Source organism: Canis lupus, chromosome 22 (genome assembly GCF_048164855.1).
Source record: "Canis lupus baileyi chromosome 22, mCanLup2.hap1, whole genome shotgun sequence".
Classification (NCBI taxonomy): Eukaryota; Metazoa; Chordata; class Mammalia; order Carnivora; family Canidae; genus Canis; species Canis lupus.
The window spans coordinates 10,505,837-10,577,925 of NC_132859.1; the positions used below are offsets into that span (position 1 = coordinate 10,505,837).

At 36.4% G+C, this 72,089-nt stretch overlaps 1 long non-coding RNA gene across 2 annotated transcripts; it reads left to right on the forward strand.

Annotated features, from left to right (window-relative positions):
• The first annotated feature begins 11,638 nt into the window (after positions 1-11,638).
• LOC140614426 (uncharacterized) lies at positions 11,639-53,094 on the forward strand. 2 transcript variants are annotated; one of them, XR_012015289.1, is made up of 4 exons: positions 11,639-11,856; positions 14,642-14,771; positions 46,387-46,606; positions 52,861-53,094. It is a non-coding gene; the product is annotated as an uncharacterized lncRNA (long non-coding RNA). The 2 variants fall into 2 exon arrangements; XR_012015288.1 differs by lacking the exon at positions 46,387-46,606 and having other exon boundaries at positions 11,706-11,856.
• Positions 53,095-72,089: the final 18,995 nt, after the last annotated feature.

Here is a 72,089-nt window from a genome sequence, read left to right on the forward strand (position 1 = left end):
ATTATTATCCAGATCTCCCCCCTTTCCCTTTCTTATAGTATATATCACTTTCTGATCTAGTGTACAGTTTATTTACTAATTGTGTTTGTCTCTTCCGACTAGAAAATAAACTCCATGAAGCAAGGATTTTGCCTACTTGTTTGCTGCTGTGGCACCCTGTCCCAAATAGTGCTTTGCACACAGGATGCGTTCAATATTTGTTTGTTGAGTGAGTATGTGAATGAAGAGCATGGATTCATCTTCTGTTTCCTGAATCACTGTAAATATGATGGAAATTCATCTGGTCATCTTTCTTGTCCATGGAGTCTGTTGTAATGATTCAAATCTCTCTTCCGAAATCCATCAAGTAATGTCAAATTATATATATAAAGAAAGTCTTCAAAATATCAAAGTTTAATTAAAATTAAGACTCCTCATAAACTGATCACCAACAGCTTCTTTCTCGAAGCTTTGGAACTGTGGTTGAGAAGTTATTCATAAGGAGAATCCTCACTTCAAAGCAACTGTGCTTAAGAGTTTATAAATTCTGAATTACCCCTTCTTGGGTAGTCTGAAGTCTTTGTATCAAGCCTAAAGGAAACCAGCTTCTCAAAGATGTTTTCTGGTGCCATATAATGTTTGTCCTTTTCCAGTGCAACATTTTCTACATTTCTAAATATTTCTAAACATTTCTAAATATTTTGCAGTTTACTAAATATTTACTGTTATAACCTAAATAGAATATGGATTTAAGGATAAAATACTACCCAAATGAGAGTTACATTTTTTTAAAAAAAGAGTTATTAAACTTTTACTTCTTGCTTATTGTGTTTAGTAAGAACAAGGCACTGTCATAGGTAGTGGAAAATGAGAAATCATGGTGTCTTAGAAGATTAAGGCCATCTGATTCTAGTGACCTTTTCAAGTATTAAAGCAATAGCAAAAAATCAAGAATCAATAAATATCTTTCAAACACAACTTTAGTGTAATATTTTCATCAGTAGAAATATTCCATTTTTTAGGACAATTTGAACACCTGGAATAGAATTTTGAAACTTTAGCAGCCTTAGAGATTATCTAAATTTAATCTCTTCATTTCATTAGTAAAAATTCTAAAACTCACATAATTTAAGACAAATAGGGATGCCTGGGTGGCTTAGTGGTTGAGCATCTGCCTTTGGCTCAGTGCGTGATCCAGAGTCCCGGGATCGAGTCCCGCTTCCAACTTCCTGCATGGAGCTTGCTTCTCCCTCTATTACTCTGACTCTCTCTTATGAATACATAAATAAAATCTTTTTAAAAATTAAGACAAATAAGTCATGAACATAAGCATTAAAAATAAAATATTCGGTATTCAGAGAAAGAAGAAAAATCTTCTATCTGAGGGATTAGATATCATCAGTGTCCAAAGATGGAGCCAACCTGGCCAGACTTGACACAAACAAAGAAACACAAATAGGAATGCTCAAATGCTGTGATAAGGAAGAGTAAATGCTCTTATTTGTTTGGCATGTCAGGGAGAAATGGGGCATGGTTGAGAAATAGGATGAGATTACAGTAGCCCTTCAGTTGCAGGCTTAAAAATTTAAATTTCACTCCATAAGCAATGAAGAGATACTACTGTTTTTGCAGAAAGATGATTAAGTTGTATTCAAGAATATAACTCTTTAGTAGTTGGGAAGGTCAATTGGATGGGAAGACTAGTTGCTTGATAATCATCAATGTTACAAAATGACTGGTGTTATGTGTAGTCATATGATTGTTGGGACATATTAGTTCAGGGGGATAAAAGTCCACTAGAACTCAAGATATGGAAATAGAATGAGGAAGACAGACTAGAAAGGAGACATGCTTTGTTGGTGGGTTTAAAGAAACATAAGAGCTAAGAGTACATTTCAGTAATCTCTGTCATGTAGGGGTAGCACCAAGAGACTCTAACTTTGGATATTGAATTAGAATCATGAGATAAACCATAGTAATAAAATAGAAAGATGTCTGTTCAACATATCTCTGTCATTTTTCCCATTTTATAACCAGAGTGAAGTTTTCTTAGCTTTTGAAATCTCCAGGATAAATGACAAACTCCTTCTCTCTAATCATTATTGAAGGATAGACTCACCTGTTATGATACAAACTAAATTTAAGGAATAAATAGAAAACCAAGATATTGTTGGAGGGCAGGTATCGGTGGAAAAAATAGTCAAAATAGATGTGCTCTTCAATACATAAAAATATTGACAAACAAGTAATAAAATAATTTAGAAGAAAGAGAGAAATGGAAATGATTTTGAGCACCATTATGTACCAGATGGTCATGTGATCATTGTAGAGCAAGCAAAGCAGAATACAGACCATCTACCTTGTTTGTGAAGATGATCATAAAGATACTTCACAATACAGAATTTATAGCATTTAGAGTCTTAATTTGATTGCTTCTTATAAAAGCTTTGTGATTAGAGTATGGTGGTATAGAACATTTTACAAATAAGTTTTATGTATTATCTTAGCAAAATGTTTTCCCTCTGAATATGTGTCCTTAAATACTTTACGTTGTGGTATTTATTTATCTTGGGCCAAATTTCTTCCCATAAGAACACATCTCTAATGTAATAATGTGAGTCAATGGGAAACATGATTCAATTAATAATTTTTTAAAATAAATACATTGCAAGATCATATTTTTTATAAAGTGTGTTATACCTGTAGTTAAATTATTTTCAAAAAAGTAATTTACGTTTGACTTAAGGACACTTTTCTCATTAAGATACGCTACTGAAAAATCCACAAGACAGCATGTTTGGAGAGGCTGGGTGTATTAAATTATACATGGTCACTTAGGGAATTGCTCAAGGAAATACTAATAGTAACAGTATAAGCCCATAGGTATTATGGCAAGTACATCCATCATGTGAGAACAGTTGTCATTAATAAAGCCTTATTGCCAACTACAAAGAGCTTTCAAAGCATTTTCCACTTGGATTACTGTATTGTCTTACAGATTTTAAGGATTCATTTGTTGGCTTAGGAAATTGAAAATAAATGTCAAAACCCAAAGTGTGAAGTTCTGCAACAACTATTTAGGTTTGACTGATCCCTGCTAAAAGAATATAAACAAAAATAAGATATAGGTAGAAATGAATTAAGCTATTTGAATACACTAAACCAAATAGAGTCCAAACAGATAAAAGAAGAAATCTAAGAAAAATTATAATGCTTTTTTTTTTACAAGAGCATTCTTCTGGCACTAATCTTATAAAACCTTGTGATCTTTTGCCTCACTACACTGTCCTTCTATTTCTTCTATTATCTCCTACGTTATCATTTAAATTTTCATATTTTATTTCAGCCTTCCCAGAATAATTGGCAGCTCCCTGATTGCCACACTTTAAATTTCTTGAAACATGAAGAGTTTCTATTAGAGTAGGCATCTGATAAATCTATGTGTAATTATAAATCCTCTATCATCTATTTAAAAATTATTAAAGGTTACACTTGAATAGTTAAAATGTATTGAATATTGTCTGTGCCCTAGGCATTGTGTTAAGGGTTTTATGTAGATTACTTAATTCAGCCCTAAAAATAACATTTATGTACTAAACAATTTCGGTAATAATATCTAATAAAAGATATAATTTAAGTAACTTAATCAGGATCTCGCAGTTATCTGTGGTAGATAGAGATAGGATTTTGAACCCAGAATTTGGATACCAATATCTTACAACTTTATACTGAGTTCACCCCTCTTAATCAATGTTCTCACTTTCACATAAATGACCTGAGGAGTTTGTGAATTACACTAATACTATAATTCAGAAATGCACAAAATACATCTTTGGAATTAGTTTTCAGGATGTTTAGCTGTACAACCACAAGCAGTAAGAGACTGTTCCGCACACTTACAGAATGATTATGAGTTTCATCCTGTGTTTTGAAGCATGTAGGGCCTGAGCTTTTCCTTTTCCAATTCCATTGCTAGGCCTGTTGGATGTAGCCATTCTACTCACTGGGCCTACCATTCCTCATCCTCTGAATGGATCTATGGCAAAAGCTACCTGTTCTCCCAACTTCCTCTTCAGGAGCCCCAGGACCCAGCCAGCCACTATAGGTGTTTAAGATTCCTTTCCATTGACTGCTACTTTCTTTTCTTTGTACATGTTTCAGTGTTTTTTGTTTCATTCAATAACCAATTCCAAACATCTGTTTTTATCTAAGAATTTATTGATTATGACCCATGAAATATAACTCATCTTAGTGGTCCATGGGATGTAATGTGCTATTATAAGGTAGGAAAGAAAAGTATTCAGGATAGATAGAAGGAATAGCTCCCTAAATCCTTTTCTCCAATATTCTTTTCTTCTAAACATCTGATTTAAAAAATGATTAAAAATGATTTAAAAAACATGAACATGATTCTCTCCCATGTAAGACCTCAAATGGGCTTTTTTCCTCCTAATGGGGGATAACCCAGTCATGTCCAGCTCCTACTTGCAAAAATGATGCCACTGTTATTTTCGGTCCAGTATCTCTGAGTAATATATTTTCCTTTAGTTCTACTATGATTTTCTCATGAGATTGTGCAACCTATCTAGTAAAGACACACACACACACACACACACACACATATATATGACATATATATATGACATACATATAATTGTGAAACTGATCTAGTAAAGACACACACACATATATAATTGCCAATTATATATATATATATATAAAATTGCCATTCAAAACATCATATGTACAAAAAAGAGAAAAAATAATAGAGAATTTTAAATATCATATGTTCAGCAAGCAAGGAATGGACTATATTCCTCGTTGCTGAAAATAGCCAGAAAGGCAGAGCTTGTATTTCTGACTTAATTCCTCTACTAGCTATTTCATATTTTCCATATTCAGTATCTGCTTTTCAGAGGTTTTTATCTATCAAGAGTGATTCAAGTTATTATTCCTGATGGTTCAGAGCTCCTAGTAGGCCCTGCCAATATAGGGATGCCATATTTCTTACTTCTTGAGAAGTTAGAATTAGCATGTATTCAACAGGAATTTCCTATGCTTACTCCATTTAGTCCTGAGAGTTGGGGTCAATCATCTCAGCCATAACAGTGAAATATACTGCTACAAGTTCTACAGTCCACTGGGTAGGGTCCTATTCTCCACTCTCCAAGGCCCCACTCTTGGGACTTGACATCATAATGGGACTGTGACATCATAACTTTTACTTTCATCAGGTGACCACACTTTGCTAAGAGCTAGCTATAATCTACTCTCCAGTTTCCTTTTTCCAAATTGAAGAGGAGCTCCACATGAGGTCCCCATCTATGGTACTGAGTTATGATAGGAAAAGATACTCTGGGAGTGTAAGCAGTTCCCTAAAGGACTTATCCATACTTTTCAGAACGATTCAAGCAAGGACCTCTTTATGGCTAATCAGATCACATAGTACCAAATTCAAGATGGACAGCTCAGGTCAGTTGGTCAGCTGATCTCCTAAGCTCTGTCTAACCAAAACTCTGTCCAACCAGAATTCCATTTATCACATGACTCTTGCTATTTCTCTAACAAGAAATAACTTGCTGGAGAGGATATAGCCTACTTCCAAAATCCTGGTGATGTTTGCTGTGAATGCTCTACCAGGGTTTTCTTCTTGACCCATCTAGGACCTCAAGATGCTTTTAGCAGCATTGGCTCATTAGATCAAAAGAAGTGGCAGAGCTGTTCAGATTGTGGTCTAGACCAGTTGGGTTGCATGCTTCTTCTGAGCCCCACTCAACTTTTGATCACTTGGCAAAGGACTTGGAGGAAGACACTTATAGATTATATATGTTGCTATCAGAATCCAGGTAACTGACTAGGCATTGTTCCTCGCTCTTGATGTTGTAGGACGCAAAGTACAATGAGGAAGAGGAAGATTATTCAACATGTTTAACGAACTGAACCCCAGAAAACTCTATGATATGGTGTTTGACATTTTTTTTTAAATAGACCACATTCACTTACTACTTCCTGCTCTTTAGATCATATTACAATGATGGCATCAATATAGTGTATTAGCCTGATGTTCTGTGGAAAAATGTGATGGCTGAAGAATTTAGCTGGAATGTTTTTTATCCTTGATATAGAATATTTTATGTGTACTGCTGTCCCCTTAAGATGTTTTTCTAATTTTCTGTACATGAGAAGGAGTGTACTCCATGTACTTACCAGTTGAATGCACACCAAGTACCAGAGACACTTTATTTTCTGTAGTTAGGCGCCCTCATCAGGAACAGCAGTAGCATGAGTCATAACCTGATCAAGTGAAAAAATCCACCATCTTTCTTCAGGTATCACCAGTCATTTTAATTAGCCAGAATAAGGATCAGAAATATGATAGGACTCAGTAAATCTCAAGTTTCCACAGCCGTAATGGTAATAATAATAATCACTTTAATACTCTCAGAAGTGTGTTACAGTGTTCGACTCACTGCTGTGATAGTAAAAGCCAGGCCCAGCAGTTTTTGTTTTACTTCTTACTATAGTAGCCCTTGTTCCCAGTACCTGGAAGCCAGTGTAGCAGTTTTGCAAAGAATATGACTATAGGTTCAAACCATGAACAAAGTAAATATGGAAACAACCACAGAATGGAATCTGGCCCACAGATTGCTGACCATGAGATTAACTTATTTTGAATTAACTTATTTTGAATTGATTATTTGGATTAATTATTTTAACTTAATTAATTATTAATTATTTTAACTTATTTTGAATTATTTTAAATAATTATTTTAACTTAATTAATTATTAATTATTTTAACTTATTTTGAATTAACTTCTTTTGAATTATTTTTTTTTGAATTGGCAGTCATTTATCACATGACTCTCACAAGCCCTTAAGACTGGTTGCAAGTTTTGGTCTGGATGCTCATGAATAGCATTTTGTTAGAGCCAGTCCATGGTTAGTTCTCCTTTGCTAGAGCACAGAGACCAAAGAAAGTATTCATAATTGCTCTGGGGAAGTTTAGGGAAAAGCCCAAATTTAACCCCAATCTATTTAAGGAACCAAATAAATCAACTTTGTGGAACAAAAGGCGTACGTCTTATAATCAAACTGTTTTCTTATAACCAGCTTGAAATTATTTTTCCTTTAGAGGACATATGTACTCTTTAACAATAGGATTCAAACAAAATAGAATTAGACAAAAGACAAACAGAAATTTACTGAAAAGATGAAAAGACTATTCACCAGGAATAGTAACAGTAAACAGTAAACAGTTATCTATATATGTATTTATATTTGTTAAAAATTATAGAAATTTTAGCAGTAAACAGTTATCTATATATGTATTTATATTTGTTAAAAATTATAGAAATCTCAGGCTTACACTGAATCAAAGAGAAATGAAAGAGATAAAAAACAGCCATTATAAAATATCCTTTCTACATTCTTCCACTTAAAAATGGTAAAAATATTAGCACAATGTTGTAGTTACGAATTTTTAAAAAATGCACTCTTGGGGCACCTGGGTGCCTCAGTGGTGGAGCATCTGCCTTTGGCTCAGATTGTGATCCCGTGGTCCTGGGATTGAGTCCTACATTGGGCTCCCCTCAGGGAACCTGCTTCTCTCTCTGCCTATGTCTCTGCCTCTCTCTGTTGTCTCTCATGGATAAATAAATGAAATCTTAAAAAAAAAAAGCACTCTTATTTTTAAAACTTCAAAACATTAAATAAATCAAAAGTATTTGGGAAAAATATCTGTCTTTTGAAATTCTTAATATCTGCCTTACTCTCTTGTGTGTGCATGTGCTCACTCTCTCTCTCAAATAAAATTTTTTAATGGACTACCTTGAAAGAATTAGCTCCACCTACTAAATCTGAGTTGACCCTACCCTTTTGTTGACTGATGGCACAGGTGAGATGGCCATGTCAGAAAATTTAAAGCAAAAAAAAAAAAAAAAATTAAAAAGAAAAAGAAGATTTAAAGCATAGCTCTTCTCCATGTGGCTCAATATGACCCTATAATAGGCAGACTGGATATATTTCCCCAGACAAAGAGAACAAAGGCAAAAAGAAGCAATTGAGACTACATTAAACTAAAAACATTTTGCACAGGGAAGGAAGTCATCAACAAAACAAAAAGTCAACCAACCTACTGAATGGGAAAAGATATTTGCAAATGCTATGTCTAATAATGGGTTAATACTCAAAATACATAAAGAACTCGTACAGCTCAACACCACACCGACACAATCCAATTAAAAATGAGTAGAGGACTTGAATAGAGATTTTCCAAAGAAGACATACAGATAGCCAAAAGAGACATGAAATGATGCTCAACAACATTTATCATCAGGGAAATGCAAATCAAAACCAAAATGAGATATTACCTTACCCCTGTCAGAATGACTAGAATCAAAAACACAAAAATAACAAATGTTAGTGAGCATGTGGAGAAAAGGGAACACTTGTGCACTGTTGATGAGAAGGTAAATTGGCACAGTCACTGTGGAAAACAGTATAAATGTTCCTTAAAACCTAAAAATAAAAATACTACATAATCCAGTCAATCTACTAATGGGTTTTTATCCCTCAAAACCAAAAACACTAATTCGAAAGTATGTGCACCCCTACATTTATTGCAGCATTATTTACAATAGCCATGATACTAAAGCAATCCAAGTATCCACTAAAAGACAAATGGATAAGGAAGATGTGGTGGAATATTACTGTGGAATATTACTCGGCCATAAAAGAGAATGAAATCTTGCATTCTGCAGCAACATAGATAGACCTAGAAAGTGTTATGTTAAGTGTTGGAATTAAAGGATTTTTAGAACAGAGGCTGAGAAAAACCAATACCACATGATTTTTACTTATATGTGGAATCTAAAAACAAAACAAGTGAACAAACAAACAAAAAAGAGAAACAGACTCAAATATAGAGAACAAACTGATGGTTACCAGAGGTGAGAGAATGGAGGGATGGGTGAAATAATTGAAGAGGACTAAGAGATTCAAACTTCCAGTTATAAAATAAATAAGTCATGGGGATGAAAAGTACAGCATAGGAAATATAGTCAATAATTTTGTATGATGACAGTGGTAGCTATACTTCTCATGGTGAGTATTTTGTAATGTATATAATTGCTGAATCACTAGATTGTACACCCAAAACTAATATTTTATATGTCAACTATACTTCAATTAAAAATTTAAAAATAAAAAAATGTAAATTGTCATGAGGAATCTTAGTGAGGGGGTAAAAATATTCTAAGACTAATTTATGGTGGTAGTTTCACCACTCTGTAAAGTAAAATATAAAAGTCATTCAGTTGTACACTTAAAACGTGGGCAAGGAAGCTGAGGCTTAAAGAGACTAAGCACCAGGAATCTGTAAGATCATTCCTGAAACATGGCTATACTATTCCCAGTCATCCGATTTTGAGAACTCTACTATTCACATGAAATAACTCACCTAACTACTACTTAAAGAAAGTTCTTGACTCCATTCTCGGCCTTTGCTTCTTTAGAGCAAACATTTTTGTCTTCTGTGGCTAGACACAGACTGGAAATGCCAGAAAGAGTGAGGTTCAGTAGCCTCTGGGATGCTTGAACTGAGCTTTTTCCATGAGAGACCATTTCAAGATAGGATTTGTTTGACGGTCAAGGAACCAGATCCAGGGGGATGACACAAGCATGAGTGGAGAACAAGTGTCATCTGTCTTCCATTGGGGAGGGGAAAAATGGGCAGGGTACAAAGTTCAAACTAGAAAGTAGAAAACAGATTCTAAGTGACAGGCAAAAGACTGAATTTTCTCTCCATTCTTTTTAATATGAGAGGGAATGGGTTGTTAAGTGTCTTCTCTCCAAAGTAAGGACTGATTTTCAGTATGCAGAAAAGGAGGCCCTGGGTAGACTCTGTAGTCCTCACAGCTTGCTCCAATTTTTCATCCATGCAGAGTTCGCTGGTCAAATTTTCAATTATTTTTTAGTGCTCTGTTCTAAAAATCCCTAATTCCAAGAAAATGAATATTCAAGAGAACAATAGTTTAAAAAATTCCAAATATTCAGTTTCAATATGAAAACAATTTTGAATTAGCTCTAAATTGGTTCAAGTTGTTTACAATCTGTTGAACCAGTTGGAGTCAGTATCCAAAACAAAAAGGAGAGAATCTACTTTAAACTATCCTAACAGTTTTTTAAACTAAGATTTCATTAGTTCATTCATTCAGTCATTCATTCATTCATGAGAGACATAGAGAGAGTCAGAAACATAGGCAGAAGGAGAAGCAGGCTCCATTCAGGGAGCCTGATTTAAGACTCGATCCTAGGACCCCGGGATCATAAAGGCAGATGCTCAACCACTGAGCCACCCAGGTGTCACTCTCCTAACAGTTTTAAGCCAATTTTGAAAGCTTCAATGTAGTTTGAATTTATTAGCACAGACATAAAAAAAAAATCCTCTGACAAATTAGAATTGATAGATTATTTGAATTTCATTACTGAATTATTTCAGCAGAATCCTATTAGCTCACTACTCCGAGGTATAAATTACTATCATATTAGTTTTCTTAAAATGCATCCTTCATTGAGTGTATACAAGATATACCCTAGGCACAGATAACAATTTTGTCCCTCAAATTATTAATTTTGATCCCTCATAGATAACAAAACTAAAACTCCATCTCATTGGCTCATGAAATTTTTGTCACACTCTGAACTCAGTCTTAACTTCCTTACAGTTTTAAATAAATTTTTTTTATATATCCTAGCTATTTTGATCCACCTATTCTTCAAATACATTTGAAATTTCTTTTCTTTGAGCTCACAATTTGATAAACCTACAGAGGCATCTTTTAATTTTCAGACCCATCAAAGTCATTTTTGATGTAAAGAAAATGTTTTGTCTGTTTGGTTGCCTGCCATTGATTCCTTCTTTTTTTGGGTAACACACCCTGAGTTCATTTTGGGGAAGCACTACCTGCCGCCCTTTTATTCCTTTCCTGCCATAAAAATTGGGTCACAGATAAGCCCATGACTCAGTCAGAGCCAATCAGAACTAATCCAGGATTTGGGCTGGAAACAAAGGTGTTCTCTCACTCTTTACTTGAACCCCGAAGAATATGGTTGGAATTACTCCCAAGAAAGGAAGTATATTTGAGGAAACAGAGCAGAGAGATGAGGGAAAAAAAACATCCTGATAACAGTGTTTGAAACTTGGTTCAAAAACTATACAAGAGCCGATTATTTTATCATTTTCCTCAAAAATCAATTTGCATTGTTTATCTTGTCACTTATCTCCATTCGCCTCTTCCATTCAGAAGCAATTCATTCTATTCTGTTCTTTCATAGAGCCAAGAGTTTAGAGCAGTATCTATGAAGAGCATGGGACCTAAATCACCTTACATATAATGTCTATTTTAATGGAAGGACATTCAAATTACACAAAATATTCTGCATTTTTCCTAACAACAACAACAAAAAACCCCAGACATTCTGTGTGTGCTTTAAAAAGGTCAGCAGTACTAAGAGATTTTCTCTTAACTTCACATCAAAGTGCAAATCCAGTTAATTCTATCACTGACTAGAAGTACAATGAAAACACATTTGTAAATGGATTCTATGGCCTGGTGTGTATAAAGCACTTTAAGGATGTCTCATAGTGCTCCAAATCTTCCCTGACCTCAGTTTAATACTAGAGATGACCTTTACATTATGTGCACAGCTCTACCAGTGATGTCACAGTCTATCTACTGGGTCACCAAAAGAATGCCAAGGGAGAGAATAGTTTCTGGTAACTGTGTTCACCCACTGTGCATCAAAATGGACAGCGTTAAGGTGTCATCTACAAACAGATTATCTTCCATACAAGAAGCAGAGATTGATTTGCTGGGGTAGTGTATTTTTTCCTCTAAAAAAGAATTATTGTACTATATGAATTTAAAAAAATAGATTTTTTTCCTTCTTATAAAACATTTATTTGAGAAAGCCCAAACAGACCATTGCAAAGCAAGAGTGAAATGATTTTCAAACTTCTCAATTTTGTGTAAGGTGAAAGATAAAGATTTACTTAATATTATAGTAAGTTTCCTAAGATGGTTCCTTTATGGAGTAAAGTTGCCGAGAAAAAAAATTTCCTAATAAAAAATAACTTGCTTTAATATGTAATAATTCTCATTTGTGTGTTGCATGTTTGTGTGTGCTCATGCTCAGGATAAAAATCCTAGGTTTAACATTTTCTGATATACAAATTCATTAAGCTTGTACTAAAGACGAGAGAGAAGGTTTCATGGAAGCATGGATGGTTTCTCTGGCCAGTGGTCCCTGAACAAGGAATCCTCATTGAGCATGGAGAAACATGGACCATTATCACTTGGATCTTCTAAGTTTTGGATCCTAAAGGCAGAATTCATGAAGACACTTTTAAATTAATACCTTACACTCTGTTTTATAACTCCTGAAATCTCATTTTCTGAATTTAATATTTATATAAACATTTCCAAACTGTTTTCATTTCACAATTTAAAAAGAACCCATCTACATAGTTGTAGTAACATATATAAACAAGATTTTGAAGTGTTACCAATCATCATTAAAATTCATAAGTTGCAAGGAATAATATTTTAATTGAGTCACAGATTATCATTAAAATTGTTCAGGTAAAAAAAAAAAAACAAACAAAAATAAAAACAAAAAAAATTGTTCTATTTTTTCGCTCTTCCAGATTAGATTCCAAGTAATTTTTGGTTTAAATCTTTTTGTTTCCTTTGTAAGCATATACAGATTAATTAGACTGATTTTGGCTAAACATCTGGATAAATGTCACATTTTCCCAAAGGGACCTATATAGGTAAAAAAAAAAGGGGGGGGGAGTCTGCTCTTAGTACACTCCACAATAACAAAGTCATATGTGGTTTTAAACAGCTGGTGGAAACATGTTGTCATAAAAACATCATATACATTATTATTACTTCTTGGCTAGCAGATATTTAGATACCACATTTAAGTACTTTCTAGTAGTTCCTCATAAGGGCAATTTCTCTTGAGATGAATAGATAAAAGAAAAGAGAAGTAGGAAAGAAGAATTATTAATGTTTGCTTACTTTCAAAATTTACATAAAATATTTTGGTACTGAGCTCCTGTTATCTATTGAGTGCTGTTGAAGATTTCATGACATTAAGAAAGCATCGGCTTATGGAGTAGTTCTCATCCCTTATGATGTTCAGGTCCCCCAGGGGAACTGAGTCAGCCTTAGAGAGAGAGAGTATACAAAGGGAATTCAGGACCTCTAGGTAGCTGACCCAGAAAGCAACTGGGTAGAAAGGAAAGAATGTGAGTTAGTTTGGTCTTTAATGGAATTCTGGCTCCTTTAGTTATTGGTTGAATGCCATTAGGCTACAGACCTTAACTTCTCTGTGCCCCTTTAGTTTTATTCAGTGTAAAATGACAGTAATTTTACATGGCAAATACCACGGAAAATTCAAATGACAAATATTTCAGAAGACAGAAGAAATATAGGACAAATTTATGAAATACTTTCCACAGAGTCTGACTTCTATGAGACTTTAAATTACTATTTTCTCCTCTCTGATAAAGAAGACAATAAAGGCATTGCTGGCTATTTAGTGAAGAAAAATCTTAAAATCTTAAGACCTCTAAATGTAACAGAAATAAAGTCATTTCCCTAGATGAAGTGTTTTCCATTTTTATAAAAGTATCAACCAGTATTTATTGAGCTATTGTCCATCATAATTCCCATACCCTAGGTGTTTTAGCTTTAATTAAAAGAATGAAAAGATCTGGTTCCTCCTACTTTGCTCTGTTTATGATATAATTTGAACAATGGAAATTGCATGAAAATGGAATGCAATTATGGCAAAAGATAAATAATAAATTGTAATGATATCTTTATATGGAAGCAATATTAATAGATCTGAAGATTCTATCACCAGACATTCAGATGATTTTATCAAAGGTTGTAAACATGTATAGGTTGTTTTCTATAAACTTTACACAATGCTAGGTGTTATGTGCCCATTATCTTCTGTCAATCCTTGTGATGATCCTTTGCAGTAGTTCTTATTATTTACATCTTAAACCAAACAATTACTTCAAACTAAGGAATCCAGATCTTAAAGAAATTAAACAATTTATACAAAGTCATATGGTTAACAAGGGATGAATCTGATATTCTAAATCAAGTTACTCTTTCACTGAAGTCCATGTCTTTCTTAGCCACCCTACCCCTATAGAGTGCCAGTGTCTTTAGAGGGTTTTTTTTTTTTTTGCCACCATAACTTTAGGAAGGTCTTTCTCATATCATGGGTGTCTGTGCAGCCTTTTCTGCCACATAGATACTGAATGAGTTGTGGCCAGAGAAGAGTTATATAGAACAGTGATTACTATTTCAGAAGCAGAGGACCCTACATACCTGAGTTGTCAAGTAGAATGAAGAACTGGTTATTCCATATATTCAGTATTTTAAGTGGCAGTTGACCTCCAAAGCCAACACCCCAAAGCCCATTTAGTCTAAATATAGCAGAATTACATTACTAATGGTGATATTTCAACCACTGATGACTTCCTCCTTTTCTCTCTTACTCCTTTTAATCTTTTCTCAATATAAAAGCCAGAGGTATTACTTTAAATCTCATTATATCTCTGTTGCTTCTTCAAAGGTTTTCCTTTGCTGTGTTTGAAGACCCCAATTCTTCATCTATTCTTCAAAGTACTCCATAAGCTGGTTCTCGCATCTCACATTTCCAGCATCATCTCAAACCACTCTTCCTCTTAGTCCATGCACTCCAGGTAACTTGGCCTTCTTTCAGATGCTTGAAACACATCAGGGCCTTTATACATGCCTCTGTCTAGAAATATATCCCCACTCCCCAACTTTTTCATAATTAACTCATGCAGAGCACAGCTTTATATCTCAGCTCAAATACCACTTTGAGGAAAACTGTTCCTGACCCACTATTCTAGATCTGTTGTATGCTTCTATAACTCCATGAACTTTTCCTCCATAGAGAGGAAAACTCCTCCATGAGAGTTTGGAATTACATTCTTGTGCAATTAATTGATTAGTATATTCACTACTAAACTGTAAGCTCCTTGATAAAAGATCCCTTTTGCTCAGCATTGTTTGAGCAAAAGGGATCCCTTGCTGTTTTAGTCACCATAATATCACCAATAGCCAGGAGAGTCCCAGATACAGGTAACCAAACTTATTTTTAGAAAAATAAAGCATATTTTTCTAAATTATATTTTTCATTATTTCTTTAATCTGAATAGATAGTAAAAGACTTAAAAACAAGACGGAAAGATTACAGAAAAAGAATAATGTATGTAGATAAGTTATTGGGGAAAGGGCGCAGCATATTAGGATATTCACATTTTGTTCTTTTTTTTTTTTTTGGTCTTTTTTTAAAATAAATTTATTTTTTATTGGTGTTCAATTTACCAACATACAGAATAACACCCAGTGCTCATCCCATCAAGTGCCCCCCTCAGTGCCCGTCACCCATTCACCCCCACCCCTTGCCCTCCTCCCCTTCCACCACCCCTAGTTCGTTTCCCAGAGTTAGGAGTCTTTATGTTCTGTCTCCCTTTCTGATATTTCCCACACATTTCTTCTCCCTTCCCTTATATTCCCTTTCACTATTATTTATATTCCCCAAATGAACAAAAGAACACCCACTGCAAAGAAGACTCTTTCGATAGAGATGACGATCCATTTTATGAATGCCAGTTGACCTTTCTATCCCTAGTAATCCCAACTTAAGACCAATGGGTTCATGTACAGCTTGATCATGGCCTCATGAAAAGATGTTTTATAAATGGCTCAGCAGGGATGCCTGGGTGGCTCAGTTATTTCAGCATCTGCCTTCAGCTCAGATCATGATCTCGGGGTCCTGGGATTGAGCCCCACATCAGGCTCCCTGCTTGGTGGGGAGGTTGCTTCTCCCTCTCCTTCTGCTGTTTCCCCTGCTTGTGCTCTCTTACTCTATCAAATAAATAAATAAAATCTTTTTTTAAAAGGCTCAGCAAAAAATATTCTCATTCAACAAAACTTCTCTAGTAGTTGCCACTAATGAGTGGCCAACTTGCCATTAGCAAAGGCCAGAACGGAACTCAAGATATGGCACCTGAATTTTGGTGACCATCTGTCTGTTGATGACAAAGTGACTACATTGGATACTTGCAACATGGAGGGGTCCTTGGAGAGATGGATATTTGTTCTATTTGATTTTTTCTTTTCCTATCTGCTTTAGTTTTGATAGAACTGTCATCTATGGACTTACTAAAGGCTTTATTTTCCATCATGGCATTCCAGATAATGTTGTTTCTGGCTAAGGAATGTATTTATTACAAAAAAAAAAAAATCAATGGGCTCATGCCTGTGATACTCATTGCTGCGACAACATACCCTACTAGAAGCAAGTGGCCTTGTAAAACAATGGAACATGAAATAATTTGCTGGAGATTCAGTGATAGCTGAAGAACGAAATCTTGCAAATTTGGTCACTTTCCTACAAAATTCAGTGCATGCTTTGGACCAACAGTTTTTATGGCCAGTAATACAGATCTAGGAATAAACAGGTGGGAGTTAGAATGTCCTTTCACTTATAGAGTTAATAACTCACTTGCTAATTTTTTGCTTCCTATCTAGGGCCTCTGGGTTCTACTAGCTCAAAAATCTTAGTTCAAAAGGGAGAAAAAATTTCAATAAAGGACAAAAAATGATTTTTGAAAATGGAAATTGTGATAACTACCTGAGTATTTGGGGCTCGTCATGCTGATAGGCAAAGAAAGTAATCAACTGTATTGTAATAAATGGAAATTATTAACAGGAGAGAGCTCTTTGTATAGAAACCAATGTTATGTGAGATCTCTCAGTATTTCAGTACTCAGTGGTAAAAGTTAATAGAAGACTACATGTAAACAATAAAGGAAGGTTTACTTATTTTTAGACCTTGAGAAATAAAAGAAACAAATACATGTTCAGGTTGTTAAGTCATCCTACTTTGGAAAATCCTGCTCAGGTGGGATTAAAGGAATGGATAGTGGAAGAAGGAAATCATAAATCTCAAACATTGTCTTGTGATCAATTATACATTTGTTTCCTCCTTTTCCTATTATTTTAAATAAAGAGTATTGAGGATGAAACTATGACTGAACTAGAAGAGGAACTAACATTCTCCAAAAATAATTATAACCACTAAGACTATTTTCCTACTTTTTTTGTTGGGAGGAATGAAAGTGCCATCATTTATATGAGGAATAGTTGGGTCACATTAGTAAAAAAATATACTGCTACATTATTATTACTGTTCAGAAGTTTAAATATGGAAAGAAAGTATATGGATGCTGAGCAATCAAAGGGTCAAGAGTTAACAGACATTATTACTTAAACTTGACCCTGTCATTCTTTTCCTTCTTCTATAATCCCTTTTGTACAGCCAGGCTGAAGATTGCAAATTACATTTCACATACTATCTTGCCAACGAGGTTCTGGTTGTTTACTGCTAATGGAGACCCTGCACTATTTGAGAAACCTGTCAGATAGAAACTTCTTTTCTGACAGCAGTAGGTGAATGACTATAGGCTCCTGCAAAAGCCCAGGAGGTTCTAACATTTGTGTCAGAGTTCTGAATGTAGCTGAGTTAGTGATAGTGATGGGTGACTCTGGACCATTGAAGGTTATTGCAGGATTTTCCAATATTTTAGAGTTTTTGCAGTGACCATTGCTGTGGATGTGGGCTCTTCATTAGTAATATCCAACAGATTATGGAGCTTCTGAAACAGCTGCAGAGGGTACTGTAGTTTAAACAAACTCTTGCTATTGTGGAAGCCTTAACATCTTTTTGTGGTACCTAACCTTTGGGATAAGTGCTATCTTCTTTTTTTGTTCTTCCAGTCTCTGGGTAAAATTATTCTCATTTTACTCTACCTGAAAATACTCAAATGGTTTCTAGTTTCCTAACTGGATCATCATTTTACTCCATTTTACTCCTCTTAAGTTTGTCACAGAGTTCAGTAATTCATCTTCTTCTATCTATAGTCTCATCTTCTGTGATCTCACCCAGATTTATACATTTACACATATATTTATCTCTGTGCCAATAAATCCCCAGTTTAAATCTCTAAACTCATATATGCAACTGCCCACTGGGCATCTCCACTTGGATAGCTAATAGAAATCTCAAACTGCTTGTCTCCAAAAATGAACTTCTGAACTTTCCCTGCACACTTGATTCCCTCTCACAATCTTTCTGACTTCAGTTGATGGGAAAGCTACTGTTCCACAGTATTAGTATTTTTTCAAATGTCTCTCTTTTATTCATATTCTATATCAAATCCATTAGGAAAATCTATTTTTGTCTATCTTCAAAATGTTCACTTTTAACCACAGCCTTTGCTATCACCATCATCTTTCACCTCATTTACTTCAACAGTCCTCTAGATGGTCTCCCCTTCTATCATGATTCCCAGTACTGCAAACCAAGTGCCACTTTCAAAATGTTAATGAGGGGTCCCATATCTCCTCTGCTCAGAATCTTTCAGGGGCTCATTTCAATTCAAAATAAAATCCAAATTCCTTGTATCTGACTCTAAAAACAAACGCAACAGAAACAAAAGATAAACAAGTGAAACTACATCAAACTTAAAAGCTTCTGCATAGTAAAGGAAAACATTAACAAAACAAAAAGTCAACCTACTGAATGAGATAAAGTATTTGCAATTTATATATCCAATAAAGGGGTAATATCTAAAATACATAAGACACTCATACAATTAAAAAAATTAGTAGAGGATCTGAATAGTCATTTTTCCAAAGAAAGCATATAGATGGCCAACAGGCACATGAAAAGACACTCACCATCACTAATCACCTCAAGCCTGTTAGAATGGCTGTTATAAAAAAAGACAAGAAATAACAACTGTTTGTGAGAATGTGAAAAAAATAAACCCTCAGAGATCCCTGGGTGGCTTAGCAGCTTAGCATCTGCCTTCGGCCCAGGGCATGAACCTGGAGTCCTGGGATCGAGTCTTGCATCGGGCTCCCTGCATGGAGCCTGCTTCTCCCTCTGCCTGTGTCTCTGCCTCTCTGTGCGTGTGTGTGCCTCTCATGAATAAATAAATAAAATCTTAAAAAAAGGAAACCCTTATGCACTATTGGTTGAAATGCAAAAATGGAGCAGCCACTATAGAAAACCGTGAAAAAATTAAAAACACAATTACCATATGCTTCAACAATGCTACTTCTGGGTATTTATCCAAAGGAAATGAAAACACTAATTTGAAAAGACATATGCACCTCTATGTTGGTTACAGCATTAATACACCAGACAAGATATGAAAACAACCTAAATGCTGTGTTTAATATAATATAATGATATATTACTCCATCACTAAAGAATAAAATCTTGCCATGTGCAATAACCTGGATGGATCTTGAGAGCTAAGTGAAAATAAGTCAGAGAAAGACAAATACTGTATGATTTCACTTATATGTGGAGTCTAAAAACAAAACAAAACTTATAACTACAGAGATCGGTATGGTGATCTCTGAGTACAAAGATTGTTGGAGGGGTGGGCATGATGGATGAAGAGAGGCAAAAGGTATAGACTTCCAGTTATCAAATAAATTAGTCATGGATACAAAAATCCTCAAAATATTAGCAAACCAAACTCAACAATACATTAAAAGGATCACACACCATGACCAAGTGATTGATCATTTATTCTAGGGATGCAAAGATGGTTTGATATCCACAAATATATCATCATTAACCACAAATATGACCATATTAACAAAAATCATATTGTTATCTCAATAGGGTAGAAAAAGTATTTGATAAAATTAAATATCCATTTATGATAAAAACTCTCGACAAAGTAGGTATAGAGGGAACATGCCTCGAATAATATAAGCCATATGTGACAAAACCACAGCAGTGAAAAGATCAGGAGCAAGGCAGGATCTTTCTCACCACTTTTATTCAACATTGTACTGGAAGTTCTAGTCATAACAATCAGAAAAGGAAATAAAAAGCATCCAAATTAGAAAAGAAGAAGTAAAACAGTTATTTTGTGTAGATGACATGATACTACATATAGAAAACCCTAAGGATTCCACCAAAAAAATATAAGAACTAATACAAGAATTTAATAAAGTTGCAAGATACACTATTAATATACATAAGTCCATTGCATTTTATACACTGATAATGAACTATTAGAAAGAGAAATTATTAAGAGTTGCTGGAAGGGAAATGAGGGTTGGGCTAAATGGGTGATGGGCATTAAGGAGGGCACTTGTTGTGATGAGCACTGGGTGTTGTATATAAGTGATGAATCACTAAATTCTACTCCTGAAACTATACTGTGTGTTAACTAACTTGAATTTATTTTTTTATTATTTTTTTAAAGATTTTATTTATTCACAAGAGACACAGAGAGAGAGGGGCAGAGACACTGGCAGAGAGAAGCGGGCTCCATGAAGGGAGCCCAATGTGGGACTCGATCCTGGGACTCCAAGATCACGCCCTGGGCCAAAGGCAGGCTCTAAACCGCTGAGCCACCCAGGGATCCCCAACTAACTTGAATTTAAATAAGACCTTGGAATAAAAAAAAAGAAAGAAATTATTAAAACAATCCCATTCTCATTTGCATCAAAATTGATAAAATATTTAAAAATAAATTTAACCAATGAGGTAAAAGACCTGTACTCTGAAAAGTGTAAGACATTACACAATATGCTTTTGTTATTTTAATCCACAATTCTTTTCATACATAAAGAAGGAAATTAAGATAAAACAAAACAATCATCCTACAAGAGAAATATCTATTTATTTATTTATTTATTTATTTATTTATTTATTTATTTATTTTTAGAGATGCTTTCAACAGCTAATGACTGAGACCACTAATTTGCATCAGAATAGATTGTCATTGACTATTATGGAACCCTCTCTTAAAATACATTTTGTGAGCTCATATTGAGGCATTCAGGTGAATAATAGGAAGAAGTTAAGTGGTATATTTTAGCATTCTTCCCTTATACTCCTTTGCCATACTGTTTCTGCCCCATCAAAGAGCTAATAGATATTTGGAATTTCCTAACAACCATAGATTATGATGGAGGCAATACATTCTTATCAGAGTTCTTAATTAATAAGGCATCGTCTATATGATAAAGGTGATATATGTGTCTATACATAGAGAAATATTTTGTTTAAAGTCCTTTGAAGAGCAATTACTCTACCAAATATAAACATTATAAACATGAGAGAAATTGATGATGACACAAGTGGAAAGATATACCGTGCTCACAGATTAGAATTAATATTGTTTACATGTTCATTCCATCCAAAGCAATCTACAGATTCAGTGCAAGCCCAATCAAAATACCAATGATGTTTTTCACAGAACTGGAACAAACAATCCTAAAATTTATATAAAATCACAAAAGACCCCGAAGAGCTGAAGCAATCTTGAGAAAGAAGAACAAAGCTGGAAGTACCAAGCTCCTTGATTTCAAACATTCTACAAAGCTATAGTAATCAAAACAGAATGGTACTGGCACAAAAGCAGACACATAGATCAATGGAACAGAATCGAGAATTCAGAAATAAGTCCATGTGTACATGATTAATCTCTGACAAAGGAGGCAAAAATCTAAGGGGAAAAAGAATCTCTTCAATAAATGATGTTAGAAAAAAAATGATGTTAGGAAATCTGGACAACTACATGCAAAAGAATGAAACTAAACCATTTTCTTACATCCAAACAAAAATATAAAGTCAAAATGAATTAAGGACTTAAAATATAAGATTAGAAACCATTAAAAAATCTAGAAAAAACAAAGGCAGTACACGCTGGTACATCAATCTCAGCAATATATTTTTTGGGGATCTGTCTCCATAGGCAAGGGCAATGAAAGCAAAAATAAACAAAGGGACTATATCAAACCAAAAATTTTTTCATAGCAAAGGAAACCATCAACAAAATTAAAAACAAGCTGCTGAATGGGAGAAGATATTTGCAAATAATATAACCAATAGGAGGTTCATATTCAAAATATATAAGAACTCACACAACTAAATACCAAAAAATGGACAAACTAAATAAAAAATAGGCAGAAGAGGGATCCCTGGGTGGCGCAGCAGTTTGGCGCCTGCCTTTGGCCCAGGGCGCGATCCTGGAGACCCGGGATCAGATCCCACGTCAGGCTCCCGGTGCATGGAGCCTGCTTCTCCCTCTGCCTGTGTCTCTGCCTCCCTCTCTCTCTCTCTCTCTCTCTCTCTGTGACTATCATAAATAAAAAAATAAAAAAAAATAGGCAGAAGACCTGAATATGTATTTTTCCAAAAAGAAGACCTACAGATGTCCAACAGACCCATGAAACAATGCTCAACAACACTCGTAATCAGGGAAAGGCAAATTAGAAACACAATGAGATATCGCCTCATGCCTGTTAGAATGGCTATTACCAAAAAAGACAAGAAATAATAACTGTTGGCAAAAATGTGGAGAAAAAGAAACCCTTGTGCACTGTTAGTGAGGATGCAAAATGGTACAGTCATTATAGAAAGCAATATCGCATTTTCTCAGAAAATTAAAAATAAAACTACCATATAATCCAGCAATTCTACTTCTGAGTATTTATTTGAAGAAAACAAAAACACAAATTCAAAAAATATTTATGTATCCAATATTCATTGCAGCATTTTTCAAAACGGCCAAGATATGGAAGCAACCTAAGTATTCGTAAATAGGTGAATGGATAAAGAAGACTTAGCACACACAGACACAAAGACATAAGTATGTATATATATACACACACACACAAGAAAATATAAAAAATAATGAAATATTGACGTTTACAACATTATGGATGGATCTGGAGAGTTTTATGCTCAATGAAATTGTCAGACAGAAAAAAGACAAATACCACATGATTTCACTTACACGTGGACTCTAAAAAAACAAACAAATGAACAATAAAACCAAAACAGAAATGGATTCATAGATACAGAGAACAATCTGGTGGTTGCCAAAGTGAAGGGGTAGGAAGATGGGCAAAATAGGGGAAAGTTATATACCTGAAGTTAATATATTACATGTCAACCACACTTAAAAAAAGTTCTTATCACAAGAAAGAAATTGTAACTTTATATAGTGGCAGACGATAACTAGAATGACTGTGGTGAACATTTTGCACTGTATATAAATGTAGACTCACACTATACACCTGAAATTAATATAATATTATTTGTCAGTTATACCTAAAAAAAATCCACAGTCCTTGTAAGATATTACAATATCTGCTTCCTTCCCATTAGTATCTCTCTGACCTCAGGTCCTATAAGCCTTCTCTTGGTTTATTCTTTATTAGCTATACTGACTTTCCTGCTGTTTTTGGATATATCATGCCTGTTCCCAATTCAATCTGTTCTAGCCATTTGTCTGCCTGGAACTCTCTTCCACTACCATATCTTTTTTTTTTTTTTTTTTTTTTTTTTTTTTTTTTTTTTTTATGATAGCCACACACAGAGAGAGAGAGAGAGAGAGGCAGAGACACAGGCAGAAGGAGAAGCAGGCTCCATGCACCGGGAGCCCGATGTGGGATTCGATCCCGGGTCTCCAGGATCGCGCCCTGGGCCAAAGGCAGGCGCCAAACCACTGCGCCACCCAGGGATCCCTCCACTACCATATCTATAAGGCTCACCCACTCACTCCTTTAAGTATTTGTTCAGTGCTGTCTTCTAAATTAGACCTATCCCTACAACCTGTCTCCAACACTATATATGCCATTCACCATCTGAGTTTTGTTTCTCAGCATTACATATATTTATAACATAGTAAAATTGTACCATTTATTATTTATTGCCTCTCCCACAAGAATACAAATTTAATGAAGGCAGAAATTTATTTTTAACTATTTTTTTCATTTATGCATCATTCCAAATACCTGACACATTCAATGAATTTTGGTTAAAGGAATAAATTTATTTTCTTGCATAACTATTGTCTCCCGAATCTAGGAAAATTCTTTGAGAATGAAGATTGCTAAAATGCAGAAACAGCAGATTATCTTTTCCTCTCTGTGTTCTTATCTGACTCCTTTTGTCTCTCTCACACACACGAATATATACCAAAAAACCCACCCTCATATTCAGGCACACATATTGAAGAGGAGAAACTTTGTAAGTATGACCTGAAATGTAAAAGGTTTATGTTGCAAGTAAGAGTGGAAAGAAAAAGAAAGAAAGGAAAGAAAGAAAGAAAGAAAGAAAGAAAGAAAGAAAGAAAGAAAGAAAGAAAGAAGAAAGAAAGAAGAAAGAAAGAAAGAGAGAAAGAGAGAGAAAGAAGAGAGAGAAAAAGAAGAGAGAGAAAAAGAAGAGAGAGAGAGAAAGAAAGAGAAGGAAGGAAATGAAACATTGTGAAATTGATTATTTCTGATGAAACAAGGAGTAAGGTTTTAAACAGCCACTTGAACTGTTGTGCACAGTATGCTTTCATTATTATTCACCCTCAATTCTTCTCATACACAAAGAAAGAAATTAAGATAATACCAAAACAATCATCCTACAAGAGAATATTTTTTATTTTTGGAGATGCTTTCAACAGCTAATGAATGAGACCACTAATTTGCATCAGAGTAGATTGTCGTTCTGTATCCTGGAAACCTCTCTTAAAATATATTTGCAGAGCTTATATTATATTGTGGCACTCAAGTGAATAATAGGAAGAAGTTAAATGGTACATTTTAGCATTCTTCCTTTTTGCTCCTTCATGGTACTGTTCCTGACCCATCAAAGAGCTAGGACAGGTTTAGACTTTCCTAATGACCATAGATTATGACAGAGGCAATACATTCTTAATCAGCAATGATGTTGTATACATGATAAAGATGATAAATTGTGTGTGTATATATATATATATATATATTTATTTTTAAAGCCCTTTTGAGAGCAATTAATCTACCAGACAAATATAAACATCTCCAGGGCAAATGTCTACTGTTTTGTGGACGCAAATTTGGATTTCAAAGTTGTAGATATGAATGGAAACTGAGGATGCTGAACCTTTGAACACTTGGCATAAAGACCACAGAAACAGAAAGGAACTCATATCGTCATAAGATATTTTCCCTTGTCCTAAAGTTTTCTGGGCTATGCATTGTTAAACTCTCTAGAAGTCACCAGCTGCCTAGCCTAGAAGTTAACAAACATAACCTGATCTTAAACTGATCTATTTGTTTCAAGGTGGGCAGATGTTTAATTAACAAAGACCTAAGTGGAATGTTTAAATGGAATGTTTTCAGGATCCTTTTGGGCTGTGTGGACTGGACCGGACGGCAGGAACCAGAGGCTTAGGAGCTACAGAACAATTGAGGATGGTCCTTACTTAGAACAGGATAGAAGTTTAGTTAAGGAAAAACGTCTCTATCTCCTCCCTCTCAAAAGTGAAGCATATGAACTAGTAATAAGGATTAACACACCCAGGCAGTTTTGCAGATTTAGCATTTAGCAGATGCTGGCAATGTGGCACTGGTGGATGGTCATGGATAAGTCTTCCAGAAGACTGCTGTTTTCACTCCACTATCTGAGGACACTTCAAGCTCAATATCCAGAAATCTTTTCAACTGGTAGTCCTCTGGATTCAGAAACTGGGTTTTCAACTATTAATCTTCGGGCTTTTAAAAAATTTTCATAGAAATTCTCCTCATTAAAAGCCTGATGACTTGTAGCATTCAGCAAATAGTGTTTGTAATCATGCATTTTAGAGTCAGACAGACCTATGTTAGTATCCTAGCCATGTCACTTTTTATTCTGTGATATTTAGGTGATTATTTCATCTTTCTATGATTTAATACTTCATTTGTTAAATGAGCATAGTGAATAATGATAATATATCTCTGATGGGCTTGCTGTGAAATTAAATGAAATAACACATATAAAGACACATAACATATATATAGTGCCTGAAACATAGGAGGTACCCAATAAATATTAGCCATTTTAAGTATTAAAGTAAGTATGTACTTTGCAAATATTTTAAGGTGTTCCATTTGTTATATGAGATAGACCCAGGAGTCTCTTTAAAGAGAATATGCTAGTTAACATCATATTCTGAAATTAGTGACCTCATGGGAAGGTATGTTTGATATGTGGGTTATATAGAATACATAATTATTTTCAAAATAAACCACCATATAATTCTTTCTAAACAAATCATGGTCAAAATTTATTTCCTTTCTAATTGTGAAAGCTCCTTCTGGAACCCAGGTAACATTTTGATACTTTATAAGTAATCACAGAAATCCAGTAACATCTAGAAGATAAGAATATTAACATGGAAAAAAATCCATTATTCTGTGACTCTTAAGAATAAAGTATGTAGGGCAGCCTGGGTGGCTCAGCGTTTTTTTTGTTTGTTTTGTTTTTTTTTAATTTTATTTACTTATGATAGTCATACAGAGAGAGAGAAAGGCAGAGACTTATGCAGAAGGAGAAACAGGCTCCATGCACCAGGAGCCTGATGTGGGATTTGATCCCAGGTCTCAAGGATCACACCCTGGGCCAAAGGCAGGCGCCAAACCACTGTGCCACCCAGGGATCCCATATAGGCTCAGCGGTTTAATGCTGCCTTCAGCCCAGGGCGTGATCCTGGAGACCCAGGATCAAGTCCCACATCGGGCTCCCTGCATGGAGCCTGCTTCTCCCTCTGCCTGTGCCTCTCTCTGTGTCTCTCATGAATAAATAAATAAAACATTTAAAAAAATAAATAGATTTAAAAGAAGAATAAAGTATGTCATAGAAGGATGTATTCAACTCTGTAAGATACTCTTTTTGTTTGAACTATATGAAATCACTGCTAAATATCAAAAATAATAAAATATCAGCAATTTCACATTTCATACTAAATAACCACCAAATGTGTTTCCATGAATAATGTTAACTACATTTCCTCTTGTGAGTTTTAATTCCAAAGGGATAACTCAGGATAACTCATTTACTCTATCCCTGTATTTGTCCATGCCAAGCCTAAACTATCACGGATTAATTTCAATGCATAAGGAAGGTGAAACATTATATGAGTGGGCTTCTTGGACGTAAGCAACAGAGATCATTTTGGGTAGCTAAGAAATAAAGGAATTTCTTGGAAAGATACATCATGGAATAGGGGCACCTGGGTGGCTGAGTTGGTTAAGCATCTGCTTTTGGCTCAGGTCATGATCCCAGGGTCCTGGGATCAACCTCACATTAGGCTCCCTGCCGAGCTTCTCCCTCTCCCTCTGCCTGCTGCTCCCTCTGCCTGTGCTCTATCTGTCAAATAAATAAATAAAATCTTTAAAAAAAAGACACATCATGGAATAGAAAGGAAGATTGGAAAACCAGGCTTAGGCAGAAAGACTAAGACCCTAACACTTGTCAACTTGGAACATTGTGTAGTTTGGGACTTTTTGTGTCTCTGATATCAGCTCCTTTGCTACTCTACTATATCTGCCAAAAATAATCTCTACTGAACCCTGCACTGTTTTTCTCACTCTCTCAAGGTTTGACTCCCTGGGAGGAAGTGTCTGATTAGTTGATGACACATCTTGTCACTCTGCCTTCTATATGACCATGTCCCCTCATTGTCTTTTTGTAACAGAAGACAGAGCCCTACTTCCATCCCTCTTGTTATTCCTGCCAAATAGGAAGTTTGTGTGTATGTTTGGGCACATGCTCATGGTTTTTTTTAGGTAAAACCCTCTGGATTTATTCCCATACAATGTTATGTCAGGATAGTACCAGATTGGTACAGACTAGAGAGGTTTTGCATTTTTAATTATTTTTGTTGTTTACATAGATCTTCCTATTTAAAAATAAATCTGTACAAATGTGTAAGTCTAAAAATAAAGTATAATGAACTAAATGGTTAACTAAAACACAGTTTCGAACCTTCAAAAAGTTAGTTGTTCAGAATTGCCCCCTATGTATTTGATTTTTTCTCAATTGTGCTCACAGTGTCAATTGTTGTTACACAAGGAGTGACATGAAAGTAATATAAAGAACAATTTTTGTGTGTGTTTTATTGTGCAAAATATACTTAAGAGAGTGCTGCCAGGATGCTATCCACATGTAGAAGTCACACTTTTGATTCTTACATAGAAAGTACAGAAGATTGTCAGTTTAACAAAAGGGAAATAAAAATCAATTTTCACCCAATGCACTTGTGTGAATCTAATCAAAATTGAAAAGTAAATAAACCTGTCTGCTGATGAATATGCTTTCTATTGAGGGGAAAAAACCGTTTGTGTGGTTGTTGGTTAATAAATTATCTTTCACAAAAAATAAATTTGTTCTTTTCCAAGGTGAAGAATTTAGTTCAGATTAACTTTAAACTCTTGTGTTGTAGGAAAAGTTAAAACTTTATTTATTTTTTTTTTAAGTTAAAACTTTATTAAGAGATAATAAAACTATATTTAATCAGAATTTTTTCACAATGGGAATGAAACTGACTGAATCCTACCATCCTGAATCTCCCATGATATTTCAGCTCTGTGAAAGACTTCTAGAATCTCAAAGGCAGTGTGTTCCTTACATGAGCACTTCTTAGCACATTATATTCCCCAGTCTCAATTATCTCTTCCTTTACTTATTTAAAAGACAGAAAAAAAAAAACTTCATTTCAGAACATGCATTAAAATGTGACCTTTTCTTTCCACTGAATTGACAAATTGAAATCATGTTAAGTTTCTATCCTAATTATACCTGTTTGTAAATGTTTCCTTCTCTACTTTAAAAAGGGAAGATTTGGGATCCTGGGTGGCTCAGCGGTTTGGCCCCCCCTTCAGCTCAGGGTGTGATCCTGGAGACCTGAGATCGAGTCCCACATCAGGCTCCCTGCATGGAGCCTGCTTCTCCCTCTGCCCGTGTCTCTGCCTCTCTCTTTGTGTGTCTCTCATTAATAAATAATAAAAAAAACCTTTAAAAATAAAAAGGGAAGATTTTTTTCTTTTTTGGTTTGTTTTTATCCATTTGGGGGAGAGGAGAGAAGTTTGGGGGAAACCTGCTTTTAATGTTAAGGGTAAAACAAGTTTATTGATAGAAAACTGTTTAGAAAGTAATTAAACATTCACTAAATCATGGGTTTTTTTTAAAGATTTTATTTATTCAGAGGAGACAGAGAGAGAGAGAGAGAGAGAATGAGAGAGACAGAGAGACAGAGACACAGGCAGAGGGAGAAGCAGGCTCCATGCAGGGATCCTGATGCGGGACTTGATCCTGGGTCTCCAGGATCATGCCCTGCGCCAAAGGCAGGTGCTAAACTGCTGAGTCACCCAGGCATACCCAAATCATGGTTTTAATAGATATTGGATGTATTTAAAAAACTGGTTATGTTTTAAAACTGACCAAAACATGGTGTTTTTCATTTAAACAATGAAATAACTCAATTCATGAATTAATTGAATATGATATTGGTGAGGTACTTTCCCTCTAATTGGGATGATTTTTACCTAATAAACAGCTTGCTAAAGGTAGTCATTTGAAGGTGGTTTGTGGTTAATAAAATGGTGTTGTTTCTTCACCATGAAACAGAAAAGGTGAAAGAGTCTACTAAACATTGAATTCTGATCTTGGTAAGTTAGCATGATGTTCAATCAGGTTGGGCCATTTGTTTTTCTTTTTTTTTTTTTTTTTGTTTTGTTTTGTTTTGTTTTTCTATTTAATATTTAAATTATGCCATATAAATCATTAGCATATTATGTCTGTGAGGAGGAAAGAACATTTTTTTAGAAAGACCAAAAACTAAAGTTCTTCTGAGATTGTGATTTTAATTATCCTCCCAGTTATTTCTACTGGGACCATCATATTACAGACACCAGACATATAACAATGCAAGAAAAACATCAACAGAGACAACAGTTTGGGATTATTTAATTTCCATGAATAACACTGTCTTTTTTTTTCTGATCATGAAAATTCATGATGTTGACCTAATAATAGAAAACTTGGTTAAAAGGGGACTGTTGATGGTTCCAGATCCAGTGGCTAAGTTATTCATTTTCTTTTCTTCCCAAGAATAGGATAACAAAACAAAAATGCAAAAATATCAAAATAGGGAATGAAAATGGTTGTGTGTATGTCTACTTTTTTCCCCCAAGTACATTTACTATGAAAATATATGTGTATGGTTTGTGTGTGTGTGTGTGTATGTGTGTGTGTGAGAAAGAGAGAGGAGAAAAGAGAATACTACATATATATTTTAGATGGCTCCTTTTAAGTTAGAGGAATTTGGAGCAAATACCAATCCTTTCTAAGGCACCAATATGTACCACATTACTCGAGTACTCAGTATCAGATGAGCTAAAATAATAAAGAGAAGAAACAAACAAAATAAAGACCATGAAGAGAAGGCAGGGAAGCACATAGCGTAAGACTTCTATGTCTTCCTCTCCATCCCCCAGTTCCCCATCTTCCAACTCTGTACCCAAAGTGTTTTACCTTGGAATGGAAGTGAACAGTAAAAGACATGGCATCAACTAATGGAAACCTTGACCTTGACTCTGACCTCTGGGCCCCTTGATTTCAGTGTCTTGTACAAGAGGAAAAGCTAGTGGGTTCACACACAGTTGTAGAGCATCATATGTGCAAGCATGAGGTGTCTCCCACACTGTGACTGGGAAAGTCCTTTCACTAAATCTGCCTCCTGATTCTGTCACTTAGGGTATCAAATGCGGGCATTTCTTGCATATTTGTTCATTTGTTTAAGATCCACTCATACAGGCAAGACTTCTTCATTATGATCAGACATTGATTAGGAAGGCGAAGTCTAATGAATCTTGAAACAGACTTCTATTTCCAGCCAGCTCTTACAATTCTGACAATACAAAATTATCTCATTTGATCAAAATAGTGCATTGTATGAAAAAACTTACTCAGGCTGACTTTACTTCAGCTTTTCCAAGATGAGATCATTATAAAAATAATCTAAAGGAGGAAAAAAAAATCTCCAAACAACATGTATTTGTAACTCATGTTTTCAAAAATAAACTAGTCTAGGAGTTGAGATAATGGCCTAACAAGGGTAATAAAAGAGTATTTCTGTTTTTGTCACTATGCATAAAATTTCAGAAGCTTCAGTTTTCCTTAGATTTCTCCAACAGACTTTAAGCCCGTCCCCTTGGGAATAGCCAAACGCAGTCCATTCAGTTCACACACAGCGAGTATGGTTTCCTCTTACATATTCTTCTTGGATACCCCAGGGAGTCCTCTATTTCTCTTGTCTCCTAGTCCAGCTGCTGTGAGGATATGTCTTTCTTCTAAAGCTCTGATGTTCCAGCCCTGATAGAGTTCTTTTCTTTCCCTTGATTCTACACAGAGGCTGGATTGGTTTGCTGTTCCAGCTAATGTGACTACAGAGATCAATAATTACCTAAATACACTCTGCTATACAGACTACTAAGCTGTGGTGGCTTTATTCTCCTCATGTTTTACCGAGATTTTAAGAAGTCAGTTCCGTTTAATATATATTCCTTACACTCTGATCTCTGCTATATGTCTTTAAAGGAAGCAAGGAGACACATAACATCTGATCTGTACACAAATTTTCCATCTTTTCTCAAAACTTAAAGTTCATTTTTGCATGCACTGACTCTCTTTATCAAAGATACTTGTTCTTTCCAAGGAAGTTCATTAGTCCTTTATGCAAACAGACCCAGGTAGACATTTAAACAGATTCACTAGACTTACTGAACCATATCTGGATCCTAGGGTGAACTCAACTTGATCTCTCAAGCTAAGTTGCCATCATCATATATGTACATATATTAACATGATAAAATTCTATTCAAGAACAGGCTATTTTCTTCATTATTTTAAATAAAATGGTGAATGGGCTCAAATTAATTATTTTATCATGTTTGCCCCTAATGTGCCATAATTTACATTGAAGACCAACAGACATTTCTCTTTTTATTCCTCCCTTTTAATTTTTTTAATATTTTATTTAAATTCAATTTGTCAACATATAACACCCAGCGCTCATCCCATCAAGTGCCCTCCTTAGTGGCTGTCACCCAGTCACTCCATCCCCCCACTCACCTCCCCTTATGCAATGCTTTGTTTGCTTCCCAGAGTTAGGAGCCTCTCATGGTTTGTCTCCCTCTTTAATTTTTCCCTACTCAGTCACCTTCCTTTCTCTTATAATCCCTTTCACTATTTCTTATATTCCCCATATGAGTGAAACCATATGATGATTGTCTTTCTCTGACGGACTTATTTAATTCAGCATAATACTCTCCAGTTCCATCCACATTGAAGCAACTGGTAGGTATTCATCCTTTTTGATGGCTGAGTAATATTCCACTGTATATATAGACCACGTCTTTTTATCCATTCATCTGTCAAAGGGCATCATGGCTCCTTCCACAGTTTGGCTATTGTGGACATTGCTGCTATGAACATTGGGATGCAGATGTCCTGTCATTTCACTACATCTGTCTCTTTGGGGTACTCAGTAGTGCAATTTCTGGGTCATAGGGTGGCTCTATTTTTTTTTTTTTTTTTTTTTCTATTTTTAACTTCTTGAGGAACCTCCACACTGTTTTCCAGAGTGGCTGCACCAGCTTGCATTCTCATCAATAGTGCAAGAGGGTTACCCCTTCTCCACATCCTCTCCAACATTTGTTGTTTCCTGTCTTGTTAATTTTAGCTATTCTCACTGGCTTGAGGTGGTATTTCAGTGTGGTTTTGATTTGTATTTTCCTGATGGCAAGTGATGTGGAACATTTTTTCATGTGTTTGTGACATTTCTAATAGAGGAACAAAGGGATCACTGATTCTTAGTATCATTTTGAATGGAAAGATACCAGGGTAACTGACTGAGTTTCTTGGAAAGAATTAGTGCTATTCCCAAGAGTAATCATGTTGGCCATTCTCAAGACCTCTCAGGGGATTGAAGCACCAAGTGCACCATTTTGATTTATTACAATGATTTATTCAAAGAAGCACTTCTTTAAGAAACTAGTATTTTGGGCACCTGGGTGGTTCAGTGGTTGAGCATCTGCCTTTGGCTCAGGTTGTGATCCTGGGATCCTGGGATCGAGTTCCATATCGGGCTCTTCACGGGGAGCCTGCTTCTCCCTCTGCTTATGTCACTGCCTCTCTCTCTGTGTCTCTCATGAATAAATAAATAAAATCTTTATTTAAATATAAATAAATAAATTAGTCTTTTTGCCATTATAGACTTTGGTCATGTTTCTTAGACTCAGTCACTTCTAATCCTATGTACAACAAATAAATCATTGCACATGCCCATACTGTTCATTCTCACGTTTTCAAAACTATTATACATGAATGATGCCTCGTCATTTTTGCACATTCTGTAAAAAATACATATACAGGATATTGATCTAGTAAGAAATTGTAGACTAAGTCTACCTGTGACATGGTTTATATATTGTTATATATAAAAACCATATAATATTGGCATTCCTAAGTGATAGGACCTATAAGAAATTTATAAAGCCCTTTCTTGATGCTCCCTTAATCTTGCTTAGGATTCAGTCTTCACTCTAGACAGACACCTAAGCCTCTCACCATCTGCGCGTATACCTAAAAGAAGGAAGTGAAGGAGGTTCCAGAAGTCCTGGTCATAAGAGTTTCCACGCATGATATTTTTTTGTAGTCTCTTCCAAAAACTGCCTCCTTTAAGCTTATGGTAGTAAAACACAACCTGATTAAATTTTACATATTGTTCTGACTACTTTTGTAAATTTTCAAAACTTTTCCTCTGTACGTTTTTTTTTATTAAATACATTTATTTTTATTGGTGTTCAATTTGTCAACATACAGAATAACACCCAGTGCTCATCCCGTCAAGGGCCCACCTCAGTGCCCACCACCCAGTCACCCCCATCCCCCGCCTACCTCCCCTTCCTCTGTAGGTTTTAACTGCAATGAAAACAAAGGTTTTGACCAAGAATTAAAAAGATACAATTTGATATTTCTATATTTATTTAATCCATTTCTTAGTGAATATTAATCAAATTTATTATAATAATGAGGCTATACACAATCATTCAAGGAGTCTTCTAAATATCAAATTTGTATCTTCCTTCTAATTCCCTGACTTTGAGCTCAAGGAGTTGGAGTTAGTAAATGGGGTCCCTTAGCCTTTTACATGGCTGGGACAAAATAAAGGGAAAAAATGACAAAATTTTTTGAAGAGTTTAATATGTATCAACAGTGATAGGCTTTCATGGTTTTCTTTTTTCCCTTTTCCCTGCTGTCATAATTTGAACCAATTCCTGACAGAAGGAAGTTGATACAATACAGAGGATTTTGGGATTCCCAAAGTTGTCAAACACCAGGATAGAAATATCATCTTAAAGTTTTCCACAGTGGAATCTGATTCATAAGACTAAAGATGTTAAAATATGGGTTATCTATAAGGAAAGAAAGAAAAAGGTCTCTACTGAAAAAGGTCTAAAGTAGAGCAAAGAAGAAAAGAGACAGCCAGAAGGAAAATCTGTAAAAGATATCTCTGAGAAAGGTCACTTCAATTGATGTAGGTTTTTCTGTTATAAATTCCTTTTTATGTGCTTAGCTGTTAAATGTTAAAACTTCCATTTTAAAATGGACTTCGGTTTCACTATGGAAGAGGGCTCTAACCCTGTGAATGATGGTCAGTCCCTACATATGTATTTCATTTTATGTCATGTCCTCTTTGCTCATGCTTTCTATTTTTCTTATTTGGTGCACTGATATAAGGGCACTTATCTGTCTGAAATGTCATTGTGGGAATGTGTATTGATATCCTCTTGTGTAAGTGCCTCAGGGAGATTCTTTTCTGATGGATGTCCCAGATGTCAGAGTTTACACCTGTTCCTAAGTGTAAAATGTATATGGTAACCAACAAAAATAAAGTTTTATAAGGCTAATATGGTTTTAAGCTAAGAAGCTCATGTAAATGGATATAGCAAGGTGTAGAAATATAAAACATCCCATATTTGCTTGAAAAACATATAGTTTCCAGAAGAATGCAAATATGACATTTGAAGGAAAGGTCTGGATTAAATATCATATAATTAAGTGATTAAATGGGGTAGGTTAAGTGAATGGTTTCCTGGTTCCCACAGGTTTATGATTTTTCTCCTTGTCCTCACATTAAATAGCAAATAGACTGGGGGTAGAGAAAAAAAAAGGGGAAATTAGAATTTTGATAAATTTCAATCCTTGAACATAGAGTTTAATAGCTTTATGAGTTCTTTAAAGGTTTTCATCATTTGTTTATTTATTTATTTATTTATTTGAGAGAAAGCATCATGTTTTTTTTTTTTTTTTAATTTGAGAGAGAGAACACAAGAGGGGGCTCCATTCCATGACCCTGAGATCAGACCTGAGCCCAAACAGAGTCCACATTCAAACAACAGCACCACCCAGGTGTCCAAGTTCTTTAAATTTAATGTAATCAACAATACAGTTAATGGTGATACGGGTGAAAAGGGTCTGTGGAGACCAACAAAGAAGAGACAACCAAGGATAAGAAAGCTTTCTGATTTTAAAAATAATTTATACAGTAATTCTTTGAACTTTAGACCTGTTTTCTTAATTTTCTCCTTCATATGTAATGGTCAAGAGAAAATGAAATTGAAGAATTGTTTGCAAAGAATTGAAAACTATTCAAGAACGTGATTTTACCAAATTAACCAACATGATCACAAAATACTAAAGGCTGGTGGTATGAACTATAATCTATTTCTACAATAAAATTAGACTACATTAGGAAACCCACCTTTAGAAAGGTGGGATCTTGACAGGAAAGGCTTTTGATCATTGTTATATTAAGACATGGTAAATGTATAGGGGAAAGGAGAGAAAATGAGTGGGAAAAATCAGAGAAGGTGACAAAGCATGTGAAACAAACAAGGAGTAGTAGAAGGGGAGGGGGTAGGGATGGGGTGAGTGGGAGACGGGCACTGAGGGGGGGCACTTGATGGGATGAGCACTGGTATTATACTATATGTTGGCAAATTGAACTCATATAAAAATATACATATAAAAAAGACATGGTAATTTTTAATAGAGATCTTTTTTAGAAGTCCAGGGTACTTTAAAACCTCACAATTAAAGTATTTTTAATATATTCCTTTTATTTCTCTTCTAAAGACATATAATATTCAGATTTTCTTGTAAATGGCTGTACTTTAGGTTTATTATTTGAAAAAGTTGGAGATGATTACACTACTGTTATTATGTTTTTTAAAATTCCTTGCCAGAGAAAAAATAAGTGCTTGATTCATAATCAAATAAACTATTACCAGAATTTAATTTGAATTGGGAATGGGAACATTTAAAAGAATGAATGACCTAGATTAGTTGATTCCCTGAAAGGGCACAGTCATCTTATGAATTCAAACTGAAAGGTTAACTATATTTGATTATCTATGGTTATATGGAAATTTCATCATTGGTGATTTTGTGGACTCTGAATCTATAAGTCTATGAACACACACATTTCTGTATATTGTTAAAATGGTAGTATGAATTTTTACAAATTACATGTTGAATAATGTGTGAAACTTCTCTCTGCTAGGCTGCCCCCTTTTCTGATTCTTTGGCTAAAAGAGGGCAGACTTTTGTAAGGAATTTTTAATGTCTATAACCCTTGGTATTTCTGAGAGGCCAGCTTCAGCTAGGATATATGAGGCAAAAAGAAAATTCCAGCAATTGACCATGCTGTCTTTCCTTAGCTTCCCAAGTCATAGTTGGTCTGCCTTCTCTTACCATTCACAGTCTTCTTATGGCTATTTATATGTAATTCAAGATTATTAGCTGTGCTTAGTGGGAGGAATGAGGTATGCCTTGTCCATCTTTCCAGAAGTGAAAGTCCCAAAAGATTTTTATAAGCTAATACTGTACTTTCAGAGATAGTTTGTTTTAAGTGCTAGTAATGGGTAACAATTCTACACAACTATAATAATATAGTTAATTGTGCTCTTTACTTCTATCTGAAAGAATCACTTAAATTCATGATGATGGGAGCACCTGTAAGCCTCAACGTCTACCTTCGGCTCAATTCATGATCCCAGGGTCCTGGGGTTGAGCCCAGCATTGGGCTTCCTGCTCCACGGAGAGCCTGCTCCTCCCCTTTCCTCTGCTGCTCCCCTGCTTGTACATTCTCTCTCTAATTAATTGATTAACTAATTAATTAATTAATGACGTTGATCATGGAATAATATCCTGAATTATCACTTAATCCTTCAAATTTCACATTAACAGCAGCTCTATGATTAGAAACCAAATACTTAACACTTAGAGAGTTAGCGACTTTCTTAGCTATAGAGCAGCAAACCTCATAAAATGTAGCAAAATCTTAGTTCATACTTAAAGTTATTGAAAGATGCTCTGAGTTTGATTCCTAGTGAAATTTTCAAAGTTCTGGTTCCTCATTGCAACTCTTCCATTATTTTTTTTAAAATCACAGTTATGAAAATAAATATGTCTTTACTTGTCTTGGGCTCATTTGTCTTAAAAACATGCTTACATGTTCTTTATTAAACTTGGGGAATATATCAAACCAGATATATGGCGCATCAGCATAGCTAAAGATATATACGATTAGCCATACAACTCGTCATCTTTACCGGTTATATTTATAAACACTATTTCCTACTTCTCTATGTCACAAATCAAAATAGTTCAAAATGATAGTACATCATTGGTACCATTTTCCCACTTATCCCCAACAACAAGCCATTCTCTACATTAACTAATTTTAAAGTATATGTATATATGTATATATATTTCAAATATATATATATATATATATATATATATATATATATATATATCAGATTATTTTACATCATTCCTGCTCAAGACTCCCAGGTAATTTAAATTCATACATAAAATAAAACATGTCTTTAAACCTTACTTGATCTGGATCTTGCTTCCTCCTTTGACTCTACTTCTTTCCCCATCTTCAGCACCCAGCAGCCCCCAACCTCTGCCACCCATGGTTACCACATTTCATCCATCCTTGTATGCTCTCTGTCCTTGAATACATCTAGTTTGTTTTGACTTCATGGCTTTTACCCAAACCATTACCTTTCATTCATGTCTCAGACCAAATGTTATTTTCTGATCTCATCATTCTATATTTTTCCTAGTACTTAGCATTATCTGAAACCTTATGCAGTTGTTTGCCTGTGTTTATTTTGTTTCCCTGCCTAAAGTGCAAGCTCCATGAAAGCAAAGTACCTGCCCATTGTAGTCACTGTAACTTCCCATGCCAGATATTTCATATATACTTCCCATGCCAGGTACTAATATAAGAGCTAATACAAAATGTAGTTAAATTAACTTACTGAATGAATTATTTTAACTTTTATTGTTGATTGAAAACTATCATGTTGAGTATTTGCTACTTTATTCTCTTGCAATATGGTAAGCTCCTTTGGAACTTTAAGTCTCCAGATTTCTGTATATTTTGAGTGCTCATGTGTTTGGTTTTCTTAGGCTCATTGACTTATCTTTCTGTTGACAGTAAACCTTCTTTAAGAAACTAATACTCCCACCCTACCTTACCCTCCTATTGTTTCGAAATCAAGAGAGGTGATTTGGTATCCATTGTATATAAAGTAAAAGTAAGAAGGTTTTGAATGAGGATCGAGGCCACTCATGTGTAAGAAAAGAATATAAGCTTTCCTTACTATACCTTATACCTTCGGGCATCTGTTGGTTACAGCACTGAAAAGAATTTTTTAAAAATAGATTTTTTCTGTATGTACACAAAAAAAGACCCAATTTACAACTATCTGCTTTATTGAATTTTACCAAGTGAATATACCCTATTACCTCCCCCAAATCAGTAAATGTAATTATAATATACAATCAAATCAATAAATGTAATTATAATATACAATTTGAAAGCCTTCTCCTACTTCTTCCCAGTCATTATTTGATTTCAAAGATTAGAAAATGATTTTGATTTCTATAACCATTAGTTTTTGTTTAGAATTTTATAAAAAGAGAATCATAAATAGGTATTCTCTTTTGTGTGTGTGTGTGTGTGTGTGTGTGTGTGTGTGTGTGTGTGTGTGTGTGTATTTGGCTTCTTTGGCTTAACAGAACCTTTGTAAGATTTATCCATATTGTTGCACGTAAGAACAGTTCATTCTCATGGCTGTATAGTATTTCATGGCATATGGGGCATACTACAGTGTGTTTATCCTTTCTATTGTTGACAGACATTTGGGCTCTTTCTAGTTTTTGGTTTTTACAAACATTGCTACTATGAAGATCCTGGTTCACCTATGTTCATATATCTGATATTTATATAGGATTGAAATTGCATAAATTCAACTATAATAGATCTAGCAAAAATAGGTTTCCAAAGTGTGTGAGACTATTAGTTGCTCCACATCATTGTCAACTCTTGAAATTATCAGTCTTCTTAATTTGCCATTATGGTACTTATGAAATTGCCTCACATTGTCATATTAATGGGGCCCATCCCTGATGAAGTCAAACCTCTTTAAATGTTTATTGGCAATTCTGATCTTTTAAAATAAAGTTCCTATTTAAGTATTTGCTTATATTTCTATTTGTCTTCGTAATATCAATATGTAGAAGGTGTGTGTGTGTGTGTGTGTATGTGTGTGTGTGTGCATGTGTGTATGTACATAACCTGGAGATGTCCTTTGTCAGATAATGAATTGCAAATATATCCTGCCATACTGTGGTGCCTTTTAACATTCTTTTTTTTTTTTTTAAGATTTTATTTATTGATTGATGAAAGACAGAGAGAGAGAGAGAGAGAGGGGGGGGGGAGAGAGAGGCAGAGATACAGGCAGAGGGAGAAGCAGGCTCCATGCAGGGAGGCCGATGTGGGACTCGATCCCAGGACCCCAGGATCACACCCTGGGCCATACAGGTACCGTAAAAGTAAACTCAGCCTCCTGGAATCCAATTGGATGTAATACGTAGAAACATGTTTGGGTAGAATCTCAGAGGATTTAGGATCAGAATTTAAGTTTATGGACTAGTTGTTATTTACTACTTGAACATCATCAGCTAATTCACAAGAAGGGAAGGGTCCAGCTTAATAAAACACTATGTTCTCTTTTCTCCTTAAATAACCTGAGGCTTATTCATATTCAATTTTTAGAAAAAATTTAATTCTTAAACATGAATAAATTTCTAGCATTTCAAATTGATACTTAGTAGCTTTTAATAAAGGTTCACATATTTTTAAAATGTAAACTAATGAAATATTTATTCCTTGACAAAGTTGAAATTGAAAGCATTGCCTTCATATAGTCGACCAGTCTTCAGGTTCTCATCATGATATCCATCTGTTGTTTTTCCTTTACTATTACAAGTGAAATGATACATTTTACAGGTAACATAATCAAGAAATGGGGAATTAGATGTAGCTATAAGATACTCAGGAGCTCAAGATTCCATGGGCATGTGGTATGAAACAGGAATTGAGGCAATTTCACTTAAATCTAGATGCACCCAGGCTGACATCCTAGGTTATGAGAATAAACATGTTTTGTAAATTTTTTTGAATATCAAACTTCATTGGTATGTGTTTTTACTAAATACTGACTTTTTTAGAAGCATGCTTCAGGAATGATGCTTTAGCAAGCCAAAGGAAGACCTCAAGTTCCCCAATAGTATCCTGACACATTTATCTCAGAAGTACTCTGATACTACCTAAATCCTCTGTCTTTCTTCAAGTTATATTAATTCTAAGATGTTTACCATTATCTGATATCATAGCAATATAAAGAGAATCTCAATTTCCCAAATCATGTTACTGCCTTTGCCAGAAAACTGTCACTATAAAAAAGAAAAACCCAAGGTTCTATTATGTGTAGCTAGTGAATGAGAGTGCTATCATTTCTGCTTCTCTATTTTCAATACTCTAGTGTTATCAATTATCTATCAAAAGCTATAAAAGACATGTTTACTGAAATGTGTGAAGCCTCAGAATATAACTAAAGATAAATGCTAAATTATATATAATGTAATCTGCCTGCATAAAAGAACGATATTGTAGATTACATTTTCAACCATGCCGCACACTTATCATCAACAGAAACAACAGAGTTAGCCATGGAGTTAAACCAGCCCATGCCAATTTTGTTATTTCATATGCTGCTCTCAAAGCAATAGCTCTGGAAGAAATCCAAATGGAAACTCAATTCAATAGTACTCTGTATTCCAAAGGGTTTATGATGGGACCAGAAGTATAACAAATGTGACTTGAGGGCACAATGTTCTAAGAAGAAAAAATGACATATCTCACATAAAGGATGAACTGATTATAACTAGTGGGGGGCAAATTATAATATGTGCATAATATTTTTATAAATAAGAAGACAACGGCAGCATAGCTACATGAAATAATATATTCTACATACCCCAAATCTGAAATTTCACTATCTGATTTAGTTTTTGCTCAGAATTTTTTTCCACTTCACATATTACATTTTATTACCACTAGTATCATAACCTATTGCTTCGTTTTCCTGTCCATAGAGAACATTTCTTCTCTTTCGCTTATTATAGACTAAATGAAGCTATTTATTGTCAGATGATAAACATGTCAACAATATCTATGTGTACATAGAAGCAGAAGTTTCTTAGGCAAAATGAGCATTTTTCCTGAGGTAACAAAATATGTCACTCATCGAGGTACAAATGTTTCAATTACACTAGTGTGAGCATGAGGCAAAAATATAAAATTCTCACCTTTTTAATGATTTCCTTGGGCATGAGACCAGCATGAGGTTGGGAATTTTAACTTTCCCATAAATTTGCTACAGTTTATTAGACAGATGTTCATTAGAAATATTTGTATGTATGGGAGCCTGGGTGGTTCAGTCAGTTAAGTGTCCACCTCCTGATTTCCACTCAGGTTATGTTCTCAGGGTCATGAGATCCAAACCCGCATAGGACTCCATGTTGGGCATGGAACCTGCTTAAGATTCTCTCTCTCCCTCTGCCCCTCTCCTACCCTCTCCCGCTCATATGTTCACGTGCTCTTTTAGAAAAACATATATATTCATGTGTGTATGTTTATGTGTGTGTACGTGTTCATGTGCATGTAGCACTTAAGCCATCTTCCCTTGAATCACTCCAGAATCTTGGCTCTAAGGATATGAATTTGGTCCCAGTATAAAGCATGCAAATGGGAAGGAGAGAGCTCACTTCCCTTCTTTCCCAATTACATTTAAGTCTCACCATAAAATACAGCTATACTGTCTGTGTATCTTTTTCTTAACAAGATATTCAATTGGTTGAACAATATTCAATTGACAATATTCAATTGGTTGAACTTGCTAAAGTACACCAGGAAGCAGCTTATCTTTCCCTCTATTCCACAGCCTTCCAACTTTCTTTCTGATTTCCTTTCCCTTGCCTTTTAGTAGCAACTTAAGCCTATCCCATGAGTTTACAGTGACTTTCAGATAATAGAAGTGTCTTAATCTCTGATATTAAAATTTCAGCCTAACCCATATTAAAACATCAATTTCTCCTTCCATTTAAATACTAGCCCCAACCTAGTCTAACATAGGGCCAGGCAAGTAGTATCAAGGAAAAGGACATGCACTGTCTCTTCTTCTACCCAGGCTTTATGGAACCTAGAGCATTTACAATTGGAGAAAGGCACCCCTTTTACCAAAAAGCACTATAAATTAATAATACAAAATGTGTCCCATGGCATCCCAAGGAAATCTGTGCAAAGGAGGGGCTCTGACGTTTGAGCCTCATTAGCTTCAAGGTAAATCCACCCCTGCCTTCACCTTGCACTCCTCTCTTCCTCCTCATCCTCTTGGTTCTTCCAAGAACTAAAGTATAATAAAGAAGGCTTCAAGGAGATGAAAGGTCTGTTTCACAGGTGGCTTTACTGGCTATTCTTTCATGGCTCACACTGGCTGGTTATTGCCCTCCGTCATGGCAGACATCCAAACACTAGGGCTTTTATGAAGCATGCTATTGGGTTCTTTAGGAACCACTTCTCTCTCTCTCCACCCTGTGATGACCTCCACTATTACATGTTCTCTGGCAAAAATATGGCAATGCCGAGCTAACCTTTCAATTTCACTCTTAGCTAGTGCCTCTGGCAGTTTACCACACTAGGTCCTCACTGAGGCAAGTATCCTTTGTTTAAATTTATTGATGAGGGAGGGGCAGTACCTTCCATAATACTTCAGCCTAGCTATCTTGCAGGTATTCACCTGACTCAAAGAAACGTAAACCCCCTTGTTTGTCAAATTGTAGAATGTCAAATTGTAGTTTGCTTCTATGATGGTTTCTCTTCTCTTTACCTCTTTAGTGTAGGGGTGCTTCAGGCATCCTCCCAGCTTCAAAACTTTCGGTGTGAGTGTCAAGTTGCAGTTTCCGGGCTGCCAAAACTCTAGGAGGCAACAGGTCAAGCTCTCCTAAAATGTCAATAGTCTCCAGCCAGGTGGCAACACCCTAGATTTCTGAGCTCAGGAACATGCAATCAGGGAGTGAGAAGTTCATTTCTGCTCCTTGACCCCAACTTCTAATTTCTTCAAAGAATTTTAGAACTTTATAACTCATTTTAAGGGGTACCTACAAGGAAGAGAGGGAAATTCTGACAGTTATCTTTGTTCTTACAAATTCCTTCATCTCAAGAAATCCTGTCCTCACCAATGCACCCCTAGCTTTAATCTATATAGGTTTCAGGGAACTAACGGGAGCTGGGTCAGTTTGGCTTTCTTTTCAACAGTCCCTTTGTGATGCATGGAGTACCTCTCTTTGGATTGTGGCCTTTGGATTAACTACTAATAGCATAAGCAATGTCACTTTAGCCAAGATTATAACAGGAAAAGTCCCATTCTAAATGCTGTGCTTTTCTTTACTGACTGTGAAATGACCAAGCTACTATTTAGCCTAAATTAAATACTGGCTTTGTGACCTAGAAATACAAAAGCGATTCAACCACAATTCTGCTCCTTTATGGTTTATGGAATGTCAGTGTAAAGGTTTGCAAAGACTGCATGCAAACATATTATTTAAGATGGCAGATGGGCTTTTAGAGGTGTCTCAGATTTATCAATGTTTAAGTTATGTGGGGCCCAGAACTCTTTTTCTTTTTTTTTTTTTTTTTTTTTTGCACCTGGCTTCCTGGTTGATCTTTATTAAATGAAGTTTTTATAATTTCAAATTTTTCTTTCCCTTTTATACTTCCTAAAAATCTTTTAGCAGATATTCTTCATGTATTGGCCAGATTTCATCTTTATTCACTTGGGTATTTAAGCCTCTTGTTATTAGAGCTTAAGATTTCTGGACAATCTTATTTTTATTCTATTCCAACTTATTTGATCCATTCCTGATAGTGTATTGCCCACTCTCCCAAGAATTTCTTTATATACTCTTTACACCTAGAATTTTCTTCTTTTACATTTATCTTATTCCTATTCATTCTTCGATAGAATCTCTCTAATACTTTAGCAAAGAATGGATGGATGGTCCTTGTACAGAATCACTAGTGTGTTTTATGGGTTTTTTTCCTGCTTATGAGACACAACCAGTTGGCTATACATTGCTTTTGTTTGTTCGTTTTTTCAGTTGCTAGTGTTGAGCCACTACCCTATTCAGGACACATGTCGTAATTTGTCTTCCCAACTGCATTGTAATCTATGAGACTTTTGCTTCTATGCATAGAACTATGCCTTGAAGGTGCTTATTAAATCTTGTAATTTTTATTGATTCACATATGACAGAATTGATGAGCAGCCAAGGAAAGAGAATTTCTGTATCCACAGACTGAACAAAATAGCTGAATTTTAAGAATAGAATTAAGAGGTTCTCTTATATCAATCAACTTGAGAGTCACACTGTAAGAGGCAACAATCTCTCCTCTTCTTCTCTGCCATCTGCTTGGCAGCCACAAAGCAGCAACCATGCATGAATGCATCTCCATGTTGGCCAGGCTGTTTTCCAGATTGGCAATGCCTGCTGGGAGCTCTATTGCCTGGAACATGGCATCCAGCCCGATGGTCAGATGCCAAGTGACAAGACTACTGGGGGAGGAGATGACTCCTTCAACATCTTCTTCATTGAGATTGGTGCTGGCCAGCATGTGCGCAGGGCAGTATTTGTAGACCTGGAACCTACAGTCATTGATGAAGTTCACAGTGGCACCTACTGCTATCTTTCCCACCTGGAGCAGCTCATCACAGGCAAAGAAAATGCTACCAATAGCTATGCCAAGGACACTATACTATTGGCAAGGAGATTATTGATCTTCTTTTGGACTGAATTCAGAAACTGGCCAACCAGTGCACAGGTCTTCAGGGCTTCTTGGTTTCCCACGGTTTCAGAGGTGGATCTGGTTCTAGGTTCACCTCCTTGCTGAGGGAACATCTCTCTGTCAATTATGGCAAGAAGTCCAAGGTAGAGTTCCCCATTTACTCTGTCCCCCAGATTTCCACAGCTGTATCCAAGTCCTACAACTCCATCCTCACTACCCACAGCACCCTGGAGCACTCATATTGTGCCTTCATGGTAGACAATGAGGCCTTCTAGGTCCTCTGTTATAGAAACTTTGATATTGAATATACAACCTACACTAACCTGAATAGATTGATAGGTCAAATTGTGTTCTCCATCACTACTTGCCTAAGATTTGATGGAGCCCTGAATGTTGATCTGGATAGGGCTCCAAGTTGGTCTGGAACCCTATCCCCACATCCACTTTCCCTCTGACTGCATATGCTCCTGTCATCTCTGCTGAGAAAGCCTACCATGAACAGCTTTGATCAGTTGTGCTCTGATCAGCTAATTTGTATATAGCAGTATATACATTCATATACAATTACTGACCTGTGCTTTAAAACATGTTTTGTTACATCACCCAATTACCCCATCTCCCCACCTGGCTGGAAGTGGGTGGGGGGCATGGGGTAATTGGGTGATTGGGTGATGTCTCTTAAGGAGGGCACTTGATGTAGTGAGCAGTGGGTGTTATATGCAGCTGATGAATCACTAAATTCTACCTCTGAAACTAGTAATACAGTATATGTTAACCAAATTGAATTTAAATTAGTTTTTTTTTTTTTTAAAGGATGCCTGGGTGGCTCAATGGCTAAGCATCTGCCTTTGGCTCAGGGCATGATCCTGGGGTCCTGGGATCGAGTCCCACATTAGGCTCTCTGAAAGGAGCCTGCTTCTCCCTCTGCCTATGTCTCTGCCTCTCTCTATGTGTCTCTCATGAATAAATAAATAAAACCTTTAAAAAAATTTTTTAAAGACAAAAGAAAAACACAAAAAACAAAATATGATTTAAGTTGTCCATTTCCCTGATGAGTTTGAATAAAGCATTCCCTGTCTTAAGTGGAAAAAAATAGAATTAAGATATTTTTTTCTTTTAGGAAGCATGTGCGTGTAAAAAAAAATATACGGAAAACAATTCATCAAAGAAGCTGCAACAACTTGCTATGGCATATTTTCTGTTATCAACTACATCTAGTGGAGCAAGTGGCAGTCACGGATCAGTGCAGCCATACTTGAAGAGGATCTTTTTGTTTTTCTCCTTCCATTGCCCTCTTCCTCCTTCTTCATCTCATTTTGATTAGGTCACATTATATAATGGTTAGTTAACTTTGCCATTCAAAGCATCATTATAATAGACAAAGATTAGGCATGGCAACTTTCATTCTTTTCCAAGATCACAGAGTGTATATCTAGTGCTTTTTTTTTTTTTTTTTTTTTTTGGCATTTATGCTATTGGTTAGAAAGAGGAGTTAATAGAGATCCAATGCAGTTATATCCAGAATGCACCACACCCCCTACTCAAATTCAAGGGTTCATAACATTGTAACTCTTCCCTCTACTTCCACGCTTGGCCCCCTTCAATCCATTACAATTTCAGAAAGTGATGTGATACTGTAAATTATAATTGATACCTTTTTCCTTTCCAGAAATGGGGGAATGCACTAAATCTGACAATAATCTGCCATAATATTCAGATTAAGGCCAAAGTCCTTACAATTAACTCCAACCTACTGTATGACTTCTCATCACTATCCATTCCATCCACCCTACAATTCCACTTCATCTTCTACTACTCTCCCCCTTTGTCTCTTACCTTCAGCAACACCTCCACAGGGCCTTTGCACTTGCTATCACAGCAGCCTGCAACGCTCTTTCCCCTTAGATGTTCCCTGACCTTTCCTCATACTTTCTTCAGCTTTCCTACTTTTCCAAACATCACCTTCCCCTATGTCACCCTCTGTACAATGACATTTCCCCACCTTTTTCACAGTTTTCCTCAGTTCTACATATTTATCAACTTCTCTTATTTATTATCTGTTCTCCTTCAATGGAATATATATTCCATGAGCACAGGAAGTTTCTGTTTTTATGTTCATTGTAACATCCCTAGCATGTAGTACAGCACTTGACACTACATAGGAGCTCAATGAATATTTGCTGAATGAATGAATGAGCACCTATACAAATGCTAGAGTACCAAGGCAATAGGGGCTATACAACAATGTGTAAAGCATAACCTTTATGATCAAGGAGTTCATGATATGTTAGATGAGATCACTATGAACATAATGAAGATAAAACAAGCACAAAATAGGGTATAAAAATATTATGATAAAGACTTCTTTGAATTTGAGGGGGACAACAGTAACGATTCTGCTTAATCCTGATCAATGAAATTTGAATGTAAGGAAATAGAAGTGAAACCTAATTTTGGACTAATAATAGAGCACGAGAAAAACAACAAGGCAGTGTCAGGCAAATATGTTGCCTATTGAGGGAGAGTTGAAAATGCAGTTTGCGGGAAGTGTTGAGTACGGGGAAATAGAGTGCAGATAGAAAGGTTACATCGGCACCATGTCAGACAAGATTTTGAATGTCAGATGAGGAGAGTGAGTGATATTTTATAGACAGCAGGGAACCTTGTAAAATTCTTGAGCAGAAAAATGGGCTGGTCATGCCCGTGCTTTGGAGGAATAAATGGGAGTGAGGGAAAGAGCAAGGACAGATTAGAAGCAGAGAAATTAGTTAGAAAATTACTGAAATATTTGCCGAAGCACAATGAGGGATAAGGCAGATAGTGGCAATAAGAACAGAAATGAAAGGTTAGATTCCAGGGATAACAGAGGGTAGGATGTAAAGAAATTGGTGCCTAATTTAACGTTTATCATAAAAGTGCTGTCCATCACCCACGCAGATAATGTTTTGTCTCAACTCGCAATGAGAGTGATTGATCATTTGAATTAAAAATTTTGTTTTACTTCCACTCAGTCCTGGGATCTTACAGATCCTAGGGTGTGAAAAAAATAGAATCAGAAAATCTAAGGATCCTTTCTTTGCACTGCACTAAGAATTCATATGGAATAAAAATTTACTCCTAGCCTGAAATTTCCAGTGGTGTCAGAAGCTCAGAGTTAGACTAATTTGTGCCTGTAACCATCAGATTCAAACAATGGTCTGGCACATATGGGAAGCCAGTCATCCTCATTGCCTCAATTCCACTAGGGAATGATAAAAGGAAAAATATTCTTAACGTGAAACATTTCATGCTTGCAGGAGGAAGATGAGCAGCTCTTTCAATAAGAATAAAACCTCCAAAAATATCTCTCAAATTAGAGCAGGAGGCTTGCATACTAGAAAACAAAACACAACAAACAAATAAAGGTGATCAAAACATGCTCAGAATAGCTGAGCAGCAAACAAAGACAGAAAGGGTTATGTTGGGGACACAGAAACATAATTGGATTCCTCTGCCAATCCTGGTAATTAAAATGGAGACACTCAGTACCTTAGTTGCTCTGCAATCCCATAATATGTTTGAGATTAACAACCCTTGAATCTTGGTTTTACTGCTATATTATTTGAATATACAATACGCATCTCTTGCCGTTTTCAGAATACACAGATCAGGGTTCCTGTAGGGCTGAGAGGATTTAGAAGCAGCTAACGAGAGAGCCTGACTGGAGCTCTCCATCTCACTTCCCTCTGCCATGGATATTTGGGCCAAATTTGAACGGAAAACAAACAAACAAAAAAGAGGAAATAGCAAGCTTTGCAGTGATTTAAACCTTTGCTTATTTGTAAGGAAAAAAAAAAAAAAACAGTTGCTGTTTTGTAGCTTTGCATAGTCACTTCTCTGTTTTGCCAGCATGCTGTGTGTGTGTGTGTGTGTGTGTGTGTGTGTGATCTCACCAGTGCCTTGTAAAAATGAGAGATATAAATGTGTTGTTGGCTTGAGCAGCCTGGCTGGGTTATCTGTGAGGATCCATTATCTTCATTGACGCTGCCTTACCCCACACGCTTCCAACCCCCTGCATCTCAGATCCCTGCTGCACCCATCTGCGGAGGGGGTGTGGGAACTCAGGTCTCCTCACTGGTCTGTGGCCTTACCTGGCTGGTGCCCACAGGTGCCCCGCAGCTGGCTGGCCACGCCAACCAGCCACAGGCAGGACACTCTGCACATACAAAGAGTCTCTCTGTTGCTGAAAGGCTTTTCTGACTATGGGTGGTAATTTCGGCCGAATTCCTACTTACAGAATGAGAGCTCCTCCAGGTCCTTGTGGAGGTGCTTGTCAGGCAGCAGACCTGCTACTGCAGAGGGGACAGGAGGTGCATGCCAGTAATTAATGTTATGCCTTGTCCCCAAAGACATCCTGGTCCCTTTATATGTTAGTTAGCTGATCCTCCAAACCCTCTGAGAGGTAATGATGGAGTTCATATAAACGCTGAGCTTTATATCTAATTTCTACCATGAAAAGGGAGGGAGACAAACTAAACACATAGAGTAGGTCGGTTAATGCTGAAGAAAACCCTGTGGTGTTGGGTACACAACCCAGAGAACGGGGACTTGGGAACCCTTGTGCTTTGGGCTGAAGGGGTTGCTTCCAGTAGGTCTTGCTCATGGTGACAGGTATCACAAAAATCCGGGGATAAAAGGAAGTTGAAAGGGCTTTAAGAGAAAGCAGAGGAAGTGTCTGCAATATTTTACTGCTGTCTCATCCCTGGACAAATATCTTTACAGGCTAAAATCCTGCCAACAGCAGCTTGGCACTAGTTCAGCCTGGCCTGGGGAGAAACAGAGCCCAGTTCATAGCTGACCTGTCTGGTTAGTGAAAGAGGAGGTGAGCAGAGGACCAGAGGTAAATCAGTGCTTATTGATTAATCTCAGGGTACATGTCTGTCGGCCTTTACAGGGCACCAGCTGTAGCAAAAGAACAAGTAGAAACTCACACAAGAACAAGTGGAAACTCACACAAGAACAAGTGGAAACTCACACAAGAACAAGTGGAAACTCATACTTTTAAAAATGATATTATACATCAACTATATTTTGGCATTAAAATCATAGGCATTCCTAAGGCCAATGTCTAGTCTGAGCATGTGGAAAACCCTGTAATTCATGTTTGTTTGTTTTTTTTTTTTTTTTTTAAATTTTTAATTTTTATTTATTTATGATAGTCACAGAGAGAGAGAGAGAGAGAGAGGCAGAGACACAGGCAGAGGGAGAAGCAGGCTCCATGCACCGGGAGCCTGATGTGGGATTCGATCCCAGGTCTCCAGGATCGCGCCCTGGGCCAAAGGCAGGCACCAAACCACTGCGCCACCCAGGGATCCCCTGTAATTCATGTTTTTAATCATGCATCTATTCAATAGATATTTACTGCAAGCTTTGCTGCCGCATCGGTTGCTACTGGATGGTACACGTGATGATCCCTGTGTTCAGGGGGTTTATAGACTAGATGATCCACTTGGCCAGATAATGCTTGAGAAAAACGGGACACTATAAGCAGATGTGAATGTTGTTAGGCTAATGAAACATTAGAAGCACTGACTGGAGAGAGGAAAGATGGATTTCTTTCTAAAAAACAAAAAGATGTAGCCCTCTACCTCACCCCACTCCCCTCTTCCATTTGTATTTGTTATCATTTTAAAAGGACTAAGAGATTATAGTGGAGAGGGAGCCCGGCCACAATATAGTCCGCTGAATGCTGAATATGATCTTCCCCCAAAGACCCAAAATAGCCAGGAGAAACCTGATGATTCTGTTGTTTCTAAGAGGAAATTCCATCCTATCTTGTGATTTAATTTAATTTAGAAGTTCTGATTTATAATTTAGTAGGTTATCTTCATTATTTCAAGAGGATCATGCGAACTGTTGATGCTCAATGGTCAAGTCCTTTATATTCATAAACAATAAAAATAAAACATGACATGTTTTCCCTTGAGGATGAAGGCAGGGCACTATAAAATAAAACAACTGACCAAGTGTCAAAACTCCTCCAGTATGGACAATCTGTGCATTCATATGGTCTTTATATTTTTTTAAAGATACCACCTATTAGAAAAATCGAAATATAGGTATATATATTTTTTCTGCCAGAAAAGTCACACTAACCTCTTGTAACTATTTCTGTCGGTGGAAAAACACCCTTAATGAAAACAAGAACACTACTTCTTCTGAATACCAGTATTGTTCCAATGGCTGTTGGAGTCTGAGTATTCAAGTTCAAGGGGAATTTTAGGATCTGAGTGTATTGAGAGAAAAATGCTCAAGTTTGGGTCTCCATGTGCTCAGCAGGAGTTAAACTTCATAGCAGATGCTCCAGGGGGAGAAGGGAAGCAGATGCAGCTGTGGAGAAGAGCGGCCTCTGCTCTGGGGTGCTGTTGCATGTAGCTGGGGCTCAGTGCTCGTGAATGTGGGAGCTGCACAGCGTTATGACGGGTGCAGTGGTTCTGCTGTTATTAGTGAGTGTCATGTGCTCTGATTGCAAGCACTCAAGTGTTCAGAGGGGGAATCAGGGATACCAAATGGAGAAAAACAATACACAGGAGCCTAATATCTTTAAGCGGGTAAATTATCTTTTCCTTGAGAAAGCAGAAAATGTTAATGGCTAAGTCTGCCAAGACATTTTATAATAGAGGTAAATAAAGAAACAAAAGATGGTTCCAGGATTTTTATGTGCAATTAAAGCACATTATTCAGTACCCCGAACGAATCTAGGATCACTGACATAAATGTATGGGTATATCATATAAAAGGTGTAATTTGGCCTGATTCTTTAGGAAAAGTACTTTGTAACTGGGGATTTTTCATCTGTGAAGTAATATTGGATATCAAGTTTCTATACTGTATCAATATTTGAGCAAAAGTAAGATTTATTCCGTTTTGTCTTCTATCTTTTCCCTCTTACAATCCATCTGTTGGATCAGGCTATCTTTCCATCCAGTCTAAATTTTGTTAGTCAAAGTTTCTTTTGTTTTAGGTGATAAAATAGTTACTAATTTGTAAAATTAGGTCAGGGAGGAAGAAAAGTAAAGTCTGTGAAATAAGGGGTTGTCAAAAACAGCAGTGCTGAGCAAGCTGGACAATGATGGTTTAGTCTCCCTGCCTGCCTCTTCTGTCTCAAGGGGGATGCTTTTACCTGCCACACTAGAAAAGTTAGGCCTCCTTTCACCTCTGGGTTACTTCTGGACATCTTGAAGAAGAGCTGACCTCCTTACCCCCAAACTGTGCCTGCACCCAGCTACTCCACTGGTCGGCTGGTAGATGGCCATTAGAGGTTACTTCTCTGATGTCACAATAGAGTACAGTTGATTGCTAAAATTATTCCCTAAGTATCCTGCTCTCAGCCCTTTCAAAGATGACAAGTAGATTGATAGACGAAATTATGTCATATCCTTAAGATGAGGTGACATGACAAAGTCGAATAATCATAGGATGTGTTGTCAGAGCCCTTGGGTTTGTGTTCAAGCACTGCCTTTACCAGCTGTGAACAGTAAGCCATTTAATCTTCCTGAGCAACATGATCCAAATATATAAAAGAATGGTAATCCTTCTACCACTTAATTTACAGTGATTCTATGATGACTGAATGGGAGATGGATATACAAGCATGTTTTCAACCCGGAAGCATAAAATTTGCTATTGATATTTCCTTGTACCTGGAATGTTCTCAGTGTGTACATGTCAAGTGAAGACTCCACGTGCCATGAATCCCTTCTAAATAAGGCAAGACAAACAGGATAGGCCCGCCTTATCACCAAAAAGAAGAAAAACAGGGAGGAGAAGAAAAAGAAAAGATGGATAGTGCAATCTCTTCAAAAATTAAAAAAAATAAAATAAAATAAAAAATTTTAAAGACTTTATTTAATTATTTGGGAAGAGTGCAGGGGGTAGTGCAGAGGAAGAGGGAGAAAGAATCTTAGACTCCCTGCTGAGTGGGGAGCCCACCCTGGGGCTTGATCTCACGACACAAAGATCATGACCAGAGCCAAAACCAAGTCAGGCACTCAACTGACTGAGCCACCTGGGCACCCCAGTGTAACCTCTTCAAAAAACATTTGGCTTACCTACTGAAGCTGACGTGACCCCAAAATTCCACTAGGTATATACCCAGAAGAAATTAATATCTATTTCTACCAAAGGCAGATACAAGGTTCATAACAGTATTATTTACAATAAACCCAAACTGGAAAAATACACAAATACCTACCAACAATCAAATGGGTAAGTAAATCATGATGTAGTTACCCAGTGGAATATGATACAGCAATGAGAATGAATGGACTATGATGACACATAAAAATATGAATGAGTCTCACAAACACAAATTGACTGAAAGAAGCCATACACACTAGAGTACATACTTTAGGATTCTGTGTATATAAAGTGTAAAAATGGGCAAAAGTAATCAATAATGAAACAGCTCAGAAAGTCTCATTCTTGAAGGTGTAATGACAAGGCATTTCGGGATATTGATAATATTGTGTTTTGTTAATGTATGTTTACTTTGTGAAAACCCACAGGCTATATATACACTTATGAATGGCACATTTTTCTGTGTGTATATTATATATTTCTATAGAGGTTAAAACCATCTGAGTTTGGTGAGATTTGAAAGGTTTTGGAGTTTTGTTTTGTTTTGTGTGTGTTCTTATTTTATGTTTGAGTTTAATCCTCCCAGATTCCCTGAATTCACTGATTCCCATAGCAGGGGCATCTTGAGTCCTCATATTACACCCATCTTTAGTCTGCTTGTCGACAGGACGGATAGGCCTACCAAATTCACACAATATCATGTAGCGTATCACAGTCTCACACATATACATTTTTTAAAAAGGACCTCTAAGAAAAATGTCAAACACAAAGGTGCAGATCACTAATCATGGGCTTTCATTAATCACTTAAGAAGATCATTTCAAGTGAAAAAAATCTCTTGACTTTCCTCAAATCATACTACATCTGAGGAAATGTATTCTCTTTTCACAAAGCTAGATTACAAAAGTCAAAATGAACAGGAAGAAAGGGAAGGAGAGATGCTGAGGTTGGAGAGAGTACAGAGAAGGGTGTCTATGCCCAATCTACAACAAATATCTCTTGAGCTTTTAATTCGTATCAAACACTGTGATATCCCCCTGGGGTTTCAACAGACAGAACAATATGCCCTCATAGAGTTTACAATCTAGTAGTAGAAAAATTCATTTTTCAAACAGATAATGTAAGTTACAACTTGGTTTCAACTACAGGAGATAACACAAGTTTACGCAGTTCTGTTACTTTCTGACTACTGAGCACGTTATTTAACCTCAGTGCTTATTTCTTCTTAGATGAAAAGGGACTAATAATTGTACCCACCTCATAGGATGGTCATGAAGATGAGGTGAATTGATATTCATACAGTGCTTAAAACAAGGTTTGGAACATTAACATACGTAGCATATTTCATCGATGTAAATTATGTAGTTTAACATTTTGGAGATCAGACTATTTTCATCATCAACGATATCATATTCACTAACCTAGGGTGTGACAGTTGTCATTATCCACATGTGCTTGGACTTGTTTATTTTTGGTTGCTTGATTAGACATTTTTTTCAGATCCATTTGAAGAAGAAAGGAGTCCTGATAATATCAGGAAAACTTAATTTGAAACCTTCTGGTAAAATCAGTAAATTACCTATGCAAGGCTTTCAGTGAAATAGAAACTTGGAGCAAACTTTTAAAAGCCAGTGACTTAAAGCTTGGAGCAAACTTTTAGGAAGCGCTATACCAACGATGCTTCTGATGGCTTAAAAGACAATAGCATGTGGAAATACATGGGTATTGATCTTTCTTGAAAAGGAACTGAAAGTTGAATCCTGAATGTGAACATTTTAGGAATATATTTATTTCATTTTAAAGTTCTTTTTTATGTATGCACAAGAGGAATATATGGTAAAAGGAGGTCTAACTATCTCTGAAAGAGTTGAAAGAGTAAAATAAAAATTCTGAATCCTATGAACATTGTGTCATAGTTTAATTGGCATCACATTGTCTTCCCAAGTGACAACACATAAAATAAGGTATATCTTACCATCACCATTGTTTTAGTTTCAATAAAATATGGTAGGTATTCATTAAGTAAATGAAAAAATGTGATGAAAGCATAAAAGAGGAAATAGACCTTCTTAAGAAACTCAGAGAAAACCCCTGAGGAACTAATTTTTGAGGTGAGATCTGAAGAAAGGGCAGGGGTGGAAGGGGTGGGGGAGAGCAAGGGTGTCCTAGGCAGAGGGAACAGCATGTGCAAAGATCCCACAGCAAGAAGAAACAGGGCCTTAAAAAGGTATAATTAAGAAAAGAGTGGTCGTTATAACAACCTTATTTCAACCTGTTTCCAAGATTTAGCTTCCTATAAATTGAAAGCAGGCTCTTCCCTTTAACATATTTAAAGGATATTCAAATCCCAGAACTCTTACCCTGGTTTAAAAGTTGATGTCTTTCCTTTGTATCACATCTAATTTTAATTTTAGCTGAAAAGGGAAATCTGCACTCATTGACAAAAAAAGGTATTTTGTATTAGCTGTTTAAATGTCTACACATGGGCATTTAGTCAATATGTTTTTATAATGACAGCTTTTACAAAACTGAATAAATATCATTTGATTATGACAAATAATATAATGAATCCAACTACAAAATATGAAAACTGATTGAATCACCGTACAATGCAAGTTAAATCATAATGAAATAATTTGAGTTTAATTTGAATGTAATTACCCATTACATCTTTACAATTTTGTCTTTCTTTTTAATATGGTGAGCTAATTACTTCCTTAAATCCTCTATATAATAACATTTATAAGGTCCAGAAAAGTATTCTGCTCTATGAACTCCAAAAATACTTATGATAAAAATATATATTTAGGATAAATTTGCTAGACTGTGGTTGAGAAATTATGTTTACGTGTTTCACTGTCATGTTAGAATATAGTATTCATTGTTTTTATTTTCAGATTTTCCAGTCACTTTTATTCATTTTAATTTATTTTTACATTATGTTCTTCTATTTTCATGTTTATTTTTAATTCTTTGGTGATTTGAAGAGTAAATAGCTTGCTTTAATTCTCCTAGACTTTTCATTTACAATTTTAAAACACAGATCATTCTCTAAATTATATAATCACAAGTTACGGTAGTGGTTGAGTTCTCTTTTATATAAGATAAGGAAATTTTATTTGTTTTTTTAATTTTTAAATTTTTTTAAGTAGGCTTTACACCCAGCATGGAACCCAACACTGGGCTTGAACTCACGGTCCTGATATCAAGATCTGAGCTGAAATCAAAAGTCCAATGCTTAACTGACTGAACCATCAACATGGCCCTTGAAATTTTATTATGTTTAATTGTTGCCTTTCCAACTTCTGAATTTTAGTTCAGATTAACTGGTATTTTGATCCAGACTAGATTTTCTACTGATAAATTTTTTTCCCCAGAACCACATCATCATAGAGTTCTATTAGAATTCTCACTATAGGGATCCCTGGGTGGTGCAGCGGTTTGGCGCCTGCCTTTGGCCCAGGGCGCGATCGTGGAGACTCGGGATCGAATCCCACGTCGGGCTCCTGGTGCATGGAGCCTGCTTCTCCCTCTGCCTGTGTCTCTGCCTCTCTCTCTCTCTCTCTCTGTGACTATCATAAATAAATAAAAATTTAAAAAATATATATATTTAAAAAAAAAGAATTCTCACTATAGACTTGGGCTTTTTCTTCAACTTTTCTAATAAACAAAAGATAAAGACAATAGATATTACATACATACACTGGCAAGTGTGTTCTAATCATTCTCAGTGTTAAATGGTGAAGAAGCCTGACCACTTACTTTGAATCATTTGTCCCTATCTTTTGGATCATTCATGCTTTCCATTATCTTCTTCCAGATTTTTTTTTTACGATTTTATTTACTTACTCATAGAGACACAGAGAGAATGAGAGGCAGAGACACAGGCAGAAGAGAAGCAGGCTCCATGCAGAGAGCCCGACGTGGGACTCGATCCAGGGTCTCCAGGATCATGCCCTGGGCTGAAGGTGGTGCTAAACCGCTGAGCCACCGGAGCTGCCCTCTTCTTCCAGATTTGATGAACCTGTTGATACTACTTGTAGAGGCCTGTGGTATTTATTTGTGGTACTTTTTAGTAAAGCACACAGGAAAGATAGGAAAAGGAATGAATATTGATGGTTTTGATGTGAACAAGAATTTAAAATCACAGGCTACCTTTCTTAAAAAAATAAATAATACACATTTTATCATGGAAGAGATCAATTTCAGGGAAGTTGGTCAGGCAGTTTTTGTTCTATACAACCTCAGTAATTAGATTAAATCTGAAATTTGTAGATGCAGTGTCCTCATCTGAAAACTGACAAGGCTCATTAAAAAAAAAAAAAAAAAAAAAAAGTGAACTTGAGACTATTCAATGTGGTTCTGGTTCTGTGACCCCTGTCACTAATGCTGCCACAATATTTCTTTTTTTTTTTTTTAAGATTTTTTTTTTTTTTTATTTGAGAGACAGAGAGAGAATGCACACACAGAGGGAAAGGGGGAGGTGGGCTTCTCAACTCTTGGGGCTGGATCCCAGGACCCTGAGATCATGACCTGAACCAAAGGCAGATGCCTAAGCAACTGAGCCACCCAGGCACCTCGGAATATTTCTGATGTTGAACACAGATTCACATTATATCAATCTTACTTAAGAAAAGACAATCACTTTCTTTTTGCCAGCTTTCATAAGGTGCTTTATATTACTGATTACTATGATGCTACCCTAAGAGCCAAAGAGCCTTCCTTGATTGTTGCTAAATTAGCTTGAAGCATGTATTTTCTTCTTCAAGAATACTTTTTAACACTTGCTTTTATTTTGAAATTATACCTGCTTTGGAGTTACTTCCTTTTCCTTTTCCTTTTCCTTTTCTTTTTTCTTTTCTTTTCTTTTTTCTTTTCTTTTCTTTTTTCTTTTCTTTTCTTTCTTTTCATTTCATTTCTTTCTTTTCTTTTCTTTTCTTTTTTTCTTTTCTTTTCTTTTCTCTTTTCTTTTCTTTTCTTTTCTTTCTTTTTTCTTTTCAAGTAGGCTCTATACCCAGTGTGGAGTATAAGGTAGGGCTTGAACTCACCATCCTGAGATCAAGACCTGAACTGAGATGGAGAATCAGCCACTCAACTGACTGAGCTACCTAAGTGGTCCAAAATTAAATCCTTTTATAACCCAAATTTCCTTTTCCTTTTTTCAGCTTATCTCTGGTTTAACTTCCATGTGCTTTCCATTAACTATTTTTATTGGGTAACATAGTGACATAGTTTCTGAGCTTCTATATATGTAAGGTGGTCTTTCAGTTAATTTCTCATGTGATCAAAAACTTAGATGCATGGAATTAGCTTCTATATATGTAAGGTTGTCTTTTCAGTCAATTTCTCATGTGATCAAAAACTTAGATGTATGGAATTTTGGGTCAACCCATTTTTTTCACCAAGAATTCCACAGACATCATCAAATCTTCTGGAGGTTTGGTTAGAGAGTAGACATTTAAAGCAAATCCAATATATAATTTCTATTAAGGCAAATGTTTATTTTATCGGATGTTTTAAAAAATATATTAAATTTAAAAATGTAACCAGGGGGATCCCTGGGTGGCGCAGCGGTTTGGCGCCTGCCTTTGGCCCAGGGCGCGATCCTGGAGACCCGGGATCGAATCCCACATCAGGCTCCCGGTGCATGGAGCCTGCTTCTCCCTCTGCCTATGTCTCTGCCTCTCTCTCTTTCTCTCTCTGTGACTATCATAAATAAATAAAAATTTAAAAAAAATTAAAAAAAAATGTAACCAGGGTAGGTTAACCCAATACCTCTCCAGAATTTCAGAGTTAACTCCAGAGCAGTGTGTGCCATGCTGTTTAATTATGTCATCTATCATTCTGAACTATAACTTCCTACTTTCTCATCTCTCTGTCAACCAGACATTGTCTCCATAGCCACGCTGTCAGTTTCATCTTTAATCTGTACCTCTAGCATGCTGCACTGTACTTGGTACAACATAGCTCTCAATAAAGTTTTGTTAAAGGAATGAGTAAGCAAGCAAATTAAATCTCCCTTTAAATTCCAGAATCCAACAAAATTTTTCCAACTGAAGTTCAGGGCAAGCCAACAGATATACATAAGTAGGAACTAGAATTCATTCCTCTATATTTTTAAAGAAATTCTGAGAGAAAAATTAAAATATTATAACAAAGAGGAAGATATTGTTCCTAATATTGTTTTACATTGACCACCAACTATTAAGATTGAATTCCAGCTGCTTTATCTTTGTTACATCTATTGACTCTTTCATAGGTGTTTACCTCATTATGCAGTTGGCAATTTTTGGTGTTTTGATTATTTCCAGGGGAAATTGTCTTTCCTGGGAAAAACCTGTCTGACAGGTGTAAGCATACACATGATTTTTAATTTTGCCCCTGGGAGAGGCAAAATTCACTTTCAAAACATTGAGAAGAATTTGAATCTCCTACCTGCCTGTGGGTAGGCTTGGGTTTCCATTTCCCCCAGGTGACTTTCTCCTACCAGAACTGTGGATAAATGGAAAGCTTCCATTCCATATTCCAGGATACACAGCAGACTATTCCTTTTGGTTCCTAAATGTATTTGGAGGCTTCCTGACTTTTAAGGCATGAGAGCTTCATCTCACATCCTTATTTGGGCATCAAAACCCATGATCCAACCACCGCATAAGGTTTAAATTTATGTTGGAAAACCCTAGCCCCACCTTGACTTTAGTTCTGCATTGATTGTGTTCCTGCCTCACTCATAGCAGCTGACAGCTTCCTTTTCATTTTTATTATTTGAGCTCAACCATATGATACTTAATAGTTTTTATCTCTATAGCATTTTTATGTATTTGAAGCAGAAGTTCACTCTGCCATACTGACTTGATCTGCATTCACCTTTGTATTTCCAGTACCTCCTCAAATGTGTACCACAGTTGCTCAAATGTTTGTTGAATTAGTTATTTATAAGTGCATAAAGCAGACACAAACACCCAAAATACTGATGTTTGTTAGAAAGGTGGAGAATAAGCACTCAAAATGGCCTACCTTATAGGATTAGGAAAAAAAAATAATTAGAAAGAATAATGGAAAATATGAAGTATAAAAAAACAGACAACAAAGCACTAAGGAATAACTTCTGTGATTTACAAAATTTGGTCTAAGACCTGACTTCTATAGGGAGTAAAGCAAAAGTCACCATTATGACCCTACGGCCCTAATTTTGCCCTGTTGATACTTCACTTATTTTATTATATTAGGCTTCCTTCTGTAGCTCTTTACAAAACAAACACTAGAGATTCTGCCAAAAACAAAAGATGTCATTGAAAATAAATAGTGAAAATGCCATCTAATGCAAATTTCTAGTATCAAATTCCTCTCTATGACACCCCCAGCTTGACAAATTTGGATCATACTGTGGATGTATAATTTTTTTTGGCAATAATGCCAGTTTTCTCCCCAACAGAAACTATGTGTTCACCGCTTTCCAGATGCACAACTCCCTCTGGTTAATTCTTACAAAAATGGCTTTCATTGTTCAAAAAAAAAAAAAACTCACAACAATTTGAACAAGTTTCTTTGTGTTTTATTGTTTCATTTGATAAAAGCCAGTTTATCTACTCAGCACATACATTGCCTTCTCACAGTACCTTGTGGCAGCCTAGCTTTTTTTTTTTAATCTGCATTTGCTAAATTTAGTATGAACGGTAGGATAATCCTTGCTAGGAAAGTGGATTATAAAGATAAAAGAAAGAAGCATTAAGTTCTTTCCCCAACCAGTTCCAAATGTGCCTTTATGCCTATAATATCCCATAAACACCAGGGCAATTGCGCCAGCTGCTCTTGACTCTCGGAGGGCATGATATTTCCTCTCATTCTGGCACCAGCCACCACCCCAAAGGAAAGAAACTCTCACAAGCCAGAAGTAGACAGGCGGAGCTTTCACCAGGACTATAGATAAACACTAGGACCTGATAGCTCTCTGCTGACAGTGAATTCCTATAAAAATAAAAAAGTAAAATATAAAAAGACACTAAATCCAGACATAAAAGCAAGCTTCTGGATATTTTTCATTATATTCTTCTGATATTTTATAAGTATGATATCCAGAACTCTTGACAATGATGCATTAAATGGGAGAGAGGTGGGAAAAAAAAAAGAGGGATTTAACTCCCTGGTTAATACATGGTCTGCTCCCTTCCATTAGCATGTGTACTTTCTTTTGTGTTATTGTATTTCTGTACGGCTAAAAAGAATATATTGGCTTACGTGAAAGCAAGAAACATTCAAATACCATAGAATATAAGGTGTACATCATGCTTTATTTTTGGTTTTATTTCCTTCTATCAAATGGTGATGGTAGACATTTTCTTACTCTGAAAACAAACACAAAACAAATCTGCACTCCCAAGAAAGACTGAGAAGTGGTGTCGCGAGCATCATTATCCCAACAGTCTTGAACACTGGCCACAAATTACTATGTTACCATAGGATATTGAAAAAGAAATAAATAACAATGACAGTAAAGCAAATGAAAAAATAAAGAGTACATCATCTCAAGCTTGAGCTACTAGATAATGATTGTCCAAAAGGATGTCCATATATTGTGGCAAGACTTTTACATGTATTCACCTCAGTTGCTAAATCTCATCACACCTCCCACCTTATTCTGCAATGAAAGCCTGAGGCTGACCATGTGCTGGAGAAAGGTGGGAAAATCACAACCCACTGAACCTCATCCAATATGATGAGACCATCTGCTGGCACCTAATCTCCTCTCTAGGACAGGCTGATGAAGCTTCAGAAGAATTTTCACGAGAAAACCTAGATTTCAATCTTATCCCTGACACGAGATTTGATACTAACTATTTAATTTTTTTAAACCTCTTTTTTCATCTGTAAAATGAAAATACTGTAAAATACCCTCTGCCATTTCTTCCTCAATGCTTTTTGCCACAGTAGGGTGAAATACTTGTGTGTGAGAACCTTTTTAGGATTGTTTACAAAAGTGAGGTTTTCCTATTTCTGGGGAGTTTATATTTGGTATATAGAGCTGACATCTAGAACTTCCTCTGTGCCAGATACTGTTCTAAGCGATTTAAGTATTTAACTCACTTAATCCTCACAACCACCATGAAGTAGAGATGATTATTGTCCCTGTTGGGGACAGATCATCAGTAAACTAAAACACTAAGCGACTAACTCATCCATGTTGTTAATCCTTATGTTATACCGAAGTTTTATGGATGCCACTGACTAAACTGGTAAGATACTTATGCTACGGGACAAGTAGACTGGAGTCTGAAGTGGTTTAGCTATACCATTTTGAGGTACAAGTCCTTAAAATACAGTACCAGACAATCTCAGGATGAGGTTAGAATAGAGACTCTAAATGTCTGAATTGTCCATATGGGAACAATGGAGTCCAGTCATGGAAGGACAAGGTTAATGATAGTGATTTGCTCTTGAATGGCCCATCACTGCATAAGATTGGATTTTTATGTCATAATCACTTTGTTAGTGTTATTATCATAGTCCATGGAAACAGCAGCAGGCAGAAAAGTGTGGCGAAGGAGAATTTGGGAAATCCTATCCCTCCACTTCTACTAGTAGGGATAGGATGATAAGATGAAAATATTACAAAATAAAATTGTCTGAGCAGGGGAAGGCTGGGACCAGGAAGAAATAAGTAGTTATTAAATTGTTCACATAATCTGGAAAGAGGACTCAAAGAATGCATTAGAGTCACTCTACACATTATGTACTGTTTGACTAGAAAAGCAAGTCCTTAGGAGCTGATCATAAGTAGCAATGGCAACAACAGCACTTTTATGGGGAAGGCAGAAATTTGGATGCATTCATGGAGTGTATCATGGGGTGTATGTTCCTCCTTTCAGCTATTTTCTCTCTTTTTCACAGAGGCTCTATTGTTACTTCCCACTTAACAATTACCTAATTGCAAAACATTAGTTCCCAGCATTCATGTCAGTTTCCAGAGTAACAGAGGACTTTCTTTTTTGGCCATTGATAATGGCATTTTTTTTATCCATTGCTGAATAACAAATTGTACCAAAGCTTAATGACTTAAAAAACAACTTTTATTATCTCACAGTTTCCGTGGGTCAGAAATCTGGGCACACTTAGCTGGGTACTCCTGGCTCAGGGCTTCTTACAAGATTGCTATCCTGGTGTTAGTCAGGGCTTCAGTCATTTCAAGGTTCAACTGAGGAAGGATCTGCTTCCAGGCTCACTCCTGTGGTCAAGGGCAGGATTTACTTCTTGGCAGGCTGTTAGACTGAGAGCCCCAGTTCCTTGTTGGCTTTTGGGATAGATAGAGGCTGCCCTCAATTCATTGCCACATCCCCTCCTTACAGCTCAAACACAACAGTCAGCTTTCTGGGAAACATCTTGGACATGAGTGTCTTCTAGATGTGGGCCTTCATTTGTGAGATTTAGAGGCCAGGTAGTTTCAAGTATTGGTAAAACTAAAAGGTTAAGATAAAAATAGTGGAAGGTTAGCTAATTAGCTAACCTCCAGTGTTCAAGGTCTTTGGAAACTAGAAGGTCTGGGAACTGAGTCCACATTTCTGGTGCATCTTTCATGTGAATGTTGAAGTCATTACAACGTTGACAGGAGCCGAAGTGCACAGAAAATCACGAGATTCAAAGGGTAGGGTTCACAAACTTCAGATCGGGTAACAACATGACAAGGGAAGTCAGGAAAATCTCTGATCTCACTGGGGACATAGATATGTGGAGCGTGAGAGATTAAGCTCTCTGCTTGGGTCCACTGCAAGAAAAGTGGTGACCCTTGGAGGCCCAGCTTATCCCAGTCAAGGAGATGGAAGGCCATACTCATTACAGTTGTTGTGGATAGAGAGGTGTTGCTTTATCATAAGGTATGAACTCCAAGTTTGTCCAAAGAAGTGCTCAACTTGATTTAAAAAAAAAAAAAAAAAAACTACAGTAAATGCCCCTCCTTCCATGCTTTTCTCTGCTGTATCTCGTATCCTCCTAGAAAATTCTCACAGACTCTTTTACCTCAGACATTGTTTTCTAGGGAACCCAAGCAAAGACAAAAGGAAAGGGAAACTTACAACATCTTTATCTAAAAGACAAATATATGGGACGCCTGCGTGGCTCAGCGGTTGAGCATCTGCCTTTGGCTCAGGGCCTGATCCTGGAGTTCTGGGATCGAGTCCCACATCAGGCTCCCTGTAAGGAGCCTGCTTCTCCCTCTGCCTGTGTCTGCCTCTCTGTGTCTCTCATGAATAAATAAAAATCTTTAAAAAACTAAAAGACAAATATACACACACACATTATACTATTTGTACATACGTGTGTGTGACATAGCAGTACGTGTTAAGAAATTATTATCAACCTTAAAAGATTTAAGAAACGAATTATCCCATTTCTAGTAATTACCACCACCATCACCACCATCATCAGTCTCTCCCCCTGAGACTCACAGAAAGGTAACAGACCAAATGATTTAATTGTGGGAGGCCTGTAAAAGCAGGCCAAGGCCAGCCTGCAGGTAGGAATGAAGATATTTATTTTCACACAATTGATGTTGATTCATTAAAATTATGAATGTTTCTTTCCCTTTAAATCTGCATATTATGTTCAGAAGTCCCCAAGTTTACCAGAAGTATTTTAAGATATCTCAATATTTTCTATATTAAAAAAATCAGGGGATGCCTGGGTGGCTCAGCAGTTGAGCATCTGCCTTTGGCTCAGGGTGTGATCCTGGGGGCCCAGGATCGAGCCCCACATCAGGCTCCCTGCGTGGAGCCTGCTTCTCCCTCTGCCTGTGTCTCTGCCTCTCTCTCTCTCTCTCTGTCTTTCATGAATCAATCAATCAATCAATCAATCAATCTTTAAAAAAATCAGAATCAGGAGTTGAATTTTTTTTTTAAGTGAGGAACTCAAAAAACTGTAACAATGAGTAGATAATTTATAACCAGTGAAAAATTGTAGTTTGGAGCATATATTAGTTTCCTAGAGCTGCTGTAAACATTTTCTACAAACTGGATGGCGTAAAACAACAGGGATGTATTCTCTCACAGTTCTGGAAGCTAGAAATCTGAAATCAAAGTATTTCCAGGTCCATGCTCTCTCTGAACGTTCTAGAGAAGAATTTGTCCTTGGCTCTCCCTAGCTTCTGATGGTTGTGGGCAGTCACAGCCATTCCTTGGCTTGTAGCTGCATTCCTCCAATATCTACCTCTGCCTTCACCCGCTCTCTTCCCTTTGTGTGTGTCTTTGTGTCTCCAAATCTTCCTTTCTTTATAAAATTTCCGGCCATCTGATTTAGGGCCCAGTCTGACCTTATCTTGATTATATCTTTAAGACCCTATTTCCAAATAAAGTCACATTCACAGATACCAGGGGTTAGGACATCAGCATAGCCTTTTGAGGGAACATAATTCAACCCACTATAGATAATTATCAAGTAATTATTAGCCTTTCAACCCTAATTTCCACAAGCCAAATCATCTACTAAAAAAAGGGGTGAAGTAACGAACCTTGGATATTTCTTATTCAATTAAACCATCAAGTCTCATGACCTCAGAGAAGCACCTGAAAAGAAGTTATTTCTTCAACCCCAATTAAGTTAGTACTTTTTCATGAAGTTGCTCCCTCTTCAGAAAGTGTTATACAATTAATGACTAAATGCATATGAACGAATTTAGATGAGACGTAGCCTTAGCCTTGGTGGTATTTTTACGGTGCTTTGCTCTTCACACTTCTGGGTTTGAGCACACTGTAGGGGGCTGCGCAATTGAGGAAAACAGAGAGAAGGGGGCAATACATCAGAGTTGTTTTCCCACTTCAAGTGACTTGACTCTAAGCTTTCCCACCAGCTCAGGGTTCTCTGGGGTGGGACGCTTAGCTTCCAAACAACGTGCAAATGCATACTGTGAAACAATATGCAGCCTCCTTCCCGTAAACACCACTGGGAAGAAAGAAAAGGGTGTTTCTCCTTGTTGTCAAATGACTTTGGTCACAAAGGATGTGTGAAAGCAAAGAGGATTTTTCCCCCCTGGCCTCATCACTGCAAATATGTGCTGCTATGCAGACCGGCCCACAGGTCTATAAAATATAAGACCTCTGAATAGAGCTGCTATACACAGAAACAAAGTATAAAGGGCGAGGTGCTTTTTAAAGTCTTTTCACATGACCAATTGAAATACATATTATGATTTTTTTTAAAGAACCTACCATGTTTTACTATTTTTAAGCTATTTGTGAACAATAATTCCTGGGGAAAGATGAATGTGGAGTTGGTTCATTTATTCTACAAGAAATAATTAGGAACAAATTTTAGATGTTTTCATCTTTAACTGTCTTTGTTCTCTTTGATAACTTTTTAAAAATTTCCTACTTTTTCTTATCATTACTTCTTGAAATTTTGACGTGACTGATTTGTAGTCATGAGGCTATCTTTAGAACTTAATATGAGAATGCATGATGCGATTCCTTTTGTTTTTCTCCACCACATTTTCATCACCGTAGTCTTTCCCCAGATCCCATTTTATTCACAGATGCATCCAGTGTAGTTATGTTCTCATGGGTAGCATTGGCTTCTCCCATCACTAGTCCACTTTGTTAGCCAGCATTGTCACAGGCTATGCCAATAAGTCATATTGAACTTTCGCCATGCCATTTCTCAACTGACTCTCTTCTTCCAAAATGCAAAACTCAATTTCCTATTGGCTTTAAAACCTACCGCTAGTAACTCAACACTCCTCCTAGTGGGTTATATTGGGTGCATGCGTGCTTACCTCCAAGCAGTTATTTGTTCCTCAACAGTCCCATCTGAAACAAGTTTCTTAAGCAATTTCTGAACCTAAAAATCAAAGCCCTTTCAACATCATTCTTCCGTATACAACTTGGCCTATACTATCTCAGCTCCAGTTTCTTTATCCGTAAAATGAATGGTTGGAATAATTATTATAATCCATGAATTTATGTCTTTTGTACTCCTTTAAACTTGGCACAAGCTCTATTTGCTAAGTGTTGTTTTAAATTAATCTTGTGAAAACTCATAAAGAAATTCTACTTGGTATACGAATATATCGCTTCATCTCCTAATGTATAATCTGTCCCAATTTTCATAAGTAAAAAAGAATATGAAAATAAATTTAATAAATAAAAATATGACTTCACCAAAAACAGATGTTTTGAGAGCTTTTGCTTACACTCTGAGCTCAACTGCTGCTGGCATATTGCTGAGAGGGAACTATTCAATTTAAATTTCAAGTTAAAATAAGTCAGTGATTTTTGCTAGTAATAATTGATGAGTGATGAGCTATTTTATTTTAAAGAGTCAAGTGGAAATTAATCTTCTGAATAGACAGAATGTTGACAAGAATGTTGGTGGTACACTGTAATGTGTAAAATAAGAAAACTACACAATTATTTTTCTTTCTTTTCCTTCTATTGCTATGTAAAAAAGAGAAATCAGAAGATCTTAGAGCCAAAGCAATAAGAGAAAAGATGCTGATCTTTTGACTGAAGATGTGTAATCTGAAAAATAAAATAAATAAAAATACGAGGAAAGCTATCCATTATTAGCATAATGGGTTAAATAAATATTTAAAGTATGCATGGATGATGCAAATGCCTTTTTGGCAGCTAAACTAAATGTGATTTTTTTTTTCTTTAAGATAATCTGAAACTAGAAAGCCAGTCCCAAAATGATCTAGTATTAATATAGGTTAATAAATACCCAATTTATACCTGAGTATATGAAGTAGGTCTGGTTGAAGCTAATAATAAAGAAGTGAGAAAAACTCAATTCTACATATTTACTAAAAATAGACTGATGTTTCTATATAGAATTGTTTCCTTAATTGTAGCATTGCTTAAGTTCAATTCCTTAAAATGTTAACTTTTAAGTAATAAAAAAATGGATGATTTATCAATTTGCATCTCAGCAACATCTCTAACTCTTTAATTTCACTATTTAGTTAGTGTGATGGTGACCATCCGAGATATGATGATTTAAGATATGATAACTTAAATTCATTTATTCTAACAATTATATTGATTCAAGAAATTTTATTGTTTCCCTAGATGTTATCAGAATTGGATTTTGATGAATGAGGAAATTAGATGTTTATTATTTATTAACGCACATGGCTAGCCATCATGGAATACTTGTGAGAGCTTGTAATTCTCTAGACCCATGGTGTTGTTGGCTGCGTTGTGTCCTCCACAAATTCACAAATTCATATGTTGAAACTTCAATCCTTAGTACCTCAGCATAAGAGTGTATCTGGAGATGGAACCATTAAAGAAGTGACAAAGTTAAAATGAGGCTCCGGGGCGTTCTAGTTTGGTCCTAATCCAATCTGGCTGGTGTTCTTACAAGAAGAGGACATTTGGCCACACAATGGGACACGAGGCGTGCAAGTGCACAGAGAAAAGACTGCATAAGGACACAGGAAGAAGGCATCCATCTATAAGCCAAGGAGAGAGGCCTCTGAAGAAACCAAACCTGCTGAAAACTTGACCTTGGACTTTTTGGCTCCAGGATTGTAAGAATATAAATTTCTATTGTTTAAGTCCCATAGTCTGTGATGTTTTTGCCATGACAGCCCTAGAAGATTAATACATCCTATGGATAAGAGCCTGAAGCAACTCATAGGAGTTACTTCAGAAACCCACCCGTTTATAACACGGCTCTATCACGGTCTAGTTAGAAGGAATGACTGCACCAAGAGATATCTGCTCAGTTACTCTATACAGCTCTTCGGGTGACCTATTGTCCTATTGTAGGATACGCTGCCAGGGAAGGTCTATCTACATAGGGTCTCCCTGGACAGCCAGACTTCAGTAAGCATCACTACTGAAAACTAATCTTGCTGAACCTCAAGTGATCCCAGTGAGCTAGCTAGCCACCAGCTGCTCTGTGCCTCCCAGAGCCAAGGCTGGGGCGACGTGACCCTACACTGGCATGAATGACCCCAGGCGTGAGTGCCTCCTGGGCTTTTGCACCTTTGGCATTTCACTCTCCTCAGCTGAATTCCAGCCCTGCTGGTGCCGCTCATTTCCCGAGCATTCCTTAGTCCAGGCCCTTGACATTCCCTCAGAACACAGGTAGTTTGGTTGTGGGTACACAGGAGATATTTATAGGACTTGAAAATAAGTGCTAAATGAATAAGTGAGTTCTTCAGGAACTGAGGGGCAAGTTTGCTCTGCCTTGATGCTATAAAAATAGCTTCATAGCATAAGGAGCTCGAAGAACAGAATTTTAACAATGCCTAAAAAGCAGAATCTTCAAAAACCAACCATATGAGGAGATGGATTATAAGCACCACAGAATCTAATTCAAAAATTTCAGAGAAAACGTGGGTTACAAGCCTGGCTCTGCCACTTACCAGCTCTGTAGCGTGGAGCAAATTACAGCCTCTCTGAACCTCTCTTTCCTCATGGGTTTATTTAGATGATTAGAAATAACCCATGTAAAATGACTTAGTTCGTGCCAGGCAAATGGCCTGGACTCATTAAATGGTTCTACACTTATTATCATTGTTTCTTGATTAATGCAAATCTAACCACCATCATCTCAGCAGGCCTCATTTTAGCACTCACATGACGGACATCAGAAATCAAAATTGACCTTAGCAATGATTTAGTCCAGTCTCCTCATTTTTCAGAGAAAATTAATGCCCAGAGAAATTAAATGACTAGCCCCAGGTTATAGAGCCAGTTGGTGGCAGTGACAGTGTCAGCCACAGAACATATGATTTCTTACTCAGGTTCAGAATACTTTCCATTTCAGAGAATTTCTTTAATAGCAGTACACATATCTTAATAAACATGCATTTTTATATGTGTACTAATTATATATTGTCAGTGAACTGAAATAAATGGCATGATGATTAAATCGAAGTGCCAAGGTAGTGCCGCACATTTACACTCAGGACATTCCAACGTGCAAAGTAATTGAGGGTTCTCGACTGCCCAGCAAATCTAATCTTTATCCCAGGCCCGACCCTGCCCAATAAGGACAGAGTTCATGGTAGAAATTTTAACTGGCTAATTAATAGCATCTCAGGCTCTGGATTAAATGTTTTGTTGTTTTTTGCTTTTTGTTTTGTTTTGTTTTGTTTCAGGAAAGTGTTCTGTGTTCCAGACTGCCACACGCAAGTCTCAAAGTGGCAAATGGGAGTGTGAAGAGGGGACACAAGGGAATCTCATGCCTTTGCAGAAGTGGAGGAGAGACCTGGGACTCCTGCACTGACCTCTGGGCTGTCCAGGTGCTCCCAGGTGTCAGCTGTAGGATGACTGGTCCCTCCTCAGGATTCCTGCACTATGTTCTGAGGTACGGCGTAAACCTGTCACTTGGTCTCTTAGACACGTCAGGTCGTGACGGTCCACTCCTCTTATTTTCAAACACAGCCCCCACCCTCACCCCCACGTGGTGCCCGATTAACCTTTGTGCTGTGGCTTCTGCACCATGATCACCTGTCTCTTGTCAGGGAGGCCCCAGGTAGGCCTCCTGACTCGGGCCTCAGCCACCTTCCACCCCCTTCACGGGGCACTGGGCACTGCTGAGTCTTCTCCGTGCGCCACAAAACAAGGGCAGCTCTGAGCCTTTTTTCAGACACCCTCTCTGCTTAATTCTGCCATTTTCTCAGATACTCTGTCTGCTTAATGCTGCCATGTCTTCATTTTTTTCTGTGCCATGTCTGACCCATGTTACTATAAATACCGCAGTGTGGAGGTTGTCTTTTCAGAGTTCAAAATAGAAGTGGGCAAAACCCCTTCTGATTTGTCTTTCCCCTCAATTAACTCCACACCTCTGACTGGGATTTCACAATAGCTGGTGAAAGCTATGACCCTTTTGTCACACTCTCTTTTTTCTCCACCTTGGTGTCTGTCTTTCTTCCCAGACTTCATTGGATCATAAGGAACTCTCATGACCCTTTCCCTTCAGTCTACTTCAAACTCTTCTTCTGACATAATTTCCTGTGCCTTCTCTGTACTTTGGATATTAAATACCTATGATTTGAGGCAGATAGGCTAGGATCTCAATACTCGAATCACGGGAATCTAGGAACTAGTGTTTAATTAGGACAAATAATATTAGAATTTATGTCAAAAAATTGCTTAACACCCTTCAAAGATTTTTCTTTTCACTTGGAATAAAATACAGACTTTCTACTCTAACTTGGAGGGCCTAGTATCCCCTCCCTCCACCTTCCAACCTTATTTCAATCCTCTCCTTCTTGGTCACTCACCCCAAACACATATATCATAACAAGGAAGCCCATTCCCCATTCAGAGTCTTTTTTTTTTTTTTTTCCTCATTCCATTTTCTGCATCTTCACAAACCCGGCTTCTTCTTATCTTTGAGGTCTCAGCCTAAAAATCACCTTTCCAAAGAGGAATCCTCTGAACTTCTTACAGAAAATTTCCAGAAATAAATACTCATTGCCTCCAGACATTTGTTTCTAGCATTGCACCATGGTTATATCCGTCATAGTACTTAAGATACATAGTACTTAAGGGGGTTTCTTTTATCATTTCTCAATAGAACAGAAAATGCATGATATCAGAGAGTGTGCACTAAGCTTATTCACCATTTTTTCCCTAAATATAACTAAATAGTGTCTGGAGGTTAGTAGTTACTCAATAAGGAAGGAATTAATGAATATATGTTGATGTGCTAGGAATCATCATAAAGCTGACATTTATATGTAGATTATTTATACTGTTGAGA